The 59,404-nt window shown below is 37.5% G+C and overlaps 4 protein-coding genes across 4 annotated transcripts; 3 read left to right on the top strand and 1 right to left on the bottom strand.

Moving 5' to 3' along the window:
* Positions 1 to 3,601: 3,601 nt before the first annotated feature.
* On the top strand, positions 3,602 to 4,009 carry LOC121255139 (uncharacterized mitochondrial protein AtMg00860-like). The gene has a single exon (XM_041155419.1). The coding sequence runs from the start codon at positions 3,602 to 3,604 to the stop codon at positions 4,007 to 4,009; it is 408 nt and encodes a 135-aa protein (XP_041011353.1).
* Positions 4,010 to 18,745: 14,736 nt separating this feature from the next.
* On the bottom strand, positions 18,746 to 33,960 carry LOC121255978 (FAD synthetase 2, chloroplastic-like). The gene is made up of 5 exons (XM_041156554.1): positions 33,471 to 33,960; positions 29,006 to 29,058; positions 26,166 to 26,301; positions 19,390 to 19,565; positions 18,746 to 19,292 (listed from the first exon to the last, which is right to left on the bottom strand). The coding sequence occupies exons 1-5, from the start codon at positions 33,731 to 33,733 to the stop codon at positions 18,790 to 18,792; spliced, it is 1,131 nt and encodes a 376-aa protein (XP_041012488.1). The 5' UTR covers positions 33,734 to 33,960; the 3' UTR covers positions 18,746 to 18,789.
* A 468-nt stretch (positions 33,961 to 34,428) lies between these two features.
* LOC121255138 (uncharacterized protein At4g02000-like) lies at positions 34,429 to 35,205 on the top strand. The gene has a single exon (XM_041155418.1). It carries the CDS (start codon positions 34,429 to 34,431, stop codon positions 35,203 to 35,205), a length of 777 nt encoding a protein of 258 aa, XP_041011352.1.
* Positions 35,206 to 38,234: 3,029 nt separating this feature from the next.
* On the top strand, positions 38,235 to 38,669 carry LOC121255137 (uncharacterized mitochondrial protein AtMg00310-like). Its single transcript, XM_041155417.1, has one exon. The coding sequence runs from the start codon at positions 38,235 to 38,237 to the stop codon at positions 38,667 to 38,669; it is 435 nt and encodes a 144-aa protein (XP_041011351.1).
* The last annotated feature ends 20,735 nt before the right edge of the window (positions 38,670 to 59,404 follow it).

Here is a 59,404-nt window from a genome sequence, read left to right as displayed (position 1 = left end):
TTTGTCCCAATTGGTGGTTAGAAGTGCCTAGAATAGGTTGTGATTCCATTATTATCTTATGAGTCTTTCTCCATTTTCTATCCTTGTTCATATATTTTCTTGCATGTTCATATATTTTCTTGTACTTTCTCGCATATTAAACATATCCTAACCTCACCCTTCATATTCTTGATTCTTCACATTATCACATTTCCTAAAAATAACCCTTCATCCATCACCAATTGCCATAGTTGAATACCCTAGCCTCCATAAGCAAGTCCTATAATTTAGGACCCCAACTCTATCTTCCGTGAGCAACTCGTATAATCTAGGATCTAAACCCCATCTTCTATTCTTGAATCCCTAAATTCAAGGAACTAACCTTAGCCTCATCCAAACCACCAAATCCCTTCCATATTTGACCTAGCCAAAAATCCTAGTCAACCTAATCACCTCCTACATTTAGGATATCATCTTTCATCTTCCAAACCCTAGTCACCACCCAAGTGGCGCCACCATCAAGGAACAACATCAAGCCGTGCCACATTGCATCATACTCACAAGTTCATCTCTTAGATCACCCTAATACATCATTACCACTACAATCATCTTTTCCACCACTAAACACCAAAACTCCATTAACCTAGAGACCTTTCATTGCCATAGTCATTCCAAGACCAAGCAAGAAGACAATATGCAATCGGTCATCACAATGAGAGACGAGCTAGAGAACCTTAGTGTTTGGGGACTTGACCGAGGTCCCTAATATTAATTAGTCATTTCATTGAGAGGCTCAATCTTGCTTGGTGATTCTAGAGGAGTTCTCACTTTCTTTGAGGTAAATGACACGTTAACTTGAACTTTGTGATTGGATTGGGAACCCCTCTTGGGTTTCATATTGTGTTCTTATGAAACTTGCAGTTGGGTGTTGAGGAAGAGGTCGGAGTAGTTACGTTGTAGTGGTCGGCCACCCAAGAAGGTGGAGGACTTGAGGTTGGACTTTTGAAGCTTGTTGCAAGTGTTCAAGAGGTCCAAAGTTGCTATCTAAGTTTGCAATTTCAATTTGCAAGTTGTTTTAAGGTCAAGACTTTGAAGCAACAATGCAATAGGCCACTCATGAAGCCATGGGACAACAAGGTTCCAACCATAAAATGCATTGAGACACTTGAGGGGCATACCACAAGGCTCACTAAAGTCCTTGATGAGGTCACTACCACTATGGTCGAATTGAGGATGGCCTTGAATGCCACATGCTAAGATGGTGAAAAGAACCAAAGAGCCATCGAAGCCATGAGAAGAGAAACCAATGCAAGTATTGAATGGCTTGAAAGAAGAGTTGTTGAAGGGAATGACCATGGGTCATTTCCGAATCCGAGTGGGCAAAGACAAGATGTTTTTGTTGATGGTGTTGAGACAAGTGTGACGAAGTCTATGCAAGAGCCACCAAGAGCCTAGTTTTGAAGAGGGTGGAAGAGTTGAGAATGAGCATGTTGTCGTAAAAAGGTAGATCTGAAATGAAGACCAACGTACAAGAGCCCTAGTGTGAGAAAAGAACCTCAAGATGTGAGGTTTGAATATCAATAAGAAGAGAAAGACTATGAGGCCGAGTATAATCATGAGGTGGGAAGACCTTATGGCCGAGGTGATTACTTTGATAGAAGAAGGCACCATAAGAGAGGGGTAGAGGCTACTTAAAAGACAGTATGATGCTGGGTACCATGAGGAGAGAATAGGAAATGAGGCTTATGATCGGAGACCTAAGAGACCTAAGGTAGACTTCCCTAAGTATAGTGGGGGAGATCCATATGAGTGGTTGGACAAGAGTGTCAACAACATGCTTCTATTTGGAAGGGAAGGCTAACAAGTGGTGGAGGTGGATCCATGATCAATATGAGAATGAAAGAAGAAGGTCGAGGACGGCCTTTGAGAAGGAGTTTCTTATGCAACTTGGCCCATCACCAATTGTCAATCACCATGGCCGACTTGGTAAGTTGAGGCAAGAGGGAAAAGTGCACACTTACATTGAAGACTTTAGGCAACTTCAAACTATGGTGAGAGATTAGTCCGAAAAGGTACTTGTGGGCACTTTTGTGGATGGTTTAATCCTTGGCTAGCTAAGGAGATTAAGTTAAACCAACCTACAAGGCTCCAAGTGGTGATGAGGATGGCAGAGATCCTAGAAAAAAACACTACTATGGAAAGACTACAATCTAAGGACATGGGAGTAAGCTTTCTAAACCCTTACAAACCAAAGTTCCTTGGAAAGACAAGGAGGACATGGGGATGTTTCTAAGTCCAAGCCGTTTGAAGTGAAGAAGCTTTCAAGAGAGGAGGTCCAAGAGAGAATCAAGAAGGGCATTTGTTTCAAATGTGGTGAGAAATGGGTAAAGAGTACAAGTGTAAATCGGGTCAAGCCTTTGTATTGCTTGATGAGGAAGATAGTGAGGATGGTGAGGGTTACCATGATGAATCATCAAGCCAAGAGTCCGATCATGAAAGGGCCAAATCTAGTGAGAAACAAGAAGAGGCTGAATTGTCCCTTAACGCCTTGAGGGTCCAAAAACCTACTTCTATGAGAGTGATGGTATGGATTGGGACATTTGAATTCACCTTATCGGTGGATAGTGGTTTTGCACACAAGTTGAAGTGTGAAGGACCAATGAGAGAAGTGAAGATGAATTTCCAAGGGTGAGAATTGTTGCCGATCTACATGTTCGTTCATTGGTGGGGCTTGATGTGGTCTTGGACAATGCATGGCTCAAAGGCCTTGGAAGGGTAGTGCATGATTACCACAATATGACTATGGAATTCAAGCTCGGGTCCAAGAAGAGAGTTTTGATATCTTTGGCGGCCAAGGAAGTCAAGTCTTGTGAGACCATTATGTTCGAAAAATTATGCAAAGGCAGGGCACATTGCTTTGCCATTATGGTGGCCAATGAGGTTAGAGAGGTATTGGAGAACCATAGAGGTATTTTAGAGGTGCCCACTACCTTGCCACCTTCTATGTCATTTTATCATCGCATTGTTTTGGTGGATGAGAAGAAACTGGTGAATGTGCCTCCTTACCGGTATACTCACTTTCAAAAAGGGGGAGATTGAGAGGCAAGTGGATGAGATGTTGAAGAGTGGGTTGATAAGGCCAAGCACTAGCCCATTTTCTTCTCCAGTTTTGCTAGTGAGGAAGAAGGATAGATCGTAGCAGTTTTGCACGGATTATAGGGCCTTAAATGAAGCAACGGTAAATGATAGATTTCTTATACCAACAGTTGATATGATGTTGGATGAGTTACCTAGGGCTAAGATCTTCTCCAAGCTTGACTTACGGGCCTGTTATCACCAAATCCGTATGAGGGAAGAAGATGTCTACAAGACAACATTTAGGACTCATTCCAGGTACTTTGAGCGCCTAGTGATGCCATTCGGGTTGTGCAATGCCCCTCCACTTTTCAAGCCTCCATGAACACAATCTTTTATCTACTTTTGAGAAATTTTGTATTGGTCTTCTTTGATAACATCTTGGTCTACTCCAAGTCTATTGAAGAACACAACGAGCACTTGAAGATTGTGATGATGATTTTGGAAGAAAACCATTTTTTTTATAAAGGCTTCCAAATTTTCCTTTATGGAAAAAGAATTAGAGCACCTTGGTCACTTTATCTTGGGAGAAGGGGTAAGGGTTGATCAAAGGAAGATTGAGGCCATGGTGGATTGGCCATTGCCTAAGGATGCTTCGGCTTTGAGGGGTTTCTTGGGCTTGATCGGGTATTATAGAAGATTTATGCAGAACTATGGTCACATTGCCAAGCCACTCACTTCTTTGCTCAAGAATGACAATTTTGAGTGGACACAAGAAGCAAGGGAAGCCTTTGAGAATTTGAAGAGGGCTATGATCGTGACCCTCGTGCTTGCATTGCCCAACTTTGAGAAGTCATTTGAGGTGTATACGGATGTGAGTGAGGAAGGAATAGGTGCTGTTTCGGTGCAAGAGCAGCAACCATTGGCCTTTATTTCCAAGCAATTGGGCCAATGAAGAAGACATGGAGCACCTATGCAAGAGAGATGTTGATGGTTGTGCATGTAGTGAAAATGTGGTGGCCTTATCTTTTGGGCCGCAAGTTTACTATTCTGACAGACCAACAAGCTTTGAGGCACCTCCTACAACAAAAGATTGCCACTCCCGAGCAACAAAAGTTCCTTGTCAAGCTACTTGACTTTGAGTATGAGATTGTTTACCAACTGGGTAAAGAGAACAAAGTGGCCGTTGTATTGAGTAGAAGAGAAGGGAGTTCACTTTTGTGGGTAGTGTATGAGAAGGATGAGTCCTCTATGATGGCCTTGAGTAGGGCCGAATGGAGAGTTTGGGACAAGATCCAAGAAGCTACAAGAATTGATGTGAGAGTCCTTCAAATTATTGAACTTTTGGAAGTACAAAAAGAAGGGATAGTTGGCTTCAAGGTGAGGGATGGTTTTATCTACTACAAAGACTATGTTTATGTACCTAGTGTTCCAAACCTTAAGGAGATTCTTGATTACTTCCACAACAGTAAGGAAGGAGAGCATTCGGGGTGGTTAAGAACTTGCATAAAGGTAAAGCACTTCTTCTATTGGGAGGGGCTTAAGAAAGAGGAAAAGAAGCTAGTGCCGAATGTGATGTGTGCCAAAAGATCAAGTATGACACAAGACCACCAACCGGCCTCTTACGACAATTGCCAATTCCAAACTTTATTTGGGAGGACTTGACAATGGACTTTGTAGAGGGGCTACTTACTAGTAGTGGCCATGAGGTGATTTTAGTGGTGGTGGATCGACTTAACAAGTATGCTCACTTTGTTTCTTTCAAGCATCATTACTCGGCCAAGAGTGTGGCCAAGGCTTTCATTGATAATGTGGTGAAGTTACATGGGTTTTCGAAGAGTATCGTGACCGATCGAGATAGGATGTTTATGAGCACCTTTTGGAAGGAGCTATTTAAGTTGCAAGGGAGCAAGTTGAAGGCAAGTTCTTTTTACCATCCTCAAACTGATGGGCAAACCGAGGTGGTGAATAGTATACTTGAGCAATATTTGAGATACTTTTGTCATGAAGAGCAAGTGAAGTAGGGTGATTATCTCACATGGGTCGAGTATTAGTATAATACAACATTTCACTTTTCCATTCAATCGAGTCCTTTTGGGATTGTTTACGGAAGACCACGACCCACTTTAGTGAATTATGAAAGGGGGACGACTAAGAATGATGAGGTGGAGAAAGAGTTGATTACTAAAGATGAGATCCTAGTGAAGGTGAAGTAGGAACTCAAGAGAAAATGAAGAAATACTATGACCAAGGGAGGTGTGTATCACCTTTGATGTAGGGGACTATGTGTACTTGAAGCTACAACCATATGGGCAAAAGACCTAGAGGAAGAAACTTAGTTTAAAGCTGTCCAAGAGGTATTATGGGCCTTTCAAGGTGCTAGAAAATTTGGGAGAAATGGTTTATAAGTTAGAACTTCCTCCAACATCCAAGCTACATCCGGTCGTTCATGTATCGATGCTAAAGAAGCGGGTTGGGGACACTAGGCTCATCATTGATGAGTTGCCTACCTTTGATGAAGAAGGAAGAATGCTCTTGCAACCAAGGGAAGCACTTGAAAAGGGAGAGGAGTAAGGGGAAGGTGTGGCAAGTGTTGATATAATGGCAATGAGTGCCAATGGAAAAGGCTTCTTGGGAGGAATATGATGAGATGGTATTGAGATTTCCATAATTGATCCTTGACGGCAAGCATGTACTTGAAGGAAGGGGGAATGTCAAGACCCCAAGGAAAGTGGCCCACGGCCAAGCTGCCAACCATGCCATGGGCCAGCCAAGGCCAACCATGGGCCAACCCATGCCATAAGCCCATCATGGGGCCCACCCAAGACATATTTGAAAGGGGACCTTTTAGGATTTTTCCTTCTATATTATTGCTTTAAATAAGTTTTTTTGACATTTCATTTGTATCTTTTGACTAATTTTCTGCTTGAATTGTTTTTAATATTTTTCGGTGCTTTTGCACTTGGACTTCTTGGGTGAAATTCGTGAATCCTAAGGAGAGGGACATCACATTGCAGTTCATGAATAAATGGTGATTATATTATTATCTTATGAGTATTTCTCCATTTTCCATCCAATTATCTATCATTGTTCATATATTTTCTTGTATTTTCTCGCATATCAAACATATCCTAACCTCACCCTTCTTATTCTTAATTCTTCACATTATCATCTTTCCTAAAAATAACCCTTCATCTATCACCAATTGTCATCGCCGAAAACCCTAACCTCCATACAATTGCCATAGCCAAAAACCTTAGCCTCCATAAGCAAGTCCTATAATTTAGGACCCCAAACCCTATCTTTCATAAGCAACTCCTATAATCTAGGATCCAAATCCTATCTTCTATTCTTCATTCCCTAAATTCAAAAAACCAACCTTAGCCTCATTCAAACCACCAAATCCCTTCCATATTTGACCTAGCTGAAAATCCTAACCAACCTAATCACCTCTTACATTTAGGATATCATCTTTCATCTTCCAAACCCTAATCACCAACCCAAGTGGCGCCACCATCAAGGAACAACATCATGCCGTGCCACATTGCTTCATACTCACAAGTTCATCTCTTAGATCACCCTAATACATCATCACTACAACAATAATCATTTCCACCACTAAACACCAAACCTCTATTAACCTAAGGATCCTTCATTGCCATAATCATTCCAAGACCAAACAAGAAGACAAGGTGCAATTGGTCATCACAAGGAGAGGCGACCAAGGGGACCTTAGTGTTTGGAGACTTGACTGAGGTCCCTAACATTAATTGATGCTTTCATTGAGAGGCTCAGCCAAAAGTTAGTGATTCCAGAACAACATTCAAAACTACTGTGAGAGAGAGCGCGCACGCGCGAGAGAGAAAGTGTGTGTGTGTGTACCTTTTGCGATCGGCCGGATACAAACACCCCCATGGCCTAGTTACCAGATCTTGGAGACGAAAATATAGGAGGAGAGAGCTGATTTTGCTAGGCAGAGAAGTTGAGTTTGCTCGATATCGAACAAAAATGCTTTCTTCTTTGTGGGATATCACCAGACCGACCATATCTATGTCTGACCTTTCTCATTTTTGTTTTCTTTTTTAATATCTGACATGAACCAAAGCACATTGGATTTAGCCATCGTTTGTTTTCCCAACTCATCTTATATCATCTCATATTATCTAATTATTACAACTTTCTCAAATTTTCACACAAAATAAAATAAAAAATTCAATTTTTTCAAATCTCAAAATAAAAATAATATTAAAATATATATTTTAACAATATTTTATTTAACTTTCAACTTTTATCTCAACTCATCTCATTTCATCCGTAAAAATAAACAAGGCAATGTGTGGCGACTTAGGGGGAGACTATACGTAGCAGTTTTGGAAAATAGAACGAACGAATGGAGAACTATTAAGTACTATGTTACTTGATGTGTTCTTAATTAAATTATAAATACTCAGAATGAAAATTGGTGGAGCTAAATACCTCCAATAATACAATAATTTTGGGATTCAAAAGATGACTTCATTTATGATATTTTAATGGTTTAAATAGACATAATAACCAACAAACAACATAACTGACTCCAAACATGACTCCACAGACAACCACATTATCCCACTGGCATGACACCATAAACCCACGTAACAAATGACAAGAGCCAACTAACAATAGACTCAGTCAAACTCTAAAATTAAGCCCATGAGAATTAAACAAAGCAAAAGACGTAAATGAGCTTAGACAATCTAACAAAGACATTGCCTACGTTGCCCGAGAGATAAAGCCGAAAATCCAGCTTCCTGAAGCCCTAACATATTCCCTTCCTTTAGAGGACTTTGCCCACAAGGTCTAGGTAGCACCTCTTCAGATCCTCCCAAGTAATGTTCTCCCTCGCTGTGCCTTTCCACTATATCAGCACCTCTACGCTGACCCGACTCTGTTCCCTTTTTTCAAAAGCCTCCTTTGTAGCACCTTTTCAGATATGGGGGCTAGGGTTCCTTCTGTTTTTATCGTCAGGAGGTTGAGGATGGGTTGAACGTCGTTCCCTAGCTTCTCTTTTAGGCGCGAAACATGAAAAATAGGATGAATGAGAGATTATGTGGCTAGCTCGAGCTTGAAAAGTCCATAATACCATGGGGAGAGCTTTAGATTCCATCGCATCAACACCAACATCTGGCAGTAAGGACACAATTGGTGGAAAACCTAGTCACCTTCATTGGACTCTCTGTCTTTTTTTTTTTTTTTTGTCAAATCTGCAAAAAATTTCATTTTAGTTTGTGCTTCCTGTAGGTTTTCTCGAACCAAAGTGGCTATAAAGTCTTGACTTTTGAGTTCCTCCTCTACGACTTGTACATGGGTTAAGCTTGGTTCATAGGGCAGCATTCTGGGTGGGGGTTGGCCGTATACGGCTTCAAAGGGTGAAATCTTAATAGATGAGTGTATAGAGGTGTTGTATGCATACTTTGCTAGTTTTAACCACCTCGCCCAATCTTCTAGTCTCTCACTGGAAAAGCACCTCAGGTAACACTCAAGCCCTTTGTTTATGTGCTATAGATTATGAATAATTCTTTTAAAAAATGACTTAGAAAAATTGGATCTTGATCACTGACAATAGTCTCATCCTGTGTAATTTGAAGATATTATCCATGAAAACCCTTGCTATAGTCAAACCTATGTGTGGATGCGTGAGGGACATGAAATGAGCATATTTGCTCAATCTATCAACCACCATCATAATCACAGTTCGACCTCCCGAGGGGGGGTATCCTTCTATGAAATCCATACTATGTTTACCCAATTTTTTGAAAGAATTGACAGAGGTTGAAACAACCCCACAAGGTGGAGGTTTTCAACCTTGTTCCTTTGGGATGGATCACACTCACGTACATATGCTCAAACATCACTCCGTAACCCAAGCCAGAAAAAAGTCCCTTTTTATCCTTGCATATGTTTTATGAACTCATGTGTGGCCCTCTAATGGACTGATGTGGAATTGCTACAAAATCTATTGTTGAAATGGTACCAAGGACCCAAGGTAAAGTCTTCCCTTGTAGAAGAGTAGCTCATTTTAGACTTAGTACTAAGTTGGATCCAAGATCCCCAGTACCTAATTAGCTGGCAGCTGGGGGTCTTAGGGGTAAGCCTTCTTTAATTATTCCACCCATCATGCTTACATCATACAAATTGCTTGTAGTTGCATTTTTGGGGAATGGAATTCAATGTTTGGAGTGGTGGTGGGATTGGTTGATTAGGTTATGGTTGGTTGAATGTTGTATTTTGTTGAGGGGTAGTCAGGATAGTGCATCTGCCACTACATTGGATTTTCCACTCTTATACTCCATTTTGAAATCATAGCCTAATAATATAGATACCTATTTTTTCTAGGTAGGAGTCCCTACATGTTACTCTAGTAGGTATTTCAAGGCTTGTTGATTAGTGCAAATCCTGAAATTGCCCTAACAGATAGTGTCTCCACTTCCTCAATGCCATAACTAATGCAAGCAGCTCCTTTTCATTTTAATGCTTGGCTGAGATAAACAATAGATTATCCTTCCTGCATCAACACTGCTCCTAAACCTTTTCCAAATGCATCACATTCCACCACAAAAGTTTTAGAAAAAACTGGTAATCTCATAACTGGTGGGTTGACCATTACCTCCTTAAGTTGGTTAAAAGCCCCTTGAGGCCTTTTGGTCCAAATGAAAGAATTATTTTTTAATAGTGTTGTACGTGGTGCTGCAAGTGCCCCGTAGCCTTATACAAATTTTCTATAATATCTAATGATCCCCAAGAATCCCTTTAGAGCTTTCAGATTCTTCGGAGTTGACCATTCTTAAATAGCCAAACTTTTATGGGGGTTGGCCTTGAGACCTTTATTGGAAATTAAATGTCCCAAGTATTCTGCCAAAAGCGCATTTAGAAATCTTTGCAAAGAGCTAAGAGACTTTAGAGTCTCTAGGATAGTGCGTAAGTGCTGCGAATGATCCTCCAAATTTTTGCTATAGATTAGAATGTCATCAAAGAAAACCATAACAAACTTCCTTAAATAAGACTGAAAAACTTCATTCATCAACTCTTGGAAAATTGATAGAGTGTTGGTGAGCCCAAAGAGCATCACCAAGAACTCATAATGACCCTCATGGTCCGGAAGGTAGTTTTATATATGTCTTTAGAATTCATCCTAATTTGATGATAGGGAGGGCCTTCTAGCCGGTCGGGCTGTTTTTCTTTGTTTAACAGCCTTCCATACATATACTGCCACATCATAAATTACATCAAATTTACAATACACTCGTTCACATCGGAAAGAAAAGACATTCATTCACGATAGTAAATTACTTCCAGTTTCACCGCTGCACAATAAAAAAGCAGAGTTCCATCGCCACCAGTTCGAAGCCATCTCAGTTCCACCATCGTGCACCACCACCCTTGCCACAATAAAAAAAAAAAAAAAAAATCTATCCACCATGAGACAACCGAGCATTGGATGGCACTGCAAGAAAAGTGCACCGCGAAGCCCCACGTCTAACCATCATAGCAAGCTTTGAACAACCATTAAAATAGCCCAGACGCCACCCAACAAACCTCCAAAAACAGAGCACAATTTCTTCCTAACACCACCACCGATGGCACCTAACACCACCGTAACACACAAATCTCATTTTTTTCATACCAAAAAAACAAAAGAGTGGTAAATGGGGCAGTATCTCTAAATCAGTCCGTTGTCACCATGGAAATAGCCTAGATGCCGCCCAACAAACTTTTATTTTTGAGGAGCAAAAACAGAGCACAATTTCTTCCACCACCGCTGATAGCACCTAGCACCACCATAACACACAAATCTCATTTTTTTACAAAAAAAAAAAAAAAAAAAAAAAGTGTTGATCACCCTTTGAAAACCACATCGCCATTTTCTCGCCTCCTTTGACTCCACTGCAGGTTGCTCTCTCTATCTTCATCGTTGTTGAAGGCCAAACGAACCAAAAAGAAAAGAAAAAACTCAACTAGTGAATGAGGCAGTATTCTCGAATGGGACACTTCAAGACCCTTGGGTTTGGGATGGGTGCTTGGGGGTCGCGAGATTAGTTCGTCGCAGCTCGGGGGGATGATCTCCGTCCTTCTTGGCTAGGTAGGAAAGAGCTTGTCTCGGCTCTGCAAGGTGTTCTCTGGATTTGGTCAGGGTGGAAGACGAAGGGGCACGGTACTTGGTTTTCTCTAGGTTTGTCTCTCTGGTTAGGGTGGAAGATGAGGGCACAAAAGCTTTTGTGGAGTTTGTGATCTTCTATAGGGTGGATGCATGATACATAAATTGAACCACTTACGTGTAGGGTTATTATTGGGGGCTGTTATTTGGGGATAGACAGCCGGACCGGCTAGAAGGTATTCTCTTGTTGATATCCCAAACGAAGGTCTAGCTTCAAAAAGATTACAGCTCCATAAAGTTTATCAAGTAGTTCATCAATGTTAGGGATATGATACTTATCTTTTACAACGTCATTATTGAGGGAACGCTAATCCACACACATACACCCGCTACTATTCGTCTTACTTACAAGTAAAATCGAAGATGAATAGGGACTTTGACTGCTTTGGATTATGCCATTCTTTAGCATCTCTGCCACTAGGCACTCGATCTCCTCCTTTTGATAATAGGGGTACCTGTAAGGTCTCGCACAAGTAGGTTTGGCACCATCTTGTAGCCGTATTTGGTGATCATGACTCCTTAAGGGAGGGATGCCCCTTGGTTCATAAAAAACAACTCCATATGCATTAATAACCCGTTGCACAGCAGAAGGGATTGAAACAGTAGAAGAGAAGCTAGTCCCTTCTAGAACTTGGAGCCATATTCCTTTAGCCGATCCCCTTTTATGATGATTGATATGATCAAATTCCTTTATAGTATGAGTGGCAGGTTGTTTTCCCTGTAATTTCACTATAGCACCATCAAAAGAAAATTGCATTGTAAGATCAATAAAATTCCATAAGATAGAGCCGAGATTTCTCAGTCAACCCATCCTCAATACCATATCACAACCCCTTAATGTTAGCAAATATAGGTGAGCCTTAATGTTGATATTTTGTAGCTTGATAGGGACTACCCTACAATTACCAAGGCAAGGAAGGCTAGCAAAGTGGCTGACAGGTGGCTTTCCTCCATTGGCAGTCTTGTTGTCTCTACAACATAAGAATCAACAAAGCTGTGAGTACTCCCTATGTCAATGAGAATCAGCACCATTTGATGATTAATAATTCTTTCCAGTCGCATAGTCTTTGGTGATAGGGATCCTGCTAGGCATGTAATGAGATGCCTAACAGTTCTCCAACTTCCTTCTCTTCCTTGATAGTTTCATTTTATTGTATCACTGCTAGAGTACCCTATATTTCTTCTTGCTTTCCTTCTTCTTCCAGTCCTTCCAACAAAAAATTCTTAGGGCGAGTACATCTATGGCCTAGATGAGATTTTTCATCACAATAATTACATAGCTCTATTTCTCTTCTTTCTTACATTTGGGTAAGGTTAATTCTCCTAATGGGTATGGTGGGACTTCGGTTTGGGTTGTGAGGTGGGAAGTTGGCATTGTTGGGCCTTGGGTCTGGGTGAGGAAGTGTTGCAAGTAGTCTCAGGATGGGAGCTGGAGCAGGTAACTTCGAGGTAGGATTTTGGGCTATTGTGTTTTGGGTCTGGCCCCTAGGTAGATATCCATGTTTTCTATAGATTACTTCTTCTTCTTGCAATCGAGCCAACCCAAAGGCTGCCGACAGAGTGATGGGCTTAAACATTGTAACAATGATCCTAAGACCATCTCTGAGTCCACTAAGGAATGTACTAATACGAAATTCCTCAATAAGGCCACTAATTCTGTTGGATACAATCTCAATGTGAGATTGATATTCTTTCACAGTAGCTGTTTATCGAAACTTGGTAAAAGCTCAAATCGGGTCCTCATAAGCAGAAGGCCTAAAACGAAATTTTAAGGCCATTACAAACTCTTCCCAAGAGTTGACTAGGCTGGAATCCATTAGCTAACAGTATCATGAGAGGGCTTTACCCTCCATATGAAAAACAACAATTTGCTTTTTGAGGAACATATCGAGAGAGAATTGGATTTGGTTAGATAATGTATGCTTGGTAAACAAGTATCGGTAGGGTTTTTCAAACATCGGAAAAAAAGTGATTCATTTTTTACATTTATATGAATAAAATATTTTGATCATTAAAAACTTAAAAGAACTTAATGGGACCTACCCCCTTCTTTATTTGTTTGATTCGAGGGGGATCCCTGATCGAATCCATTCGATTTCTAAAAAGGATTACTAATCCTTAACTTTTCGAGGAATCCTTTATCAGTGGTTGTGAATTACCTATTTTTCTCAATCTTTTCGACCTTGGTTCCGTATTGTTCATCTAGAGTATTACCATAAGCAAAGAATTGTTGGGTCGTAAGGATCCACTCTGTGGGCTCCGATCCATCAAACTTGTGAAAATCCAAGCAGAGTTCTACCTTGAATACCCGCAGTTCCTTCAAACAGAAGGTTACTATTAAATTTAAGGGCATTACCTGATGAGCCTTCTCTTAACTTTTGATTTCCAGTCATGACTGTCAATTGATCATAACTGGCAACCAAGTTATTAATCTGTTGCATCACAGCTTCCAACATTTGCCTTTGTCGTTCTTATTCTTCTCTCAATTGGACATATTCTCCCTTCAAGTGGACACGACCTTAGCAAGTTGAGCATGGTGGATACCTTCAACCATCTGCACAGGAGCATGGCTCTAAGACCACTGTTACATGATGTGTACTTAATTAAGTTGTAAATACTTAGAATGGAAATTGAAGGAGCCAAATACTAACACAATAATTTTTGGGATTCAAAAGATTATTTTATTTTTTGTACATCAATGGTTTAATAGCATTAGTAGTGAGGTAGACAGTCAAAATTTAGCTAACTTGCTTTAAATCTAGCCAGCCCAAATTATTTTTTGGCCATAAAATATTCTTATAGCTTACGTTCATCTTGTGCAAAGCACATCAAATCTCCACAAAACATCTCCTGGAAAGACTAAGTTGTTGCTGAAGTCTCCTAAAAACACAGAGCAGCAAAGCAACTGAAGTCTCCCCAAAACCAAGCTTCTGCCACCGTCATCGCCAAACACCTTCTGGTAAGCCCACGCCGTCGCCGGCTCTCCTTTTCTTTTCTTTTCTTTTTTCTTTTTCAGTTCTATTTCCACTGTCAACCATGTGTCTTTAGGTTCCTTGGGTTCAATGATCATATTATATAAAATTACGCATGCTTTCATAATATCGTTGAGTGTTTCAATGTGAAAAAACCGTGCAGGTCCACGAACTATAGCAAATCGTGCTTGAAGCACACTAAAGCATGCTCAACATCGCTCCTTGTAGACTCTTGGGCTACATCAAATTATTTTTTCTTGTTTCCTTGGAGAGCTAAGATGGTTTTAACAAATGTTGTCCATTGTGAATAAATGTCTTCAGTAAGATAGTACCTCCATTGCATAGTTAAGATCATTAATGATGTAATTGACAATCATAGTACGCCCTTGAGTAATATCAAAAACTATAAATGATTTATCAAGCACATTTATATCATTATGAGATCCCAATAATCCAAAAAAAGCTTGCCAAATCCATAGATTGTAAGAAGCAATTGCTTTTAAAAAAATTGTCAATTCGCGGATATGATCAGAGTACATATCATGCCAAGTAGTTGGCCAGTTCTTCCACTTCCAACGCATACAATCGATGCTCCCTAACATACCTAGAAATCTACGTTTCTCACCAAGTGCGAGCAATTTAGCAATTTCATCATTGTTGGGTTTCCTTTAGTATTCTTCAAAAAAAAAAAAATTTGAAAAACTGCTTTGACAAAAAAAATTTAAGCTTCTTAATGCGGTAGTCTCTCCAATCTTCAAGTATTCATCATAAAATCAACCGTGACACCATATGCAAGCATTTTCAGAGCAATTGTAATCTTTTGAAGGGAAGAAAAATAAAGTCTTCCAAAACCATCTCGTCTTTGGATAAAATAAGATTCATGGGCTTCTACTGCAGCTTGAATACGAAGAAATAGAGAACGACTTATTCGAAACCTCATTCGGAAGTATTTGTGAGGATAGATTGCAGGATCAGCAACATAGTCGCGAAAAAGATTTTGGTGGGCTTGCAATCTTTCGCACCTGATGAATCTACATGATTTTTTAGAAGAACTACATGAACTTGATCCTTCTTCTTCCAGAACAAGTTGTCTAGCTATCTCAAATTCTTCGTCAGAATCTGAATTGATAAGTGTCATTTTGTTAAAAAGCAAATGATCCATTGAGAGAAAATGAAAAAAAAAATCACAGAGAAACTTGAGTTAAAGTGAATGAAATTGTTAAGGAAATATTATATTTTATAGTGGAAGAATATAATCGTTGGAGAAATATAGCCGTTAAAAAAATATATCCGTTGTAAAAATATAACTGTTGAAAAAATATATCTATTGGAAGAATATGACCATTATAAAAAAAAACGAAAGAAACCATTAAAAAATTATATCTATTGGAATAATATGAACGTTAGAAAACTAATGTGTATTTTTTTAATAACGTATAAATATTCCAATTAAAATTAAAATTAAAATAAATGAAAATGTCAAAATCAATATTTTAATAGAATAGTGATAAATTTAGAGTATTATTTGGTATTGTTAAAAAATGACTAGTTAAATTTAAAAAAAGTAAATTTTTTAATTAAATTTTGACTAAAGAATGACCACTACTAATACTCTAAATAGACATAATAACCAACAAACAACATAAGTGACTCGAATATGACTCCACACACGACCACATTAACCTACTAGCATGACACCATAAACCCACGTAACAAAAGACAAGCTCACTAACAATAGACTGGGTCAGATTCTAAGGCTTCGTTTGTTTTCACAATTCTTCTTAACTCATTTCATCACATATAATCATTATAATTTTTCTAAATTTTCATACAAAATAAAATAAACAATTCAACTTTTTTGAATTTCAAAAAAAAAAAATAATATTAAAAAAATATATTCTAACAATATTTTATTCAACTTTTAACTTTAATTGTAACTCATCACGTCTCATCTCATTTGTAAAAATAAACAAGACCTAAAATTAAGCCCATGAGATTTTTATTTTTATTTTTATTTTTATTTTTATTTATAGAAATAGACTTCATTAAATTCAATGAAACCGAAATTACAGTTGTGATTTATCAATACAGGAAAAACCTGGACTACAAGCCAGACTAAGCATTTGCTCTGGGACACCTCAGCACACAAATTCATTTGTGACAGACATTATTTTAACTTCTATAAAACTCTCTCCTAACAAACCTTTCAGCTTGTGAGAGAATAGCGTTCTGTAAAAATAGAATTAAACGACCCCTCTTCTAAAGAAGAGAAGCACTATCACCCTTTGTTCTCCTAATGAGGAGGAGTACTATCGCATCGCTGGCCTCCCAAAAGAAGAACGAGACTCTACTGCTATAGATACCAAATTCAATAACCTATTTTTTTTTATTATTTACTAAAAATAAACAAAACCTGCAAATACATAAAAATAAAAAATAAAAAGACACGCATAAAAACACATAAGCACATGAAAAACTGTAAGTGAGAGATTAGAGCTTCATCACTTCTTTGCCCGCCGCCCCACTTCTTTTTTCTTTTATTCTCTCTCTTTCCTGCTTCTTCCTCCTTTGCGAGTGCCAGTGACCGCCTCTCTGCGTCCGTCGCCCACCACGAGTACCAACTTCACGAGCACCGTCCCTCTCGCCCAGCTCTTGCTCCAGACGACACTAGCACCCGGCTCTCGTACGAGCACCAGCTCCACTGTGCAGGCAGCCAACCAGTTCCCCTCCACCTATGCACGAGCACCAGCTGCACGGGCATCGGCCATAGCCATAGCCATAGCCATCGCCACAGTCCCTCTCACCCAGCTCTTGTCCCAGACTGCACCTGTTCCAGACCAGCGTGTATGCTTCTTGGACCACTGTGCAGGCAGCTCATCACCTCACTTTTCGGGTCAAAGAGAGGATAAAATGAGTAGGTCATCTGGCTGATGATAGTGAAACAGATCTAAAAAATGTAGAAGAACAGGGACTCTGCTAAGACTAGGATCACCGGAAAGTGTTCTCCTTTATTAGACCTGAAAATAAAAAAAACACAAAAACAAAACAAAACAAAACACAGACTGAAAATAGAGACTATGCTAAGACTAAGATCACCGGAAAATGTTCCCCTTTATTAGACCTGAGAATAAAAAGCACACAAAAACAAAACAAAACACAGGCTGAAAATATGGGCAGAGGGAAGTGAGGGCCCCCTCAAGCTAGTTTCGGATTAGAAGAGTTTTTAGAGAGGAGTTTCTCTCTCTAGAAGTTCACGCCAAATCACCATTAACAAAAGTAAAAGACATAGATGACCTTAGACAATCTAACAAAGACATCGCTTATGTTGCCCTGGACATAAAGCCGAAAGTCCAGCTTCAAGCAGCCCTAACATACGATTTATATTGGAACTTGGAGATTGCATAGAGAGAAAGTGCGAGAAAGATTCAACATCAGCGAGGCATCAAATGAGAGTGGGTTCAGTCCACCCTCAAGTACGTCCGGTCCGGTACATGGTGAAGAATCTACGTCCCGAAACCGGGAAAAAAAAAATCTGAAAATAGTCCAGAGGCTAGATTGGACCAAACCTTATGTCAGTTTGTTCTGTCCACCCTCGTTGTTTTACACCTGTATTGATTTTCTTAAGATTTCAAAAATCATGTAAGAAGGTATCTCTACTAAATTTCGTGATACTTGCAATGAGCTATAGATAATTGTTAAAAAATTGAACTTGAAATCAATTTATAGCTTGATCATAAATTTTCAGCCAAACAAAACGGAATTATATATATATATATATATATATATAAATGAGTTAGGGAAAAACCTTATACGAGCAAACTTAATTTATTTGGCAATTTTGTTTGAATTTATTTTCATCTTAAATCTCATGAAAGAAACTCTTTTTTTAGCTATGAAAGAAGCTCTACAGATCAATAGTGCTATTTGAAAGCCCAACATCAGACATTATCTACGTGTCATAATTTGATTTGCCAGATTCGGATTTTAAATTTATCTTCCAAATCAAATTATCTCACATGAGTGATCTATGATGTAAAGACATTCAAATATAATTATTCATTAATTTATATTAAGAATTGAATCGAAATCCCAAAACATTTTTAAATGTCATGCATCTTATTTGATTCAACAAATTAAAGCTACTTTAATCTTGGCTCAACTATTGATCCTTGAGTTGTATAATAAGTCTTTTAAATTAATGATATTGATTAGTTAATTGACAAATATTATCTATTAAACTCCACCGATTTTGAGAGGAACAATTGAACAACGAACGAACCCAACACACCAAGCCAACAAAACCAGTAATAAGGTTGAGTTCCTCGCTTCAACCCGTTCTTGAAAAGAAATTCCATCGATTAGGATGTAAGATTTTATTCATCCAAGGAATAAATCATGCATTCAGTATACACCATACAAGCTACAAAGATGCTCCAAAAAATGCTGCTAAAATAATCATTTGTCCTATAGCCCCCCTAACGTATATGCAACAATTCATCTGTGAACAGTTTACCTGAACTTAAAATGAGATGAGAAAAAAAAAATATGTATTAAACTGAATCAAGCTTCTCAATCACCAAATTCAATACGAAAGAAGTGGAAGTCTTGATTACCAACAATATTAGATGAATCTACCTCATCCATTTCAACATGGATACTTGTTGTGTCTATAACTACTTTACAAGGTACTAGCTTCTCATCAGCTATAAAAATAGAACACTTCTCATATAGACCCTCCTTTGGAGCTAGATTTAGCAAGCAGGACTTTGGAATTGACACCCGACTTCTGTTGTGAGTCAATCCTTCCTGGTCTTTTGCCATCAATATAAGGCGATGTTTACGACCCAAAAGCTCTGAAACATATCTCATATCCCCTACAGCAAGGGCACGGCGAACACGAGTAGATGATACTTGTCCTCTCTCTTTTGAATCACTGGAGTTCATATTTCTGGCATATTGGTTCTTGTCCATAACAGACTCTATTACGTAAGCCCCCATACCATACTCCTCACACAGCCTCACCAGTTTTAATGCATCACCAGCAGCTCTATATCCAAATCGGTAATTTTCACCTGCCAAAATTTCACATCAGCACATCTACTTTAGTCACCAAGAGTATTTTGTACTCATAAAAAGTGTAACAAAACCAGCAATCTTCATTATATTTACCTACGACAACTCCACGCACTCCAAGCTCTTTTGATAACTTCTCGACAAATTGCCTTGGAGTAAGATGGCGAACACTGGAAAATTCCATTTGAAACTCTGCTGGAGCTATGTTACGACAGTAAGGGGCCCAAGAGGAAAGGATCCGCTTCCGGTCACATTTGGCAACTATGGGAGCCCTGTTCAAAGGTAAAAACAATAATTTAATTTGGTGAATGAAATGGAGTTGAAAGCTCGACTATAAAGAACAATGTCAGTCTATTTTCCATACTATGTAGAGTATAATAAAAATTATTAAGAAAATGGGGAAAAACAATCCTGAAATTTTTATCAAGTCCGCTATAATTTCTCTAAATTTGGACTTATTCACTTGAATTAAAAAGATAGCCAACTTTACTCTTCCACGTCCATTATGGTATCACAATATTAAATGAGAGCAGTAAATTCCACCCACACTAACTACAGAAACTCCTAATCTCTGAATCTAAGCCCCATCTTACATCACAAAGATTAAATAAGGAATGATACCTCTATGTTTCAGAAATAAAATAAAGCCATCTTGGGCATAAGATCAATCTATGAATTTAACACAACCAGCATAGACAGTAACAGATGCATGGTCTTCTTGAAGAAGCCCATTAAGTGCGTGCAAAATTCAAAACCTATATTTATGTCGCAGCTATGATTTTCCAGAGAACAATTTATAGTTTCCTATCAACATGATTGCAAGATTTCTTCCAATCCAGATATAGCATAATTAAGCACCTAAAATTCCGGGTCAACATGATAATGATAAGAAAAACTGGTATTACCCGCAGGCCTTCCACATGCATGTTCTCCGTAATTTCTCATGAACTCATTCACTATGAGAAAGTGTAAGCAAGTGTTCTTTCTTTCTTCAGAGAAAAATAAATCAAAACAATGATACCAGACAACTCCAACCCCAATTCCATAAGCAATCAGCAATGAACGTGTATAAAGCATAATCAAATAGATACATCATTATCTTTCTTACCAATTCCATAGAACTTGAAAACGCATGAAAGGAAATTGATAAAGAATTTGTAAGTTGTCTTCCTTACTTTGATCTTAAAAGACTCATGTAATTCGCGCATATCACACAAATCAGATAAATCATCGGCTTTTCACCAATGGGACGTGGCCTTTAAAATTGTTTGCACCCAAGGGTTTGAACCTTAGAAATGGAGTGAGTATCCGCCCAAGACCAAGACTCTTACCACTTGAGCCAACCACTAGGGTCTCAGTTGTATTTACTTGGATTACTTTACCTCTTAATACTCTCCTTTCCCAATCCCAAAGTTGAGAAGAAGTATCCACCACCCTGTCAAGCTTCAAGTGCAAATGACTTTTTAGCCCTTTTCTGCTAGCAAATAGGTCATTTTGACCCACACTGATCACTCCATGGTAGTAAAAAAAGACCATTAAGTGCATAAAACCACATAAACACTTCTAATTTTGCATCCACCCTCCCCTGCCCTGTGTTATATTTTTTTCTTAATAATTAATATTCACAAGGCAAAATTATTAATCATAGAAGAAGCTGTCAATGGACAGCAACGCTGCCCATTATTCTTTCCTTATTCAACTCTTTCCTTATTTCTCTAGTTAATATTTGACAGATTGTAACTTCCATATATGGGGCTAGAATTAGGCGCATAATGATTTATTTCCATGTATAGAATTGCTTTGTACAGATTATATAATATACGGAATCCTCGGATTATGTCTTGGCTTCTTGGCTCGTTGGAGCCACATATTGTTACCAACTTGCGGGCTCATCGCTCCGCTCCATCCATGTGGAATTACTAAGAAGATTTATCATCAAGCTAATGATGCTCGTCGCTTTCAGTTGGAACATGCAATTGCCATGTTTCAATATGGTAGTCTTTCCATCCAAGACTACTACCCAGCATTCCTGACTCTTTGGTATGAATATACTAATTTGGTTACAGCGGATGTTCCTGTTGTCGCTCTTTCGACTATTCAGATTCTTCACGAGACTAGTCGGCGTGATCAGTTTCTTATAAAACTACGCCCGGAATATGAATCTGTTCGCTCTTCTCTATTGAACAGATCACCTGTTCCCTCTCTTGATATTTGTTTTGGTGAGTTACTTTGCGAAGAACGACGTCTTAGTACTCAAGCTATTCTGGAGCAATCTCCTGGCGGTTCCGGGACCACAACTGTGGCTTATGCTGCCCAGGGACGAGGACCACCTATGAATTCTAAAAACTTGCAGTGTTTCTGTTGCAAGGAATATGGGCATATTGCTGCCAATTGTCCTAAGAAATATTGTTCTTATTGCAAGAAGAAGGGTCACATTATCAAAGAATGTCGTATCCGCCCCCAGAATCGTCAGGCCCAAGCATTTCAGACTTCTGTTATTGCTCCTCCAGCAGCAACTTCTGCAGCACATGGCTCTTCTTCAGGTGTTTCCTTTGTTTCTGCACCTCCTGCAGCAAATTACTGCACACCAGAAATGGTGCAACAGATGCTCATTTTGGCATTATCGACAATGGGGTTCCAAGGTAAAAATTCTACTAAATTCTGGTATGTGGACTCAGGGGCCTCTAATCACATGACAAACAACCCCATCGCTCTGTCATGTTCGGCTCTATGCTGGTCAATCAGCCATTCAGACTGCCAATGGCAGTTCTTTGCCAATAACTGCTATCGGAGATGCCTCTTCTAAGTTCACTGATGTGTTTCTTGCTCAGCTTTCCACGAATCTTATTTTTGTTGGTCAATTAGTTGATAACAATTGTGCTGTTAATTTTTCTAGTGATGGTTGTGTTGTGCAGGACCAGGTAACGGGGAAGCCGATCGCGAAGGGACCTAAAGTGGGACGCTTGTTTCCACTATTTTTTCCTGTTCCAGCACTTTCTTCAGTTTCTTCTATTTAGTCTTTTGCTTGTAATAATGTTCCAACTCTTAGTAAGGTATGGTATCATCGTTTAGACCATCCCAATACTCAGATCTTATCTCATGTATTGAACTCTATTTTTCTTGGTAATAAAGAACGTCCTTCTTTATCTTTTGAGTGTGATTCTTGCAAACTTGGTAAAAGCAAAACTCTTCCCTTTCCTTTGCATGCTAATAGAACTTCTCACTGCTTTGATCTTATTCATAGTGATGTTTGGGGACCCTCCCCAGTTAGTTCACATGAAAAATTTAAATATTATGTAACTTTCATTGATGATCATTAGGGGTGTAAATTCAAACCAAAAAACCGGAAAACCGGTCCACCGGTTTTGAACCGGTCCAGTCTGGAACCGGTTCATAGAATGTGAAAACCGGCCGGCTACGGTCCGGTTCCGGTTTTAGATTTTTCGGACCGCACCGGTTGATAAAAAATATATATAAAAAATAATATTTTTATTATTGTATATATAAGTTTTATATATTATGTATAATTATAAATTTTTATGTGAAATTTTTATATATAATATATATAATTATATATATATATATTCATATATGAAATAATTTCTTATTATAATTTATAAATTATTACATAAAATGTTAATACTAAATCACTAAAAGTTTATAACTAATACTAATATTAAATATATAGTTTATAACTAATACTAATATATAACTTATAACTATACCAATAGTCTAATATATTAATAAAAGTATAAAACAGATTTTTTTAAATCAATTTTTTTTTTTATAAACAAATTTTTAATGAAAAATTGTGAAACTTACATTTTAAAAAAACCAAAAAACCGGACCGAATCGGACCGGAAACCGGTAAAACCATAGGTGGGTAACCGGTGCGTAATTGGTTTTGAAAAATACAAAACCGGTACATACTGGTTTAGTCCTAGATTTTGTCCAAAACCGGATTGAACCGGACCGATTACACCCCTAATGATCATAGCAGATTTACTTGGGTCTATTTTCTTCGCTCTAAATCTGAGGTTTTTCGTACTTTCACCGAGTTTTTAGTGTATGTTGACAATCAATTTTCTGCTTTTATTAAGACATTACGCACAGATTCTGGTGGTGAATATTTGTCTACTGAGTTTCAGGCATTCTTGGTTTCCAAAGGTATTATTCATCAACGTTCATGTCCTGCTACTCCACAACACAATGGAGTAGCCGAACGCAAAAATCCTCATCTCCTAGATGTGGTACGTACTCTCTTGTTAGAATCATCTGTTCCATCCATGTTCTGGGTCGAGGCTCTGAAAACTGCTACTCATTTGATTAATCGTTTACCTTCTCAAGTCTTACATATGGAGTCTCCCTACTTCCGCTTGTTTGCTAAGCAACCTAGTTATCATAATCTCCGTACCTTTGGTTGTGTATGTTTTGTTCATTTACCTGCTCATGAGTGACATAAATTATCTGCTCAATCTGTTAGATGTGCATTCTTGGATTATAATGTGTGTCAAAAGGGATTTGTTTGCTATGATCCTATATTACATCGTACACGCATTTTTAGGAATGTTATTTTCTTTGAAAATCAACATCTCTTTCATGTGTCTTCTGTGCCCTCCTCTTCTACTGTGGTCCTTCCCTCCTTTGAGCAGCAATTCCAGATCTTCATCAAGTCAGCTCTCACTTTAAACCAGGTATTGTGTATACAGGACGCTCCCGCCCAAAGTCTCTTCCGGTAGCTCACCCGATATCTAGTCCTACCATGCTTCTGAATCAGCCAATTATAGTACCTCCTGCGCCTTTGGTACGTCGCTCTCCTCGAGTGTCGGTACCCCCGGATAGGTATGGGTTTACTTCTTCCAGTTCCGGCAATTCTATTTCAGCTCTTACTTCTGCATTGTCCAATTTTGATATTCCCACATCCTACTCACAAGCTGCCAAGCATGACTGTTGGCACAAGATATGTAGGAAGAAATTGCTACTCTAGAAGCCAATCACACCTGGGACATTGAGCCATGTCCTCCAACAATTGTTCCTCTGGGTTGCAAATGGGTTTATTCAGTCAAGGTTCGATTGGATGGCAGTTTGGATCGTTACAAAGCTCGGCTTGTTGCACTTGGGAATAATCAGGAATATGGTGTTAATTATGAAGAAACCTTTGCTCCTGTGGCTAAGATGACTACTGTTCGTACGATTCTAGCTCTTGCTACTTCCAATGATTGGCCATTACATCAGATGGATGTCAAGAATGCTTTTCTTCATGGGGATCTTAAAGAGTGAATTTATATGAAGCCACACTCGGGATTGTTTTCTTCTTCGACTTCACATGTGCGTAAGCTTCGTCGCTCCCTTTATGGTCTCAAACAAGCTCCGAGGGCCTGGTTTGATAAATTTTGAACAACTTTATTACAATTCTCATTCAAGCAAAGCAAGTATGACACTTCCTTGTTTCTTCGGAAATCAAACATGGGTATTGTTGTTCTTTTGGTTTATGTTGATGATATTGTGATTACTGGTTCCGATTCTATTTTACTTGGTCAACTCAAGACTCATCTCTCTGAGTCCTTTCATATGAAAGACCTTGGGTCTCTCACATACTTTCTCGGCCTTGAGGTGCATCGTAGTTCATCTGGTATTTCTCTCAACCAACATGAGTATGCTAGTGATCTAGTGGCTATAGCCAGCCTGCAGGAGGCTACCTTTGTTGATACTCCCATGGAATTGAATGTCAAGCTTCGCAAAGAAGAGGGTGACTTACTTGCTGATCCTAGTTTATACCGGAAGTTGGTAGGTAGCCTTGTCTATCTCACCATTACTAGACCTGACATTTCCTTTGCAGTACAGCAAGTCAGTTAATTTCTTCAGACTCCTTGTCATCTTTCATTTGGCTGCTATCTGTAGGATCATACGCTATGTTCAGGGCACTTCTGCCGTGGCTTATTCTTTCCTTCAGGCACTTCTCCTCGTCTTACTACTTATAGTGATGCTGATTGGGCCGGTTGCGCGGATACACGTCGTTCCATCACTGGTTGGTGTGTGTTCTTAGGTGATGCATTGATCTCCTGGAAGAGTAAGAAGCAAGACAGAGTCTCTAAGTCATCTACCGAATCTGAGTATCGGGCGATGTCTCTTGCTTGTTCCGAAATTATTTGGCTTCGAGGTTTGCTTGCTGAGCTAGATTTTTCTGAGACCAATCCTACACCTCTACATGCTGATAATACGAGTGCTATTCAGATCACGGCCAATCCTGTCTATCATGAGCGCACGAAGCATATTGAAGTCGACTGTCACTCCATCCGTGAAGCATTTGAAGCTCGTGTTATCACTCTTCCACACATTTCCACTGAACTCCAAGTTGCTGATATCTTCACCAAAGCTCTTACTCGCCATCGACATTGCTTCTTAAGTAGCAAATTGATGCTTGTTGATCAACCTGCATCAATTTGAGGGGGGCTGTCAATGGACAGCAACACTGCCCATTATTCTTTCCTTATTCAACTCTTTCCTTATTTTTCTAGTTAATATTTGACAGATTGTAACTTCCATGTATAGGGCTAGAATTAGGCACATAATGATTTATTTCCATGTATAGAATTGCTTTGTACAGATTATATAATATACGGAATCTCAAGGCCAGGGCATTTGGCCATTCATACAGTGTTTCACCTTATTTTGACAGAAGCAACTTATGCAATTAGTCATACCTCAACCAATTTTACTTCTCTCATGGTACAAAACCAACCTTTCCGTACCACAGCAACAAGACTCTTAATAAGTCCAAGGGCAAAGGCAATGGACTACCACTCCATAAATCATAGAGAGAGAGAGAGGATTTGAAATAAACAGATACTAAAGATGCATAATATCCATACCTAAGTTCCCAACCAAGTATTTCAGCCATTCCAACGAATGACAAAAGAAATGGAGGTCCCACCTTTGCTGCTTCAATTGCAAGTTCTCGGTGGCCAATGTGAAGGGCATCGAACTTTCCCAATGCTACTATTCCTCCTGGAAATGATAACCATGGAGTCATTATTTTTTTTTTAGTAAATTCGCTCCATTAAAAAGCCTATAGGATATATCATATGTCATAAGAAAGACCACACACACAACATATATACTTACCTATGTAGGCATTTAATGTGTGTATGCATAGAAAGAGATACAGAGGATTGCTAACATAATATATCAACGAAGGCTAGCAACTTTCAACACACTTATACTGACACAGACAGACAGACTAGCCTTCATTTAAGAGAATTTATTAGACGTCACATTTTCAGCAGAAAGGAAAAGGAGAGAGGGAGATCTCCATGGTGGCCGGTGGGCAGCAATGTCCATTGCTCTGCTCTCCTTAAAATTGGGAGAGCAGAGCAATTATGTTTTCTAATTGAACATAATTCAGTGCATTATTTCAATACGCTGATACCTTTTTTTCTACAAGTCATTTTTAATAAAATAAGCGAAGAGTCTCAAGTATACAAGGTCCATATAAGAAGAGCACCTGGCTAGGTAGGTGCAGGAAAACAGAGATTTGGATACTCAAACATTTTTTTTAAAGTAATTTCAATACTCTGATACTTTCTTTTTGACAAGTTAGTGCAATGTCAAATTTTAAGGTTCATTCCTTATTTGGCTTTCATATATTCAGGATTTATCATTCTCACTGTACGTATCTAGTTCTCCAACTTCTTCAAAAGATAAACATCTAGCATGAGTTTCTTTATGTGAGATTTATTAGAGATGCTCATGATTGGGAAATGCCCGTTGTTTCAGATTTTTTCCATAGGTTGTATGATATGAAGATTGTGCAGGGAAGGGAGGACAAATTGCTGTGGAAACATGCTGGAAATTCTATTTTTACTGTCAGCTCTTATTATAAAATGCTGGCTTGTCATTGTGTCAACCAATTTCCTTTTAAGTGCATTTAGAGATCCAAGGCGCCTAGTAAAGTTGCTTTTTTCTGCTGGTTGGTGTCTCTCGGGAAAATCTTGACAACAGATAATTTGAGAAAACGTGGTATAATCTGTTTAGATTGGTGCTATTTGTGTAAGAAAGATGGTGAATCTGTTGACCATTTGTTTCTGCACTGTGAGGTGGCTAAGACTTTCTGGGACAAGATTTTCAGCAAGTCAGGCATTGCTTGGGTGATGCCTAAGAGGGCGGTGGATCTCTTGGCTTGTTGGAAAGGGTTTATGGGTACTCGTCGCATTGCAGAAATTTGGATGATGTTTCCTTTATGTTTGATGCGTGCCTATGGCTGGAAAGAAATGGTCAGTGTTTTGATGATAGAAAATGTTCGTTAGGAGAATTTAGAGAGTTTTTCATCCGAGCTTTATGTCTTTGGGAAAATGTTCTTGTATTGAATGGGGATAGTCTTCATGATTTTCTTTCAGACTTTCCTAGTTCCTAGTTTGTAGCATGTATTTAGGTGTTTCTGCTTGTATACTTCATGTGTACTTGGGCTATGCCTATTTATTCGTCTTAATAAAATTTCTTATTACTTAAAAAAAAAAAGTTCCTTTATGTAGTCCATTAACCCATCTCACTTTTCAGTTTCCAGAGTTTGTTTTTATTTCTTTTGATAAGTTTAGAGAGTATTGGGATAAATCTGCTTAAAATGAAATGCAAAGGACCATATGGACAGTCAACAAATCATAGGCATTCACTAGTCCAATTTTGTAGGCAAGGCTCTCATCACAGTAATTGCAGCATCATTTGGAACTAAATACCCTGCCAATTAATTTTACAATGAATAAGTAACTCCCAATTTGAAGGCGCCAAAAACATGTTAACTTTTTCTTTTGGTTGTACTGTGCTTTTTAACATGTCAACAAAACTATAAAAGTCTAAGGGGAGGTTTGGATAATGAGTTGAGATGAAAGTTAAAAGTTGAATAAAAAATTATTAGAATATTATTTTTTAATATTATTATTGTTTTGAGATTTGAAAAAATTGAATTATTTATTATATTTTGTGTGGAAAATTAGGATAGTTGTAATGATTAGATGAGATGAGTTGATATGAGTTGAGGGGACTTTTGTATCCAAACCGGGCCTAAGTAGCGTGAATAATCAAGAAATGTAATTCAAATCCCACATGCTCACATCCCATGATATTTGTTGATAGTTATCAGTAACTCTAGATTTAGAACCTCATGATCCAAAGGCATTTGATTGTAAAAAGGGGAAGCTTTTGAGACAATAAGCCCTTGGCATATAATCTTACAAGTACTATTCTCCTTCTTAGCATTCTAAATATAATAAATCCAGCTACATTTCTTATTTCCCAAGTACATCTAACGTCAAACTACTATCCAGGCACAGGAGAAACACCTAGAAAGAAACCTAACAAATGGATCGGCAAACATACTCTAGAAGCTCTTCTATTTAGAATATCACATAATTAAAAACGGGTGGCTCTACAGCCACCGTTGGGAGCACCCGATGGGGGCTCCCACTAGTGCATTTCATGTAAGGGTTTTTTTTTTTTTTTTTGGCTTTTTTTTCAAATGCATTTTCTAACATTTTTAAATATTTTTTTAAGAAAATAAATTCACAACATCATTAAAAAAAACACTTCCTTAATCATTAAGTACAAAAAAATATTAAAAAACGATCCCAATGGGAGGACTAGCATTTTCCATTAGAAACATCAGTTATATAAATGGATGGTAATTATGGGAAACTACATAAACGAGGATGAAAGAAACCTGACACGGGGGACAATCCTTTGGATGGAAGCTCATGATCCTCTTCTTGTTGGCTGTGCAAGAACAGAAGCAAATCAGATCCTTGACCAAAATATTATATGAAAAGCAGCATATGTATGCATTGATGGGTGGTGTAGTAACGATTCCATACTAGAACCTTTTCAACATTCAAATAACAATTAGTTTGATTCATAGCTATTTCTACAGCTAAAGTATAGAGGGAAATTATGTTTTCCATATACATTAAAACTTCGACTTAATAAGACATAATTATTTGGGTCCCAATATGAACAATATCTTCTTTCAATTGCTATTGAATGGTTCAATTTATGTGGAAATCATAGATCAACCAAACAAATGGTTCTGATAAGAAAGCAGGGCACCAAACATATCTGGTTTAATAAGCAATATTCTGTTTAAACACCTACAAGTTTTCAAAGGGCAAGTAAGTGGAGCTGATTGTAGAATATACATTTCCAATCAAGATACTATGAAGATTGGCTCAAGTGGTAAAGGTCTTAGTCTTGGTGGTATACTCCCTCCAGGTCTAAGATTCGAATCCTCTTGGGTGCAAACAATTTCTGAGGGCCATCGGACTGGGGGAACTTCCCCTTGAATTACCCGAGCTGCACTTGCGGAAAACTCCTTGCAGAGGGCCTGTGCACCTTGGGGATTAGTTGGGACTTTGTTCTTGGACACCCAGTGCCAATTAAAATAAACCCATATAATTATAAAATACTCTGATCGAATCCCGTTAATGGATTCATGTTGCATGGGTAGAAGAAGCAATGAAACGAATGAATATTTATTTTTGCATTGTGAGGTGGATATCACTCTTTGAATGCCATTTTTGGGTTGTTTGGCCTAGATTGGGTCATGATTCACTCTGTGGTGGAAACATTGGCTTGTGTAAAATGGAAGTTTGATTGCTTACAGAGAGAAACCATGTGGAAGATGATCACGAGTTGCTTAATTTGCTGTATTTGGAAAGAAAGAAACAATTTTTTTTATTGATCATAAGAATAGAAAAACAATTGAAGCTTTGAGGATAAGGAAAAGACAATGGTTGATATTGAGGATAGTTTTCTTTTATCATTAGTTGTGTACTCATTTTGTGGTCGTTTGTTCTCTAGTTTTCTGGACATTTTTTGCTCTTTCTTCATTCTCTTATTACGCATGTCTCTTGATGTGATACCCCATACTGACTAAAAAGTGATAAGGGTAAGTAATGTATGAGATCCCATATTGCTTGGAAATGAGAAGTTCTTGCTCTTTATAATGATTCCAACCCTTTTGGAATCATTGACCAATCCTTTTGGAGTATAAGTCCAAATGTGACTTGGGCCTCCCTTTCCTTAGGGCGTTACAATTAAGTATCAGAGCCCAGGTCGAGAAATTCCGCCGACATTTTGAAAAGATAAGCAATGTTTTTTTTTTAGATTAAAACATTTTTTTTTTAAAAAATGATTTTTTAAGTTTTAAAGAGAAGAATTTTTTTAAGGAGTAGGATTACCTAGGATATGTCTTGGCTTGGTCAATAGTGTGGTAGAATTATTTTATTTGCTTGCTTGGTAATTAGAATAGCATCGAATGCTAGGAATAGCACTAACACGCCAAGAGATAGGGGTACTAGCAAATTCCAATTAGATGCGGAGATAAGATGAAGGATGAGTATGCATATAAGTACACTTGAGGTGCTAGCAAATTCTGAGGACGGGATTTTAAAGGGGGGGGGGGTGTTTGTAACATCCAAACCCAAATTGTTTTAGGCTTTACAAGTTTGGAACATGGGCCAAGTTTTTTCAGGCTTTATTATTTGAGGATCTAGTATTGAGGAGATAGGATTGGATATGAAATTATGAACCTAGATTCAAAATTGAGTAGATTCAGCCCATTTATGGATGGATAAGCCCAAGTATTTTCTAGCCAAAGCCCATTTGATTTTTGGCTGTTAAATTCATGATAATTGGAAACCATCCCCATTTATGACTCCTAAATGGATCCAAAGAATAGCAACATATTTACCCCAGAACTCCAAGTCATTAGGATTCCTAGAACCCCTTTTCAAAACAAACTGAGTTAAATTCGTATAGCCCTATTATTAGGTTTTTCAGGTCCATTAAAAGGACTGTATGGCCTGAAATCTAGAAAAGACAGAGGCTGCTGTGAGTCTGGAAAGTTTTTATAGCAATCCCGTGTGATGCTCTTCAAGAAAACCAATCGCTAACCCTAGAAAACTGCTGCAATTTCAGAAGGTTGAAAAAAGAACCAGCCTCACCCTATCAAATCCAACCCTTTTCCAGCAACCCCAAGTAGGTGATTATTGACGCGTTTGTTATCAATAGAAGCAAAGAGGTAAGTAGCATTATCATACCCTTATATGTTTGGTAAACTATTTTTTTAAGTATTATTTATGTACAGCTCTTTATTGAAAGCTCCTTTTTATGTACCCAGTTATAAAATGATGAAAGTGAGTTTCAATGTAATGTTATTATATGTTTTACATGCATCATATTATGTTTCAATTATGATTACGATAGGCTACGTCATTACGTGTTCTACATGCTAAGAAAGATAAAAGACAAGTTATGAAAGAAGCTTTAAGAATGGCCATAAGAGATACTGTAACAATCCTATTATGGGTGGGTGTGCCAGCCGCGGACCTAAGCGTGGTCCACCAAAGTATGTTATGATAAGTTAAGCAGTTCCCCTTGTGGCATAGGCAGTGGAATCGTTGCACAACCATGCACATGGGGATTAAGGTGTGCTAGCCATTAAAGAAAGGAAAATACAAGTTTAATGAGTTATGCATAGTACATGTTACATGTTTATGTTAGTATATAAGTATTTAGTATGCACGCTTTTCAAAAAAAACCTATGTTTATTATGTTTATTGTATGATGTACTACTTGCTGAGTATTTGACTCCCTTTTTTTTATGTTTTTAAAATGTCCAGGTAGAGAAGATAGTGTTGATGAGGTGACGACCAGGCATCTATTATTTGTCGGGATTTTCAGACTTAGTTAATAAGTGTCTTTCCTTTTCATTGAAAGATCAGTTTTAAATTTTCTTGCTATGAGACTAAATTTTTGTTATTTTCTTTTAGGAATTTATTTTCGATAAAGTAGGTATTTTTATTATGTTGGGTCTCTTTACCAAGAGAAGTTTCAAAAGTATGTAACGCTCCTAACCTACAGGAAGGGGGTGTTACAAGTGAATACATCCCATGTACTCGGGCCACACCATTTTTTCTTCATTAATAAAATTTTAACTTAAAAACCTCAAGTTTCTTGCATTAATTCAATCTCAAGTATTTTTTTTCTTCGACATTCTGATGTAATTTCTTCATATATTGTAATGCCCCAATGGAATGCCCAAATCATATGGCTTATACTCTAAAAAGACTAGTCAATGATACAATTTGAGCCCCATAGGAACCTTATAAAGAGCAAGAACTTCTCATTCCCAATCAATGTAGGATCTCATATACCACCTACCATTAACCTTATCATATGAGATATCACAATCTCCCCCCCTTCAATTCCCGACATCCTCGTTGGGCCTATTCGTTGTAAGTGGCACGACTCAAGTCCCACATTTATGGTTGAGATAGACTCTGATACCATTTATAACGCCCCAATGAAAGACCAAAACCACATTGCCTATACTCCAAAAGGACTAGTCAATGATACAATTTGAGCCACATTGGAACCTTATAAAGAGCAAAAACTTCTCCTTCCCAAGCAATGTAGGATCTCATATACCACCTACCCTTATCCTTATCATATAGGGTACCACATATATCTATACACTACCCCTTATGACTTCCAAAAGCTTTGGCATTGAAGGCCACATTTCATCTTTCATAAGGGCCAACCACATATAGACCACCTAGGGTATGAATCTTGTCGAACAATGTGCTGTCAATCCACCTAAAACTAATTGACGTTAGATAGACATGCTTAGTTTTGTAGTTTTGTACGTCATTTGATATTGCACACCACAAGCCCCTTTTAGAGCGGTCGCAGGGAGCAGTATTGTGGACACACTCTAACGAATCTTATTTAATTAAATGTCCTTCAACACATCTTTCTCAGAAGCCGAACATGAGGCTCATCAAGATTTGAACGAATTTGAAACGTAAGAAAGGAAAACAGAACCAGAAACCATCGCAGAGTGCAGGATTCTATATTATTCCATGAAATTTCGAATTTTCATAATAAATACAACAAAAATCAATAGAACAGCACCTAAAACAATCAGAAAGCAATGGAATGGTATAACTTCTGATAAGAAATCCGGCATATAAAAATTTACTTTCCAGGCCGGCATCAAGATCAATGGTATGTATAACTAAGCCGGCATTTCATTTTCATGCTTCGCAAACGCACCAAACAAAAATTACTTACAACCAAGCAGAATACAAGAAAATATCAACAAGACGCGCGATAGAACAGAAACGAACCTAAAGCAACTGGAAAGTGTAGGAAATTCGCCAGGGGACTTGGATTGGATGCGATGACAAGAAGGAGATGAAGTGCTTTTCGATCGACGCGGGAGGTGATGAGTGGCAGGGGTAATGGGGGTAGAAGAAGAAGAGTTTGGAGGCGAGGCAAAGGAGAGCTGAATGATTCTGGTGCTGTAAAACCCTAAACCTAAACCGAAGAAGCAGTGGTCGCACTCTCGTAAGTGGTAGGAGATACGAGAACCACCGGCCAACATTATCATCAGTCGCTAGAAATAAAAAAGCTCTCGTGTCGTGTTTTCGAAGAATCGCCTCGACAAACGTGCTCTTCAGTTCCTCTTCTACAAAGAGAGAACCAGGCGCCAGGCGGTCCGTGCGTGCGAGACTGTCGTGTGGGATCGGCCAATTCTTTGATCAACAATTCTTCCGGATAACATCTTCTTAAACCATTTTCTTTTCGTACAATTCCAGTTGAAAAATATGACTTATGCTTTTTTTTTTTTTGGTAAGTGACCTATACTTGTTTTTTTTTTTACAAGTGACCTATGCTGGTTAGTACTGCACCTCTGGGAATTGAATTGATAAACACTGATATTTCAGTAATTTAAGAAGTTAAATTTACATAATAGTTTTTTATGAGCTAATTGCAAAATCTATATCGAGTTTCTCATTTTTTAAGTATTGGTTTTGCAAAAACAGTAGGTTTCTAGCATCGATTCTCCTCCTTTTTCTCTCTCTAGAAAAGGATGGAGCAGAGTAAGTGGGACGTGGAAACAATTATAACGGAAGTAGTGGAAGTCAGGGTGGCGTGGAGTGGTAAAGAATAATCGTGCGGGGACAGAAGGTGTGTGAGTACGGTGGTTTTAGGTGTCTGCGAGTGTATCTGCGGAGAAGGTTCTCGACGGAAGGGATCTAAGGTGCTCGGAAGGTGGTCTCTGAGAAGGGGAGTGGGTGAGCAATGGAGGTTTTGGAAGATAAATGGAAGAAACTAAGGCTACTGGAAGAGGAGGTCTCTGATATTATAATAGAAGATAATGTCTCTGAGGAATTGAGGTACAAGGAGCAAAGAAGCTTAGTGGGAAGAATGGTTTCGTCCAGAACCATTAGCAGGGAGGCATTGGAGGCAACAATGGCGAAGATATGGAGAATCAACAAGGCAGCTAAGTTCATGAAGGTTAGTATGAACATCTTTGTCCTAGTTTTTGAAAACCAAGAGGATAAGCTAAGAGTTTGGGCAGGAAGGCCCTGGCTCTTTGATAACAATATGTTAGCATTGAGGGAGTTTGAGGCTCATATTCCTCTGCATCGCATAAGTTTTGACCATGAAAGCTTCTGGATCAGAATGCATAACCTGCCTTTATCATGCATGACAAAAGAAAGAGGAGTACAGATTGGTAGTACTGTTGGTAAGGTTGAGGAAGTGGATGTTCAGGATGATGGTTATGGATGGGGGAGTTATCTGAGGGTTCGGGTTTATATGAACTTGACTCAGCCTTTGGCAAGAGATCGTACTCTGGAGGTAAAGGGAGAGAGTGTCTGGGTCCCTTTTAGCTATGAGAAAATGCCACGCATCTGTTTTTCCTGTGGATGCATTGTTCACTGGACAAATGGATGTTGTAGCGTATTGGAAGATTCAGAAAACAAGGAAGTGCAATATGGTGCATGGCTGAGGGCTACTCAGTTTCAAAGGGTTAAGAATTCTAGTAATTTTTTCAGAAGGGAAGAGGGGGGTTAAAGAATTGGAGGAGGGAAGATACTAGGCAGTCTCAAGGTCAGGAAAGTAGAGAAAATAAAGATGAAGAGGGGGTTAGAGATGGAGATGGAGGCAAGGGGGAAAAACTGAGAGGTGAGTAAGAGAGAAAAGATGATATTTCAGAAAGCTCTAATAATGTGAGGGAAGGGGAGTTTATTCCTACTACTAATAAAGAGGAGGTGAATATGAATGCAAGGATAGGGCAAAATCATGTAAAGAAAGATATGATAGAACTGTTTGAGGTGGAGCTGAGAGAGTAGTGAGTTTTTCAAGCAAGTGGTATGAGCATTGAAAATAGGGAGAGAGAGCCAAGTTCTATTGAGGATACAGTTCAGAATAAGAGTTGGAAGAGAGCTGAGCAAACCATAAAAAAAGGAACATGGAAGAGAAAAGCAAGGAAAGAAGGATTATTCAGCAGTTATTATTGTAAATAAAAAGAGGAATGACGAATCTGTCTTAGAAGGAAAGGAAAGTGGGAAAAAAAGAGAAAAAGGGAAATCAAGTAGTGGTGCAGAGGGAGAAGACAGTGTGGTTGAAGTGGCGGAAGCTGAGTTTCAACCCCGCCATGCATTATGAAAATCAAGTTGGAACTGCCAAGGATTGGAGAATCCTCAAACAGTTCAAGATCTCTGCATTATGGCAGAGAAAAATAAACCCAGCTTGGTTTTCATCATGGAATCCAAGATTAGAAGTAAAAGGATTGAGTGTCTAAAGAAGAGGTTCGATTGTGAGGGCTGTTTTACTGTGGACCCAGTGGGAAAAAAGGGTGGTTTTGCATTATTTTGGAATATTAATGTGGGAATAGAAATTGTGAATTATTCTCAAAGGCATATTAATGCTCGGATTTGGGATGAAGGGGTTGACAAACGATGGTTGCTAACTTGTTACTATGGTTGCTTGAAACAACTAAAAGGAAGGAATCATGGAACTTGTTGAAATCTTTTAAACCACAAACTCAGGTTGGGAGCTGCGTTGTGGGGGATTTCAATGAAATCCTTGTTAACAGTGAAAAAGAAGGGAGAAGAGTTAGACCTGAGAGTCAGATGACTTTATTTAGGGAGGCTCTCAATGTTGGGAACCTTTATGACTTGGGTTGGAAGGTTGACAAATTCACATGGTGCAATCTGCATGGTGATGAATCATTTACCAAGCAAAGGTTAGATAGGGCTATTGCAAATCCTGTATGGAGAGAGGTGTATAAGGAGTCATGGGTTGAAGTTTTGGTGGTTAGCTCTTTTGACCATAAATCTTTGTTAGTTCACTTACAGAAGCAAAAGAAGCTGAAGGGGTTAAGAGGATATCATTTAAGTATGAGGCAAGTTGGGCTTTAGAAGATGATTGTGAACTGGTTTTAAAGACAGCAAGAAAGAAGGAAGTCGTGGGGAGGAATCCCTCAAACAAGGTGGTGAAGTTACTGGATAATAGTAAAGCAGTTTTTCAGAAGTGGAGCAAAAAGCTAAGTAATGAAGGAAAAAATGAAAGTGAGAAAAAATCAAGACTACTGTAGAGGCTACAAGAGGATGAAAATAGTAGTAATGCACTTGAGATAAGAAGAGTGAAGGAAGAATTGAACCTGTTGTTGGATAAAGAAGATTTGAGGTGGCGACAGAGGGCAAAGACAAATTGGTATAAGCTTGGAGATAGAAATACAAAATATTTCCATGCTTGTGCCAACCAAAGGAAAAAATGAATCTTATTAAAGAAGTGATGAATGAAAGCAATAGGAGAGTTACTGGGCATGAAGAAATTGAGAAAACTTTCAGAAAGTACTTTATGAAACTTTTTTAGACAAACAATCCAAATAGAGTGGATTTGGAGGACTGTATTGGAGGCATTGAAGCAAAGGTTATCTCAAACATGAATGATTGGATCTCGAGGAGCTTTTCAAGGGAGGAGGTGGAAGAGGCAGTTAAGCAAATGGGACCCTTAAAGTCCCCGGGTCCAGATGGGTTTGGAGCCTTTTTTTTCCAAAATCATTGGAAGGTGGTAGCTGAGGAAGTGTGTCAGGCAACCTTACCTGTTCTAAATGGTAACTCTATGGACTTTGCTCTTAATTATACTTTCATTGCTTTGATTCCTAAAGTGAAAGACCCTAAGATGGTTAGTGATTTTAGACCCATCAGTCTCTATAATGTCATTTATAAAATTGTATCAAAAACCATCACTAACGATTCAAGAAAGTGTTACCAAATATCATTTCTCCCACTCAAAGTGCTTTTCTACCGGGAAGAATGATAAGTGACAGCATTATGATAGCATATGAAATGTTACATTCCATGAAAACAAGGAAGAAGGGGAGGGTGGGAAGTATGGCCATCAAGTTGGACATGTCCAAGACCTATGATCGAATAGAATGGAAGTTCTTAAAGGTAGTAATGTTAAGGCCTAGTTTCTGTGAGAAATGGGTAAAGCTCATCATGAAATGTGTGTGCTCAGTAACTTTTTCAGTGCTGATTAATGGAAAGGTAGGTCACATTTTTAAGCCTTCAAGAGGGTTAAGGCAGGGTGATCCTTTGTCACCTTACCTTTTTATCCTTTGTGCTGAGGGGCTGAGCTCAATGCTTAACTGCTATGAGAAACAGAATTTGATTAGAGGTGTGCAAGTGACTCGAGGGGGGACAAGTATCAATCATCTCCTCTTTGCAGATGATTTTATACTATTTGGAAGAGGCAAATTGGAAGAATGGGATAAGATTCAAGAGTTGTTAAACAAATATGAACAAGCCTCAGGACAGTTTCTGAACAAAAGGAAGACATCTATCTTTTTCAGTAGCAACACCAAGGAGGAAGATAAGAGAAGGATTATGGCTGCTAGGGCTTCTGTTGTTTGTGGTAGTTATGAGAGATATCTAGGTCTTCCAGCTCTGGTAGGAAGATCTAAATACAACTCTTTTAGAGTCTTAAAAGATAGGGTCTGGCAGAGGATTTCCAGCTGGAAAAATAGCTTTCTTTGACAAGCTAGAAAAGAAGTATTGATAAAGGCTGTACTTCAATCCATCCCTACATATACCATGAGCGTGTTCAAGCTTCCTGCGAAGTTGTGCAAGGATATGAATGGGTTATTTTCTAAATTCTGGTGGAGGAAACAACATAAGGATGGGGGTATCCAATGGAAGAAATGGGAATATTTGGGATTGCAAAAAGGAAAGGGAGGCCTGGGATTTAGGGACTTGGAGAGCTTTAATTTAGCTCTCTTAACAAAGCAGGGATGGAGGCTTCTTAAATATCCTGATTCTCTAGCAGCTATGGTTTTTAAGGAGAAGTATTTTGGGCAATCAAATTTATTGGAGGCAAAACTTGGCTATCAACCCTCATTTATATGGAGGAGCATTTGGTCTGTAAGAGATCTGCTTCATGAAGGCTTAAAGTGGAGAGTGGGGGATGGGAGTAAGATTCAGATTTGGGGCTCTAAATGGTTGCCAACTCCATCATCCTTTTCAGTTTAGTCAGCAATGTCTGTACAGAGGGGAGATTCAAAGGTGGAAGATTTGATTGACAAACAAAATAGGGTATGGGATGAAGGAAGAGTGAGATCCATTTTTTCAAGTGAAGAGACTGAGCAAATTCTCAATATTCCCTTAGGTAGAGGAAATGTACAAGATAAGATAATATGGGGTCCATCAAAGAAAGGGGTTTTTACTGTCAGCAGTGCATATTATTTGCAACTTGAAAGACTGAGAAGTAGAAAAGGTTCATGTTCAGATGCAGAAATGGAAGATAAGAGATGAAGGAATATTTGGGATCTAGAAGTTCCAGGAGTGTTCAAGTTGTTTTTATGTAAAGCAAGAAATAATTTGCTTCCCACCAAGAAGAACTTATTCAAAAGGAAAATAGTGCAGGACCAAAGTTGCCCCATTTGTTTTGCAGAAGAAGAATCAGTCATGCATGCTCTTTGGGAGTGCACAATAGCAAACGATATATGGGCTGATGAGAGAAGCATAGTACAAAAATTGAGCTGTAAGGAGGTTGACTTTATGCAGCAGTGGGAGAAATTGATGGCAAGATTAAATATGTCACAGCTTGAAGATATGGCAGTCATATTCAGAAGAGTGTGGTTTAGGAGGAATGAAAGTGTATTCGAGGAGAAATTCTCTTGTCCTAGGAAAATCCTTAATTCAGCTAAAGTATGGCTTGATGAGTATAGGAATTCACAAAGGGCACAGAGGTAGGATGATCATCCATCAAATGCAGACGGTAACAAACACAAATGACAAAAACCAGAGGTTGATTTCGTGAAGGTTAACTGGGATACATCATTAGATTTAAAGAGAAAGAGAATGGGAGTGAGAATTATGATTAGAGATGAGAAGGGAGAGGCAATGGTGGCTATTTGTGATTAGAGGAAGCATGTTCAAGATCCATCAATGGTAGAATGTCATGCACTCTGGAAGGCATTGGAGTTGTGTAATGAGTTGAACATTCAAAAGGTTATGTTTGAAGGAGATGTCGAGGCTATTGTTACAACTATTAACAGTGAGGAGGAAGATCTGTCCAGTGTTGGTTCTTTAGTTGAAGATATACGTTCAGTGTTCAAAAATAGACCAAATTGGTCTTTACATTTTGCATATAGAGAAAAAAATATAGTGGCTCACACACTAGCTAAGGAAACTTTGAAGTTAGTAGAAGCTAAGATATGGATTGAAAAAATTCCAGTTTTTATTGTAAACTGCCTGGAAAAATATAAACTTTGTATTACTTAAAGTTTGATCAATGAAGTATTGAGGTTTATTTCAAAAAAAAAAGAAGTATCAGTTTTGCAATCTAAGAGCTCGGTTTTCAAATTTTGCAAAATTGATATTTGTATTTTAAGAAATTCGCACTTGGATAACTCGTCAAGAGTTATACAAGATACAATTTTAGAGTGTGCAAGTCTCGCGTACTTATTTTGAAAAAAAGTAGGGTCTATTATTAAAAATAATTTTTTTTTCATGTGAGTCACAATTATCCACTTTTTTCAAAGGCACGAGACTTGTACACTCTAGGATTGCAAATATTATTTCTCGTCCGTCAATCTCTTGTTAGAGCATTCACAACCCGTTCTCTATATCTCCAAAATCCCCAAATTTTAGGGAAAAATATGGGGTTTTTGCCCAAACCCCTCCCCATTCCATTCCCCATTTTGTGGTGAATGGATGGGGATGCTATAGTGTATCCCCAAATATGGGGATCGACTGTTCCTTCCAAACCGAAATTGTTGGTTGGTTTCTGGGTTCCCTTCCGCGTCCCCTTCCTTCGACTGTTGGCTGCGTTCGTGGTTTTGGCCCCTCCCTCGCACCACGGCCACCATCGACGACCTCATCTCCATCCTCTCATCACTATAAGTCCAATCCCTTCCCTCACATTCAGTTTCCCTAATCTCATAGGTTCCCCTATGCCCATTATGTAGTCACGACTGTTCGGCTTCCCCCATGGAGAACTCTCCTCCATCTGCGATCTTCCATGGCTGTCTACACCGAGGTTCTCTACCCCATTTGACCCCCAATACGGTTCCTCCATGGCTGGATTTTGAGATCTAGGTTTTTAAAAAGAAAAACCCTAGAGTTCTCACGGGTTACCTATATGGGTTCGATTTGTGCATTTTTCTTATTGGAAATGGGTATTACTGCTATGTCCACTGAGATTATTCGTGTTCTGTTTGGTTTGATTACTATGTGATGTTTCGATTGATGCAAGGACTGGTCTGTACACCCACGGGTTGGTCTGTGCAGATCTATTGCTATGTTCTGTTTGCATGCTTCGTGTGTGTTTCAATGGTATGTGCTGTTTCAATGTCCTTGTGCTCTGTCAATGCTTATTTGTTGTTTGAATGCTATGTGATGTGTCATTGCTTTGGTTTGGTCTATGCAAACCCATTGCTATGTTCTGTTTCAATGTTGTGTTATGTTTCGATGCCATTGTGCTCTGTCAATGCTTATTTGTTGTTTGAATGCTATGTGCTGTGTCATTGCTTTGGGTTGGTCTGTGCAAACCCATTGCTATGGTCTCTTTCAATGATGTGTTATGTTTCAATTTTTTGGGTTCTTCTGTACAAATCCATTACTATGTTCTTTTTCAATGATATGTGATGTTTCAATGCCCTTGTGCTCTGCCCGATGCTTATTTGTTGTTTGAATGCTATGTACCTTGTCATTGCTTTGGGTTGGTCTGTACAGACCCATTGCTATGATCTGTTTCAATGCTGTGTCAATGTTTTGGGTTGATCTGTGCAGACCCATTGCTATGTTTGTTTCAATGATGTGTTATGTTTCAATGCCATGTGTTGTGTCAATGCTTTGGGTTGGTCTGTGCACGCTCATTGCTATGTTCTGTTTCAATGTTGTGTTATGTGCTTATTTGTTGTTTCAATGCTATGTATTGTGTCAATATTTATTTGTTGTACCAAACGTACTATGTGTTGTGTCATTGTAGAATGGGCTGCGAATGCTCTTATGTGTTGTTTCAACGCAATGGGTTATTTCAATACTATGTGTTGTGTTTTAATGCTATTTGTTGTGTCAATGCTTTAGGTTGGTCTGTGTAGACTCATTGCTATGTTCTGTTTCAATGTTGTGTTATGTTTCAATGCCCTTGTGCTCTGTCTCAATGTTGTGTTATATGTTATGTCATTGCTTATGTGCTGTGTCAAGTCTTATTTGTTGTTTCAATGCTAATGGTTAATTGTTTATAACTTTATACCAGGAAATGGGTTTTCATAGACCAACCCAAAGCATTGAAACAAAACATAGCATTGAAACAACACATAGCAATTTGTATACTTTGGGGGTTAATTCACAAGTGTTAGTAGAGCTCGATCCATATGGCGAGGTAATCCTAACCATGATGGCTATCAAACATTCTGTGATTTTTTTCACAAAAGGCAATTGGGGTTAAGGTTTTGCAGTCATTTTGTAATATATTTCTAATTTTGTTGTGATAGAAAAGTAATGTGCCTCACCTAATGCATGCAACCATGGTATAAGACTTGTGATCAAGAAGTAATGTGCCTCACCTAACCTTTGTTGGATTACCTTCATTGGCTGTGATGATGACAAATCCAAGATGGTGACACAGGAAATTTGGTTAGCTCCTCCATGGCATGGTAATCCGGACTGCCAATAAGTTGTGGCAAACGGTTTTGCAGCCATTGGAGGGTGCCAAATTTCCAACATGGTACCGCTTGGTTCCTGAGTTGCCTACAAAATCACCCCAAATTTTGTTGTTACGTGTCTAACATTTATATCGAATTTTGTGTGTGTATATTTTTTTAGATATGGATTCACAAGACCCTAAACATATGTACTTCACCAACCTCCTAAGTCAAGATCCTCAACTCGACCCCACTTATAGTGGTCAAAGTGGACAGTCTCCTACGACTGTTGATGACTCTTCACCCATATCCCATAACAATTCTCTTGACGTAAGGAAAGTAGCCAGGGGTGCGAACTTCACCCCCGAAGAAGACAAGTTACTTGACTCCACATGGCTTAATTGTAGCCTTGATGTCATTGTTGAAACAGACCAAAAACACTCCCAACTTTGGGAAAAAAAATTTTGAATACTTCTAGCAGTTTAAACAAACCACAAATGATTGAATCATAAAGTCTTTAATACATCGGTGGTCGTCCATTTAAAAGGCAACAAACAAATTTTGTCCGAAATTAGCCCAGGTTAAAGGGTTGAATCAAAGTGGCATGACCGAGTAAGACAAGGAAGAATATCGATACTTTTACTTGTTTTACATAGCAATTTATTTTTATCTCAATTGATTTAATTGTCTTCTTTTGTTTACATGCAAGTTTGACAAATTCAAGGTCATGTACCAATTGCTAGAGAAATACTCATTCCAGTTCGAGTATTGTTGGCACCTATTGAATAATCAACCTAAATGGATTCAGCGTTGCACAAATGAGAGTTAAAAGCGAAGATCGACGATGTCCCCGTCTCCGACCCCAACTCGATGTTTAGGAGCTACAATAGATTCAGTTTTTTATCTCGAGGCGGAGAATGTTCTAGACAATGAGGTTCGGTATTTGAAGCGGCCAATGGGAAGGAAAGCTGAGAAATGAAAATGAAAGGCCGAAGGCAGGCCAGCTAAGGAGATTGTTGCGCTAAGCAAGCAGAAGTATACGCTTTTGGAGGAGTCATGTGCTCAGGAGAAATAGTTTTTTCGCCTCAAGGCCACCAAGATGGAATATGACCAGGAAAAATAGGAAAATAAAATCCGTAAAAAAGACGAGAGACTGAGGTTGGAGGCGGAGAAAGTAGAGTTAGCCAAGAAGGAAGCGGATGAGCTCATTATAATGATCGATGTGAGTACCTTGCCTGGACTGTAGCAGGTATATTTCCAACAACGGCAGAGGGAAATCAATGCGAGACGCAATGCTACAGAAGATTTGTTGTGATTTGATTTTTTTAAAAAGTTTATTTCTTTATTTTCTGTTTCTTACAATTTTATATGGATGAGTGTACTATTTACAATTTCTACTAAGGTTGGATGTTATCGATACTAAGATAGTTTGAATTTTTTAAGACAAGTAGTTCTATATTTATGTTAGAAGGTTGGATGTTATTGATACTCTGTCAATTTAATTTTTCTTGGATGCGGTTAAACATTTATAATAAATGTTTAAAGATGTAGCCATTGGATTGTGTGCATGTTTATTTTGAAAACAGGAAATTGACCATTACAATTACAGAAACTATTACAAATTACCCCTTAATATTACATCTCATATTTTTCATCTTCTGTTGATGGAACATCTCTAGGGAATGGAAATTTGATAAACTAAAATATAGTCACTTCTAATATGAAGAAAATACAAATATTATGCTGCTAGTCTACTGTTAGGAATAGAGTTGTCATTGATATTCAATAAGATCTGCTTGAAGTTGATTATGTGTTGAGTTCTCCCTAAGAAAATACAAATATTATGCTGTTAGTCTACTGGATGAAGTCCATAAGCTCGGTTGTACGATTGCGCGACAATTCCAAGACTTCATCATCAAGTTGATCATACTCAATGTTCGGGACCAGATTATCATCATGCTCGTGTTTGAATATCATATTATATAGAATAACACATGCTTTTATTATATTTGTAAGATCTTTGATCTTGAACATTCATGAAGGTCCACGAATGATAGCAAATCGTCCCAAATACACGCCCTACATCCTTTCGTGCTGATTCTTGTGCTGCTGCAAAATGTTTCTTCTTATTCCCTTGTAGAGATAGAATTGTCTTCACAAAAGTTGATTATTTTGGATAAATGCCATTAGCAAGGTAGTACCCCATTGTGTACTCATTGCCATTGACAGAGTAATTTACTGAAGGAGCACGACATCGTGCTAGTTCCTTGAAAATAAAAGATCTCTCTAGCACAATGATATCGTTATGTGAACCAGGCAAACCAAAAAATGCATGCCATATCCAAAGATCATACGAAGCAACCGCTTCTAAAATAATTGTTGGTTCACGACAGTGGCCAGAGTACATACATTTCCACGCAGCATGACAGTTTTAACACTTCCAATGCATGTAATCAATGCTTCCGAGCATCAAGGGGAATCCACGTTGTTCACCAACTATGAGCAATCGAGCAATATCATTACCATTTGGAGACCGCAAATATTCATTAGAAAAAACAGCAACAATTGTCTTCACGAATTGTTTTACGCTCTCCATTGTGGTGCTTCCTACCATTCGTATGTATTCATCCATAAAATCAGCAGTTACTCTATACGCAAGTATTCTAATGGCAGCAGTTATCTTTTGCATAGAAGATAAACCAGGTCTTCCGACATTATCTCTTTTTTGGATGAAGTAGGGCTCGTAAGCCTAAACCTCATTAAGAATATGAAGAAATAGCGGACGACTCATACGGAATCTCCTTCGAAAAAGATTTGAGGGATATACGATTGGTTTTGTAAAATATTCATGAAATAGCTGTTCATGCCCTTGAATATGATCACGCCGAATATACTTACAACGCTGTCGATTGCGACCACGCCGGGATGTTGATCCGTCATCATCATTAAGAATAACCTCCAACTCATCTTCAGATGATAAGATAATCAACAACTTGTTGAAGAATGAATGAGCCATTTGATGAAGTGAGTAGGAGATAAAGTTGAAAATTGAAAATTTGTAAAATGAAATAGGGGTTAGATTCAAGAGAATGTGAGAATGTGATTGTAACCAAAATGCCTATTTAAAAAAAAAAAAGTTATCGTTACAATAGGACGAAAAAATGTTACCGTTAGAGAGAAAACAAAAAATTTTTACCATTGTAAAGAAGACAAAAAATGTGATTTTTGAAAAGAAGAGGAAAAAAAATGTAGTAGTTAAAAATGAAAATAGAAGTAAGAGAAAAAATTAATAAAGAATGAAAAGGAAAAAATTATTTTACTAGGATAGAGAAAATATAGGGAATGGGATGTATGAGGTTTTTTTAAGATAGGTAAAATTTGGGATAAAATTTAGGGAATGATGTATTTTAATTAAAATTTAGGAAATTTTATGGGGAATGAGATGTGAATGCTCTTAGAAAATTAATGGAAGGGTTGTCACTTGGCATCAATATGCCACGTTTTAACCAATGAAAGATATGCATTTGAGATGTATAAGCATCTTTCAGTTCAGCATTAGGGCTGTAAATTAACAATACCATTCGACAAACCTCTCAAGATCGACTCGATCAAACTCGAGTTCGATTTGATTTGTTTATTAAATGATCAGTTATTCGTGAACACAAAATTATGATCAATTATTAAACGATATAACTCGTATAAAACTTGGCTTAACTTGTACAAACCACAATAAATTCTTATTTATTATTTTTTTATAGTGTATTATCTCTATATGTATAATGAGAATATTGAAAATACCCAAAGAGATTAGAGCAAATCATATTCTTAATATAAAACATGCCACTTGAATTCTTATGAATCTGATTGTTGATAAATTTATATACAAACTTTATAAAAATATTAGCAAAAAGTCAAATTTTGTTGTCAAAATATTTAGACAAAGTTATTGTAGTAAAGGGGTACCCATAGTGGGCACCCATTCGTCTTCCCTTGGTTAGGGAATATGAAGTAGCATAATAGCCACTTCAAGGGAAGACGGAGGGGTGAACCTTGATAGTTGGCCTTTAAGGCCAATCGGGGGTTACAATTAGAGGGGTTATATAGATAGTCTCTCCCCTCTTAAGGCTAAGAAATTTCAATATATAAAGTGAAATCTCTCTCAAAGTTGTGCACCATCTGGGTGCTGTGCAGCCAGCATTGGTGCAATGTTGTCATGGTGCAACACTGGTAAAATACAGCCTCGAGGCAGAGATGCCTATCAACATGGTGCAGGAGCAACAATGAGGGCAGCGCAGCTGCACGGGAAGCCACATAACAGGTCACGACAAGCTCTGCTGTGACTGGTGCCACTCAGGCCAAGGCAGTAGGTTCTGCTGCATACAGTGTCGCACACTTGGATGGCATAGCCTGCCATGCTCTGCCATAGAAAAGCATGCACCAGGCTGGTACAACACACTGTCACAGAGCTGAACACACCAAGCCAATGTACTGCATTGCAACAACACATGGAGCGGTCCAGTGAGCCTGCAACAGTGGTGATGGCTGCTCCATATGCCTCAAAAAAATTTTTCTTTCCATTATGCAAACATAGGGTGGCGGCAGCCCTTTGCAAATTTTTTTTTTTTGGTAGATGAAAAGAAACCCTATACGGGTGAGTGGAAGAAGATGATCATTTCCTTTAGTGATGGGTTTGGGCTTTGGACTTGTTTTAAATATTTTTTGTGCTTATATGGGTATGGGCCATTTTTAATTTTATATTGGCTCATCTTAAAAGGGGGGGGGGGCTCTAGGCGAAATTGGGCCTTAAGCCCAGCAGGCAAAGGCATGCTCTGCATTTAGGCAATCAGGCGGGCGTGACCCACTGACAGTGTTGCTGGAGGAAGCTAAATCAAAAATATTTTTTGGCTAAAGGTCCTTTTAGTGTTTTCAACCCAAGACCTAAATTGGGCCGTGAGCCCAACAGGCAAAGGCCTACTCTAAATTTGGGCAATCAGGAGGGCGTGACCCACTAACAGTGTTGCTGGGGGAAGCTAAATCAAAAACATTTTTTGGCTAATCGTCCTTGTAGTGTTTTGAACCCGAGACCTCACACACAAGGTAATGAGCTCAACCATTGGGCTAGAATACATGCAATTGTGGCACATGAATATTACTCTGAAATAATTTTTGCATGTGGTTATTGAATACATGCATGCCATGATATTATGAGATCATTTTTTGTCACATTTGTTAGGCATTTATTTTGTGTTATAAATTGCCTAGACTATTATTTTTTTTGTGAATAATAATTATTAGGATGAAATGTGATGAATTGTGTACACGTATTGTGATTCCGAGTTTTTGCATGTGAGCTTATTTTATTACTAGTATTTGTTAGGCTAATTTTAGGAATTAGTCTTCAAACTTTTAGAACGTGATAAGTAGCTCAAGTAGCCCGAGTTTGTACTGTCCATGCTTATGATTAGCTCAAATGGATTTCTTCGATATAGGAAAAAATTGTTTTTACATGTGACTAATTCGGTAGATTGCTTATCCTAGTAGAAATATGGTTGAGATTAATTTAGAATTAATCTCTTATACGATATGAATTTGTGTGAAAATTAAATTAGAAATTAATAATTTGGCATTGTGCCACAAGAGATGATTAGAAAACTTGACGAATTTTTTATCTTGCGACGTGTATTAATTATTTTTGTTCAGACTTAGATTGATGAGTCAAATTTCTTATATGTGTGCGCTATTAAATACTCATAGGTTAGTAACTTTGAGATAACCTAGAATAAAGCTTATAGATTGTGTATGCAACTTAATTGTCACATTAATCTCCTCCATTAGCAATAGTTGGAAACAAATCAAGATTATTATGAGTGTCAAATAGTCTTAGACCATCATTATTGTGAAAACCTCTGAAAGGTCTAGAGTAAAATTGAAAGTGTGTGTGGGATGCATGCACTTCAATTTTCATATATGTTGAAGGGATCAACTATCAGATAGAGCCAAATCACTATTTTGCCTTTGAGAATCTTATGGCTAATGACGGAAGTTGTGCATTGTTTTTGAAATCCAAAGACTAACTGCTCCTATATTTGAGCTTGAACATTATAGACTTGAAGTAACTTAGATTAACTCATAAATATGTATATACTCTCTAAAACTTGCTAGTATGGCTAGCAAATCAGGACATTAAAATCTGAATGTGCAAGCGTGTTGAGGACATTCTTGATTGGCACATTCATTTTAAAGATTTTATCAGTGCATTTCTCTGTGGTATTAGTATTGGTAATCTTGCTCAAGTTTTCTCTCTCTAGCAACAACAAATAGGTTCTTGTAGATATATGAACTTAGGAGCACCCTTTAGAGTAATGTAATACCAAGCACTTTGGAGGTTTGCATGGTAACTACGACAAAAGTTTGAATAATTAGATATGACTTAATTAAGTCTAAAAATCTTGTTTGTGGTTGCACTGATGGAAGATAGGTTTTAGGCTAAGATAATTTCTCGCAAAGTTTATTTCTCTACTATAGTGGATTGGAGAATACAAAAAATATTGAGTAAGTGAGAAATAGGAATATTGCTAATTAGTTGCTACAACATCATAAACTGCATTTATTGCACATGGGGTGTTTTTGGCTTGTAACACAATATTGGCAAAGTCTATACCTAGATTTAGAACTCAATGTATACAATGGTGTTAGTGAGAATTGCTAGAGGTTTAAGAGTTGAATGGTCACTCATTGACTTAGTGATATTATTTCTCGGGTGGAGTGATGATATACTAAAATGTGTCGTGGAGGCATAAGATGATGGGTGTGAAACTTGAAAAATTGAAGATATTCTCGCTAAAGAGACCCCTCTCATTTATTTAGCAGAATTGAAGAGAAAATGATAATATGAGCATTTTCTACGCTAAAGTTCCTATACATGCATACTAAGGACATGAAATAAGACAAATTGTCTCATCATATATTTGTGATTCTAAAGAAATTTTTTTAACTATTTTTAATCAAAAGGAAAATATATTTTTGAGATAAAGTATTTTCATAATCGTAATTGTATGAGATATATGATGAGAGCAATTATCTCGCAGTGTTATGACTTGCTGATAATAGAGTTACAAGTGAATTATGGCACTAAGTAATTGTTATATTACATTTAGGTTGATGTAATATAGGAATGCAGCCTCAATTCTAACATATTGTCCTTAGATCAAGTTCTTTTGCCTTTTAGTAAGCCTGAATGATTATTTTGTGCAAACGTGAATTCAATTATGATGGAAATATGGAGGATCTAAACTTGAGTATGTTTTGGTTGAGTCAAGAAAATTCATATTTTCAACGAGGGTGGGTGTAACAACCTGGCCCAATAATTCTAACATCGAGATATTAATAATTTTTATTGGGCCTAAATTATATTTAATGGGCCATATTGAATAAGCCTATGAGCGATAAATTATTAAGGTTGATTAGGAGTTTTAATTAGGCCCATTTTAGAATTTAAAGATTGGCCATTATAAATTTATTTCAATTTAAAATATCATTAATTGAAGTCCCCTACGCAATCTTAGTCACTGTCAATCCTACATTGAATGAGCTACTAGATCATATTTTTAAATTCAAATTCTCTTCTTGAATGATCGTGACCGAGTCCAACTCGAACTCGAACTTGTTGACATCCTATTACAACAAGGATATAGTTTTACAAGTCATCTTCACGTTAAAACTATTTAACCGAGTCCAACTGAAACCGGTCATCACCCTTTCCCAAATCTCTCTATAAATATCTACATTTCGTGTGTTATTTAGAAAAAAAATCATAGAACTTCCAATCCAGCACCGCGATTGATCTTGTGTCGAGAATTTTAGGAAGCAATACTACAAGGTAAATAGCTTGATCATAAATTAGGATTTGCATACGTTAGCTAGTTATATGTATTATTATTAAAGCCAGTTCTTTCGAAGCCAGTATTTACGTACCACGCATGTCATGATATTTGCAATCACGTCATTCATCATTTTTCATTTAGCATATTATAGTTATATATGTATTGTGCATCTCATGCATCTCACATTGCATAAGACACTTAAATTTTCATTAGACCAAGTGTAAGATAAGTTCATAACAGTTAACCAGATGGCCATTCAGATGCATGGTAACAATGTAGCTTCAGGGTGGGCATACAAGCCACGGACTCAAGCGTGGTCCATCGTAGTACGCCAGAGTACTGCACAATCAGCTTCATTTGCTGCAGCAGAGGAAGTTAGTGCACAACCTTGCACACAAGATTAAATGTGTTGGCCAGCCAGATAAGTCAGATCATTCAGTTAATTCAGATAAATCAGTCATGAATAGCATGAGCATTAGTATGATTAGTCATTATTTTAAGTTCTCAACATAAAATATTTTATGAAAAATCTTATGTTAAGTATGTTTACGTTATGACAGGTTTCTTACTCAGTCATCGACTCATTTTAGTTTATTTTTTATATTTTTAAACCACCCCAGGTCAAGATAATTATGATGACAGAGCTGCAAGACGAGACTTAGTCCGGACAGGCATGACAGTGGCCTAGATCATATACATAGATTTTAAGTTATGATTTTTATGGCGCGGGCTTTTAGAAATTTTAATAAATGCTTCTGCATACTCTCTTTTATAATTTCAGTAGTTTAATAAATAATTATTTTATTTTTAGAATTTTTGTATCGAGCGCTTCCTTTAGAATAAAAGAAAATATTTTTAAGTCAGGGTTCAGTAGTAGCACTCCTGCTCTTGAGAATTTTTAAAAGTGGCTTTATTATTAACCGTTGGGAACGGGGTGTTACAATGGGTTATTGTGGATTTCATTAACAGTTATTTTTTGAAAAGAGTGTTTTATTCCACATTAACTCTATATTAATATTTTCAATTTTTTTATATAAAAGGTCGCCTAAAATAGTGGGAATAATCCATCAACTAGTAGGAGTATATCTTCGAATGATGGTGTATCGCTAGTGATTGTGACTCCCAAAATTTAGAGGAATATAAGATCTTCATAAATAACGTGGTAGCTATATATCAATATTCTCTCATTGTTTAGAGATTAGAAAAGAATATTTGTAATTGTGCTCCACTTAAGGTATTGAAATCAAATAGTTGGAGTCCTAACATAGAATTTTAGATTCACTTCATTTATATAACCCAACTTGGGGTTGTTGATCTAATTAATAAAAGAAAATTGGAGTTAATAAAGGTATAAATCCATCTCTTGGCACTAGTTGAGTTGCCTTTAGATAACCATTGATCACACATTTGATAGAAATTTTTCTGAAAGGAGTTAAATAGTTTATTCTCGTAAAAGAATTAGATGGTTAACTTTTGTGATGTTTAGGTGCAAAGTGCTATGCGCGCACGATTGTTGCTTGTATTGTTTTGGTTCAAAAAATAAATAAATGTTGCTGATACTGTTTACATACGGCCTAAACAAATAATCTATTTAAAGATACCGAATGTACCTAATTGTTATTATTAACAACTTAATGAATAAAACGGGTTCTTTTAACACTGTTGACAGTCATACAAAAGTGTATTATTAAGAGAGTTAATGCTGATGAATTTGGTTCTCTTATATTATTAATTGTCGTCTAATGAGTGGCTTTCCATATTACGAGGTAGTGGACATGAGTTTGTGAAAAGTAGCTCAGATTTCATGTCTTGTGAGACTATTTACAAGAAAAAAACAGTTTCTATAAGCTCTTGTTCAAAATCCATTGACAATTAATGAGATGGTGAATACCAAAAATTCTATTTTTGCCTATAATATTTAGTGTTTCTATTATGGTTTGCTCATGAGAGTTAGAGATTGAGATTTAGTTAGAGCGTAAATATGGATTATTTGATTAAGTGAGTTTGTGATTTGATTTGGACAAAGTCATGGCTAGTCTGTTGTGATTGTCCTTGGGGCAAAGGCCCTAATCATTTTATCCTTAATAATTAAATAAAATTTGGTTATCTCACATGTTGTTTTTAAGTACAAGAGATTCATATGAAACCCTAAGTCTCAAATTATATTTGTTGAATGATACTTGGGATCAGCTTATAGATTCTTAAAAGTCGCAGTTGGACTTGCTGACTAGAATCAAAGGTTTATATTGTGAGTTCGACCTTAAGTGAAATTTAAGATGAATTGCTGACTTCATGGTTGTGTAAAGGTTTTTTTATATGGAAAATACAAGTCTCTTGGTAGGTGCACGTTTTAGAAAGCTACTACACATAAGAATGCGTATAGAGAGAAATAGTTCTTAAACACCACTTGAGACTTGTGGTTTAATCATTTGTAATTGACCATATGATTTCTCTCCCTCATGGTATTGCTCATCGTGCATATGATATTGATGTATTTTATGATCATGTGGTGTGGCTAGAAGCATTTTTTGGTAAGCACACACATTCACCATAAATTTGGGAGTTATAGTGAAAAAGGTATGTCGACATGCTTATATCGGCTCACTTTCACGAGCGATCGCCTTTGGCGCTTAGATAGGGTGCAGGGATGAGGTAGTGTATCCCTTGATGCTTGTGTAGCATATAGAGATGGTTGACACAAATATATATATCACCTTAGCTTGGCTAAGATGACGTCTTTGTTATTTTTATTTAGACCATACATGGGAAGCCCACAATCCATATAGCCTGTGATTTAGCCAGATGCGAGATCTTCTTTGGTGTTTTGGACAGCGAGCAAATGGAGGGATTCGGATTAGGCGCTGAGATAGCAATTAGACTAAGATCTGTACAATATATTGAGACTAGACATACACTCATTTTTTTAAAGAGAACTACAATGTAGCATGTATTTCATATTACATGTACTTTTTTTACCAACAATAGAGGTGAGTGAATGGATCTCTGCTTTCTCACCATTCCAGTCCTGTCACGAGGTTGATGCTTTAGTGTCTACTACTATGGCATGTTGTCTATGACCATAAATAATGCGGTCTAAAGAGATATTGTAAGGAAAGTGACTAGACAGTGTCTGACATGAGTGTCAAGGGAAGACTATTTGGTAACACATCGATATTGGTGTGCACTCATTATCAGCAAGTTGTGTTGCTTCTTTGGAGTTGCGACATAACTATGAATACAACATGTTTTATGGAGATTGAGTTAGGGCATAACAAGATACTTTTTTGGGGTGTTACTATGCCGATCTTCTCTCGGAGAGATTTAATATAGTGCCCCCATTTTTCTTTTACAGGTGTGCTCGATGGTCTCACAACCTATCTGCTGGTATGAGCAAGATTAAGACTATATTGAGACATGTAGACCTAGGGTCTTGCCCACTGTGTGTGAGTGGGAGATACGCACCTTAATATATCTAAATGAAGTAGCTCGTGATCAAATTCAAACTCGCTCAAATATTAAACGAGTTGGTCATGAACATAAAATCCTACTCGATGAAAAGCTCGAGCTCAAATCTTATTTGAATAAAAATTAAATGAATGAGACTTGATCACTCATTACTTGCTCAAAATCAGTTCGCTTACACTCATATTCATCATACATACCTTTTAGGACTCCTTCCTTATAAAAGTCTTTTATCTATAAAAGGTCTTATTTAAGATGATGAAGAGACGGACAACCAACATTAGGTTTTCCTTGAGGGTATTCTGTTGTACTCAAGGCATTAAAGAAAGCTTCCTCAATAGATTGAATGCCATATAGGCGCCTTTGAAACTTTAATTTAGGAATCAAGTTTGTAGTCTTCATGAATCAAAAAGTCTTGGTTGGAATCTTCCAAAAATAACTTACATAATATTTATATGCTTGTTTGCGAAATTAAGAGTCGTTTTGCTATAATGATCCAATCTCTTTGTTTAAAGCAACTAAAACAGTAAACCCATGTTTTAGGTTGAAGGCATCATAAAATATTTCTTTTTAGTAAGTAGGCATCATAGAATTAGGGGTGACAATATATGACACTGTCACAACCTCGCCCTGGGAAGGGCGGGATCGCTATGTACATACCTGTCATTTTCTTTTCATTTTTTTTCATTTTTTTTTCTTTTCTAACAGTATGCGATTGGCATGAATATGACACGCGTGTACTCTAAATTTCTAATTTAATAAAGGGGAACACCTAGTAGACATCTTATTCAAACATTCATCTATAAAAGACTCTTAGAGTCCATCATACGTTCATAAAAACATAATTGTTCTAGTTAGGAAGAGACTTCGTCCCAATATAAAAGCAACACCCATAAACATAACCCATCATCCATATAAAGTCGAACCAACAGGGAAGACACTAAGCGTCTGTCTCTCCCTCTGCAGTAATGCCTTGCTCCCCTTTTCATCATTACCTGGACGTTTAAAACATAAACACAAAGTGAGTCGGATACTCAGTAAGCAGTACACCATTCTGTTAACTTATTAACCACATAATCTTTTCTTTTGAAAATATGCATACATAAACATTTGCTAATCGTGACGATACTTTCATGCATAAGCAGTTTAAGGAATAAGCCATACTTTCATGCATAAACATTTTAAGAAATAATTATGCTTTCATGTATAACATTTTAAGAAATAACCATGCTTTTCATTTTTCACTTTCTTTGGCTGGTACACACTATAACGCCTCGTGTATTGGGGTTAACGGTCTTCCTTTGGACCTGGATTCTGCCCGTGGCCACAGGTTGTGAATCCCTTTCAGTCAAGGGGCAGCACTGGGTGCACTACCACTACTATTTACCCGGCATTGCAATCTGCCCATTCCTTTGGTACCATTTTCATTCATATAGCCATTACATATTTTCATACATTAAGACATTCATTCATCCAGTCATTTCTTTCTTTCTTTCTTTCATTTCAATCTTTTCAGTTATTTATTTTCAGTCTTTTTCATTTAACAGTTCATTCATAGAAGAACATCATTTAAAAGCATGAGCTTAAACATAATCTTTTATGGCATCCATAAAACATCAGTTCATATGGACATTTTAACATCAGTTCGTAGGTACATTTTCTTTGCGTCATTTAAAGTATCACTTAAAGCATAAGGCATAAGACATTCATTTCCTTTTCTTTAAAATTAGAACATTTTCATCATCTTTCTTAATTCGATGCATATTCATTTTAATGAACAAGATACATTTTCATGCTATACCACATATAAGAATAATCAATAAGTTTCCTGAGAGAGCATGTATGAAAATCTCATGATTTAAAACCTTCGTGCATGCATTACCTTATACACATACACACAATTATAATCGATATGGTGCTTAACAAGGGCTACCAAAAAAGGCTTGTACATAATATATACAATTACTCTTTCTTTAGAAGAACATTTGAAAAGAGAGAGAGAGACATTATTTCATAAAGATAACTTGGTGTAAGAAGCATGGTCATAGCTACTTACCTGCGAGCTTTACTAGTGAGTTCCTTTGAACTTGAAAATAAACTCAGATTCAATGAAATGGAATAAACACATTAATATCCATCTCACTTTAAACTTTACTAACTGACACCCTTACACGCTTACTTTAATTCAAATGTGGAATTAAAGTGTTTTCCTAGACCCCCCTCTCACTTAATGAACATTATCCACAAGGTACAACTTTAACACATTTAGTTACCCACCATACATGGCACTAGGCCAAAATATTAAAATCCTCATTCCAAACATTTTAAAGAAACTCATGAAAGTAAATAGCATGCTTGCTGTCTCTTTAAATGCCATTGTTTTCTACATGGAGGGTAGATGAAAATCATAGTTTAGAAATGCATAGATGGTAGGAATTTATTTAAAAAGGGAAAGGAACAAGGAATTGTTATAAGTCTGAAAGTTTCATCAAATAGGACATTTGATGACTTTGTAATATCGTATAGAAGGTAAATCTAACAAAAGGGTCAAAGCTCACAAGAGGGTTGATTTTGTCACTTGTTTTCAATGGTTTTCATATTAAAATTTAACTTTAGTTGAGCAAAAGGTGAAATTGAACAAAGAGGATGAAATGGGCTGATTTAAGCCCCAAAACAGAACACATTGCAGAAAATTCTGCAGTGCATGGGCAGGAAGCAGGTCTTAGTACATTCATGCTCTTAAACATCCCTCACTTAACCAACAATCTCAACTACATGATTAAACAATACTAGAGTTGTAGAAAACTTAAGAAAAACATCACATTTTTCGGAAACATAGCATAAATAATGGATACAACACTCGGCAACTCAGAATTCCCAAAGCAAGCTTACTAGTCTAATTAAAATTCTTGGTGGCTTACTTAGGCCATAAACCTTGAAGAAATTATGTCTAAAATTATAAACCTCAACTCCATTAATTTAACACGTAAAGACAAGACTTAACATAATTAAAACATGGCTTAAACTTGAGAAAATACACGGAAGGACTACAACAAAATGCCTTGCAAAAACACACAACTGGAAACAAAAATAGAGCATAACACATATGAGCTATCAATCCTCTACTCAGTTACCACCCAATTAGAACAAATATTGGAGGAAACAAATGAGAAAACAGTCTTGAAACTACTACACAATAATCGGCCAGCACAGAAAATTTGAAAACCCCAAATACATGACACAAGTTTGCTTAGCACGATTTCAATCCGCAAGAAGTCTTAAGGATAAGAGCTTTACCTTACTTGGCTTTCCTTTCAAGACACGAAAACGAGCAACAACTAAGAAATGGAGAGGAAATCTGGAGATTCACAACAACGAAAATCATCCTCCTTGAAGAAGCTTCGATTGGATCTTAAGATTGGGAAAGGGAAGAAACCGGCTTGAAGGAGGAAGAGGAAATCATTCGGGCTAGAGGAAACCGAAAGGGTCTTTCGTGTGAATGAAGGGGCTTCACTTAGGGCTTGAGAAATTTTCTCTCTTGACTTGCCTAGAACCGACGGGTGCAAATGAAGGAAAAGAAATTCAATAGTTTACTTAGGAAACCTACGGGTGCAAGGAAAAAGAACTTAATGGCTTGCCTTAGAAACCTACGGGTCCAAGAGAGAAAGTGTTTAATTGCTTTAGTCAAAGTTTGTCCCATAAGCTAGGGAGATGGACGGATGAGATTGAATGTGGAGAGATATTTTCCTCACCTACCCATCCTATGATGGAGAGAGCTTGAGCCATTTCTTGAATAGATAAAAATTAGAGGGTTTAAAGGAAAATATTTCAAAGTCTTAAAAATATACTCTTGATTTATTTTAATAAATCATATTTTAAAATAAAACATACCCATGTTAAAATAAAATAATTAAAAACAATAAAAATATTTATCTCAAAATATTTAATTTAAAGAATTAATAATATGACGTAAGGACTTATGTAGTAGGACTCGGGTATTACAAACACGACTCATGAACCCAATACGAACACCGCACAAAATTAGCGTGTTCGAGTTTGATATAAGTAGGTTCGAGTCAAAACTGGTTAACTTGTTAATATACGATTAATAAATGGGTCAACCCGCTTACCCACAATAACCCGTTTAAATTTTATTCAAAATTAAAATTTTATCATTCTTAGGTTGTAATATTGATATTTATCAATATACTTATATTTTTGTTATTAGGATTGTTATTCTGAACCTATGCTCATACGTAACACCTCATTCCTCTAGAGTTAAGAACGACACCATTTTTAGAAAGTTAGGAGAATGGTGTGCTACTGATCTTGACTTTAAGATTTTCTTCTTATGGAAGCGCCAAGTGTAAAAGATTCTAAATTTGAAAAGTAATTTTTTTATTAAAATACTTAAAATCTGAAAGAGAGTATGCCAAAGCACTTAATAAAATCAATTAGGTTGCTTATCAAGAATAACTTATTACTGCAAATCATATAATTGAGCATGTCATAAACTGTCAAGGCCTCTACATTGTCTCCTTGGGCCAAGTCCTGTCTTGCAGCTACATCCTCATAAAGATCCTCACTTGGGATGGTTAAAACATAAAAACAAATAAACATAGATTGAATACTCAATAATAGCACATCATTCTATAAACATAATTTAACTTAACCGTAAGCTTGACTTTGGAAACTTTCATGCATAATCATACATATATCTAACATATGGATCATTTAACAGTCACTTAGGAGAAATTTAAGAATAATCATGGCAACACATATAATAGGAAAGAATGAATGGTTGAGTCCATGCATCTCATATGATTCATGCATGACTTGTTCATCTTGTCTTTCACTTGCATAGTGGCCATCATAACATATGCACATCGGTCCAATAGGCACCAAATGTTATGCTATAAAATAGGCATGTAACTTACATCAATTTCTTATTAAATACGTACTAAGCCTAAAATACTAAAATAATCTATATCTCCCTAAAGCCTAAAATCTTTGAAACCCCTAAAATATCGTCACTCTCAAAATACTTTGATTTTCACATAATTTCTCCAAATAATCATGTGATTAACCTCCAAAAATATCATCAAGCCCAAACATTTGATTTTTCTCGATTTTCATTATCAAACATGTCACCTTAAAATAATTTCTTTGTGACCTCATCATTAACACCGAGATACCCATAACACTCTTCCTAAAGCATAGCAACCTCTAATATGTTAATAATCTCGAAACTTTAATATATAACCAGTGAACTTAACCCCACGCAAACTGTAGTGTTGTTACAAAAATTAACAAAGGAATAGAGAGGTAGGGAGCTTAAGGTGCAGTGGAGGGTGACCGTGCTATGCTTGAGTGGGTGACCTTTGACTAGGATGAGCAATGACTAGTGGCTTTCCAAGGTAGCAGGAACACGAAGATGAGAGAGATAGATAGCTTGACCAAAAGACAGAGAGAAAGTTTACACACTATGCAACGCATGGGCTGCAGACAGTTGTGTCGAACATCAACTGGGTGGCGCCCAATGTGGAGGCTCACTTTTCGGTGAGTAGCGGTGGCTAGGCAGTGGAACAAGAATGAACGTGGGAGGTGTATTTGAGCTGTTTACATCGGTACAAGGACTGTGGGCATGTTAGGTCATCGCTGCCATGTTACATGTACAAAGGGCTATTGTGCTGAAAATATTTGCAAGTGCACAGAATCGTAACAAGTAGTAAAGTGTTTTAAAGAAAACGATTGTCGAACCCACAGAGAT

The sequence above is a fragment of the Juglans microcarpa x Juglans regia genome, chromosome 3D (assembly GCF_004785595.1).
Source record: "Juglans microcarpa x Juglans regia isolate MS1-56 chromosome 3D, Jm3101_v1.0, whole genome shotgun sequence".
In the NCBI taxonomy this organism is placed as follows: domain Eukaryota; kingdom Viridiplantae; phylum Streptophyta; class Magnoliopsida; order Fagales; family Juglandaceae; genus Juglans; species Juglans microcarpa x Juglans regia.
The sequence above is the reverse complement of the archived record's forward strand: the minus strand, read 5'-3'. Positions and strand labels throughout refer to the sequence as shown.

Excerpts from the sequence above, each read along its gene's own strand:
- LOC121255139 (XM_041155419.1), top strand. The coding sequence starts at position 3,602 with ATGGAAAAAGAATTAGAGCACCTTGGTCACTTTATCTTGGGAGAAGGG.
- LOC121255978 (XM_041156554.1), bottom strand. The coding sequence starts at position 33,733 with ATGATAATGTTGGCCGGTGGTTCTCGTATCTCCTACCACTTACGAGAG. Across the intron at positions 26,302-29,005 it reads AGGATTGTCCCCCGTGTCAG|GAGGAATAGTAGCATTGGGA; the intron begins GTTTCTTTCATC and ends TATCATTTCCAG. Across the intron at positions 19,293-19,389 it reads AGTGCGTGGAGTTGTCGTAG|GTGAAAATTACCGATTTGGA; the intron begins GTAAATATAATG and ends AAATTTTGGCAG.
- LOC121255138 (XM_041155418.1), top strand. The coding sequence starts at position 34,429 with ATGGAGGTTTTGGAAGATAAATGGAAGAAACTAAGGCTACTGGAAGAG.
- LOC121255137 (XM_041155417.1), top strand. The coding sequence starts at position 38,235 with ATGAGCGTGTTCAAGCTTCCTGCGAAGTTGTGCAAGGATATGAATGGG.